Here is a 72,089-nt window from a genome sequence, read left to right on the forward strand (position 1 = left end):
GACTATGAGAGTGAGGAGCTGCTTAGCCTTGATGAGAGTTCATCAAGCAGTGAGCATTGTAACGATTCAAGTGATGGTGAAACCCCTATTGCAGAGGTTGACAATTCTAAAAGGAGGAGTAGATACCCAATCTTTAGGCCAGTAGCTAAAGCTGAGAACCTTAGGTTTGAGAAGGGTATGTTGTTCCTCTCACCTAAACGATTTAAAGATGGTATGATTGATTATGCAGTCCATGGTGGGTGGGGTATAAAATTTGTGAAAAATGTCTTGGTGAGAGTGAGAGCTCGATGCCAGCTAGGGTGCAAGTTTGTTGCCTACCTTGTAAAGGTGCCAAAGGAGAAAAGTTTTAGATTGAAAACACTAAACATGGAACACACATGTAGCAGAAGTTATAGAAATCCAAGGTGCATGGCATCATACATTGGGAAGAAGTTAATGAAGAGGGTTAGGAGACAGCCGGACATAAGGCTCAAGGACATTCAGGATGCTGTGCATGAGAAGTATGTGGTTGACATAAGTACAAGCAAGGCAAGTGAGGCTAGAGAGAAAGCTCAAGAGGCTATTGATGGGGCCTACACTGCATAGTTCAACCAGCTGTGGGAGTACTATGATGAGTTGAGAAGGTCCAGTCCTAGGAGCACAGTATTGATGAAGGTGCAGTCCTAGGAGCACAATATTGATGAAGGTGCATACTTATAATGATGGTGATTTGGCAACTGAGCATGACTTGGCAATTGGGTTGCCATATTTTGAAGAATCTACATCTGCCTAGAAGGTTGCAAGAAGGGCTTCTTGGCAGGGTGTAGGCCAATGATTGGTCTAGATGCATGCTATATGAAGACCAAGATAGGTGGTCAGCTGATGTATGCTGTTTGTAGAGATCCCAATGATGAGTACTTCCCATTCGTGTATGCATTTGTCGAGGTTGAAACCAAGGACTCTTGGACCTAGTTTCTTAATTTATTGCTTGCTGACATAGGAGATGGCAAAAGATGGGTGTTCATATTTGATCAGTAGAAGGTGTGATTTTTTAATATTTATTGTTTGCTGAATTAATATTTATTACTTTGCAAGGGTTGGTGAACGCCTTTGTTGACAATTGGCCACAATACGAGCATAGAATCTGCTGCAGACATTTATACAATAACTTAAGGAAGAATCATTCTGGTATCCTTATTAGAGACCTTTTTTGGAAAGCAGCTAAGGCTACCTATCAGCAAACATGGGAGAGGGCAATGAATGAGCTAAAGGAGGTGGATGAAGATGCATTTAAATGACTGCAGTCTCACTCAACAACTATCTGGGCTAGGAGCATATTCAAAAGTGATGCCAGAGTGACACAATCCTGAACAACATGTGTGAAAGCTTCAATAGCAGGATACTTAAGTTCAGGAGTAAACTTATAATCACCATAGTAGACAATCTACTCAGCTTCAACACTTTCTCTTATGATCCATAGACCTGTGTGATTCATGAATGATTAATTCTCCCTTTCTTTCTATGTGCTTGCAGCTTGAGTGTATTAGGCCATATCAGATGACTAGATTTTGAGCAAATAGGCAAATGATTATGAAGGTGAAATCTGAGTTGTGTCCTAAGATAAGAAAAAGATTGTATAAGGAGAAGTTGGCATGCAACAAGTGGCTAGCATGTTAGGTTGGTCGTACCAAGTTTGAAGTAAAGAATGGGTTGGAGAGTTTCACTGTGGACTTGGAAGAGAAGAGATGCAACTGTAGGAAGTGGGAAATAATTGGCATACCATGTTGCCATTCCATTTCATGTATTTTTTTCAACATAGAAGATTCTGAAAAGTATGTCAATGCTTGCTATAAAAGGACTACCTACATTAATTGCTATGACCCCATTATAAAGCCCATCAATAGCTAGAATATGTGGAGACCTAGTGGACTGCCACTTATGTAGCCCCCTATCAAGAGGAAACCTCCTAGCCGGCCTAAGAAGAAGAGGGCACTAGAGCTTGATGAACTTAGAAGTCACTGAAAAAACAGAGGTGTAGGCATCTCAAAACAATACAAGGCATGTGGGAAATTCGGTCACAACAGGAGGAGTTGCAAGGGAGAGGTAGGAGGGAACTCCTCCCTGCCTGGGAGTGCATCCCAAGTCAGCAGGACCACTATGATAGTAAGTATACTACTTTGACTTAGATATCTGTGTTGTTTTGTTTTTCAGTTGGCAGCTTATATATTGTTATTATGCTTGTGCTTATGCTTGCAAGTAGCCAAAGATGGTCATGCAAACAACCCAGCTGTAGGCAGTGCACAACTAGGCTCCAATGCTCAGCCAACTATACATAGGGCATAACCAAGCTCTACTGATGATGTGACCACAACTGCACCTCCACCCTCCATTGATAACCAGTCCAATCCAAGACCAAAAAGATAGAGGAAGAGAAGTGTAGTCACCACTGAGACCTTGAATGCATCTAGGAATGTAGCAATGCATATGACAGCAATGAGATATGCTAGAAGACAGCAAGCTGAAGCAGGACCTTTTTTTTTTTGCTATATGTTGAAAGCTGAAGTTGATATGTCTTTTTTTTTTTTCTTTTTGAGAAAAAAGTTGACCAAGTTGATATGTTCATGTAACTGCCAAGACAATTGGCATTTTGGTATACTTATATAATGGCTGACCAAGTCCTTTTTTTGTATGAATGTGCTGGGTAGAGTTTGTCCCATATTTTGTAATTATTGGTACACCAAAAACTGTCATTGGTGTTAATTAGTGATCATTAGTATTTACAGGTAGATGAATACTTGGTGTTAATTATTGTCTATTTATTGGTGTTAATTTGTGTTAATTAGTTCATTAGTATTTACCCTTTCTCCCATTGTTGTAATGAATATTTAATTCCTGTACAGTTGAAGCCAGATTTGTTTTACTGGCATTGGGGGCCTATTGTGTTTTTAATGTTATTGTACAGGTACCCTTATATGATTCAGATATGCAGATCTGTGATTATGTAGGTAATATTCAGCTTAAGTGTTTGGTTTGTGATTATGTCAAGAGTGGGTTGCTATTTACCATGTTTGGTTTGTGATTATGTCAACAATAGGAGAAAGCTCTTTTTATTTGGTCTATCAGATATGGCTATTTTTTTGGTTTTCAACTTCATATGTAGAGTAATATTGAGTGCACACAAGGCACAAACAGTTCACAACAATGCAATAAATTGGTATACAAGTCATACATTAATTAAAAAGTGATGTTCCATTGCTAAAGTCTCGGATTACAGAGAGAATTACACCAAAATTCAGGCATTTTCCCACTAATACATACCAACACATACTAACACAAATTCAGGCTAACACATACCAACACAAAATTTTTGCCAAAACCTACCAACATACACCAAAATTATGGCCTTACACTAATACCTACCCACCTAATGACCCATTTTCCCCCCTCCTATTTCGCCAACCAAAAGAAGCATTAAGCAGAGTAGCATCCCACTTATCACCAGAGATAGCCCCAGGCAGATGATCAGCCTCTTCTCTCTCTTCTTGTAGCCTGCAATGTCAGCTTCAAGGGTTAAAATTCGTTGCCTCTGCTCCGGAATCAACACCTTTTTATGCTCCTAGATTTCATCATTACACCATTGAAAAAATTTACACTTGCGTCCAACGTGACACCTAGGAGCCAGATAAAACCCATTATATATTAAACCAAAATCATGAAAAACAACAACAAATAGTATTAGCAAAATTTGGTCACAGCCACTAAAGAAAATAGCTATAAAATAAGAACCCAATAACAAAATCCAATAAATGTTTCATAAAAACAACATCTTTATAGTTAAAGAAGCCCACAAAAGGTTCCTCTTTCTCACTTTGTTTTTTTCCCCGCCCAAAAAATCAATAGAAATTTAAAAAGTGTACAAAGAGAGATCGTGTATGATTGGAAAATAGAGAGATAGTGTATTATATAGATACTTACTTATCCAGTAATTTGGACATCTGTAGAACCTTCTTTCAGGGTTCTCAGGTGTCCACAAAACAACCAAAACGGGTTTCTCAGAGCAAAAGCATTGGGTTGGGCCCCTTTTCCTCAAGCTTCCACTCGATGAGATCGAGCTTGATTCCATGAGAGCAGTTGTAAGCGAGGAGCTGAGTTTGTGGCGAGGAGCTTAATTTGAGGGTTAGGGAATTCTGAATTTGGGGGAGTAGTTGATTATAAAGTCACGTGAGGGCCATGTGACCTCCTACAGGCAGGAATCGGGCTAACTAAAGGGCGGGAAAGCCACGTGGAGACTCATGGTCATTATTTTAATTTTTTTAACTTATGTCGTTTGTCACATGTGCATTTTCTGTCTCTGATGTAACAACAGGGAAAAAACGAGAGGTGTTTTTCAGGATAGGAAGTAAAAGTGGTGAAAATAAAAGATAGAGATCAAAGTAGGAATTGTATGAAAATATAAATACGAAAATGTGGTTTTTGTCAAAAAAGAAAAAAAAATCAACAACAATAAAAGAAAGGAACCCAATAAGAACCCAATAACAAAATCCAATAAATGTTTCATAAAAACAACATCTTTATAGTCAAAGAAGCCCACAAAAGGTTCCTCTTTCTCACTTTGTTTTTTTCCCCGCCCAAAAAATCAATAGAAATTTAAAAAGTGTACAAAGAGAGATCGTGTATGATTGGAAAAAAGAGAGATAGTGTATTATATAAATACTAACTTATCCAGTAATTTGGACATCTATAGAGCATTCTTTCAGGGTTCTCAGGTGTCCACAAAACAACCAAAATGGGTTTCTCAGAGCAAAAGCATTGGGTTGGGCCCCTTTTCCTCAAGCTTCCACTCGATGACATCGAGCTTGATTCCATGAGAGTAATTGTGAGTGAGGAGCTGAGTTTGTGGCGAGGAGCTTAATTTGGGGGTTAGGGATTTCTGAATTTGGGGGAGTAGTTGATTATAAAGTCACGTGAGGGCCATGTGACCTCCTACAGGCAAGAATCGGGCTAATTAGAGGGCGGGAAAGTCACGTGGAGACTCATGGTCATTATTTTAATCTTTTTAACTTATGCCGTTTGTCACATGTGCATTTTCTGTCTCTGATGTAACAGTAGGGAAAAAACGAGAGGTGCTTTTCAGGATAGGAAGTAAAAGTAGTGAAAATAAAAGATAGAGATCAAAGTAGAAATTGTATGAAAATATAAATACGAAAATGTGGTTTTTGTCAAAAAAGAAAAAAAAAAATCAACAACAATAAAAGAAAGGAAAATGATTTGCGCTTCGAGCTGAGGTTACAAGCCCAAAGTTGAAACTTGAGAAAGAAGGACTAGTCGGTCTACTACTTCAACAAGCTTATTTGAGCTTCGAGCTCAGGTTCTTGCAAGCCCAAAGTTCAAGTTTGAGAAACAAACACAGTCATCCATCACTTCAACACAACTGTTCACGTTCTCAGCTTCTTCGACCTCCGCAGCCATTTCGAAGCTCAACAAGGATGGGATTTGGAGCCCTAAGAACGTTAATTCGACCCCTATCAAGAACCCTAATATCCCGCACCTCCACTTCGATTTGCTCCACTACGACGCCGCTTCCTTCCACTTCCTCTTTCTCACCCCTAAATTCGGAGCTCCGATTCGCTTTAGATGGCCAAGCCCCATGGTTTCCGATCCACAACCGTTTCCACAGTTTGACCGACACTCGGTTCCCGAAGAGACGGCCCAGCCAAGAGTCTCGTCGCAAAAGAGCCACCATGAAAACTCCAGGTTTATACTCAGTCACTTTACTTGTTATGGCTTTTGCTCAAGCTTCCATTAAATGCTTTAGATTGTGAAATTAGGGTTTTGGAAATGAGAAGAATTGATTTTGTTTGCAGGGCCGTATGCTTGGGTTAAGTACACACCAGGCGAACCGATACTTCCAAATAATCCCAATGAAGGCAGCGTGAAGAGAAGGAATGAGAAAAAGCGCATGAGGCTGCGGCGTGAATTTATATTGGTGCGTGTTTTGCGAATAAAAACTCATTGAAAAGTTTCTTTCTTTTATATGTTTTGGTGGAACTTATTTCGTATATATCAACTAGGATGTGTTTCAATTTCTAAGTGATGTGTTGAGCTAAACTGGATCAATAAGTTAAAAATTTGAATACACCTTATTTCACAACTTGCTAACTTATGCGACTGGGAGTGGCGGACACTTTCTGCCCCAACCACTGATTATATGGACCCATTAGTTTTCCTCAACCACAAATTTGTTAAAATTGTTTTTTTACAACGATTGAGGTGACATGTTTCAAATGGTGCTAATAAATCAGTTTGTGGTGGGCTTGTGTGAAAATTGTTGCTTTTGATTGGAGAAAATGATTTGGAAACTTTGTTGTGCTTTAATATACTAGTATATTGGTGTAATTTGCCAACAATCATTATGAAAGTAAAGTTTGAGATGAATTTTCATTGCCTCAGGATTAACAAACTTTTGAATGAGATAATGGACTGTAAGCTTGAAAATGGAACTATGAATGTTGCAATGATGATGTGGTATTTTTGATTCATTGCTCTGTTCTTTGTTATTAATGTTGCTGCAATAGCAGCTTGAAATGTGTTATTTTATAATCTATGCATGTCAAAAACCATACGGTAAGAACTCAAAGATAAATTATCAGTGCTAACGTCATGAGGCGGTGTACCATCATGGAACTTGTTTAACCATTATTGTGTGGTGTTGGGCATAGGCCAATATCTCGCACATCTACTAAATGTGGACTTCCAAATCTCTGTGAACACTTAGTTTCTCTCGCTTAACTCTTCCCTATTAAAGAGATAAAGATAAGAGTGCTAGGTGGAGGGTGAGGTTTTGGGTTGTTTGTGCGTAACTTACCACTAAAAAAAAGTGAAACTGTATATGTTATCCTAACTAAGATATAATTACTAATGGAAAAGTGTGCCGGACCTCTGTCTTTAGCAAGCTCTCTCACTACAAGGTATTTCTGTGTAGGTTTGTAAGTGTGACCTCTGGCCTAGCTTTATCCATTTGTTACTAGATTGGCAGTCATGTTTTCAGGTTTAGGGTTATCATTTCTTGAGCTTTATAATATTATGGATAGTATATCTTGATCGACATCAAAAGGAACAATGTTAAATAACCTACTTGAAACAACTTCCCTCAGTCTATCTTCTGACACCAGGAATGAAAGCATGCTTGAAAGTGTGAAAGAAAGGCTGAGGAGATCAAAGCCATTGAAAGGAATTAGATGTAGGCGCGATGATTTACTTTATGGGCGAGGTCTCTGATTCATTTTCTTAACATATTAGATCTGGAATGCTATTTTTAAAAATACTTATCAAAAAAAAAAAATGCTATTTTTAAATAATAATAAAAAGGCCGCAATAGGAGGGGGCAGGGGAGATTTGAATGAGTGATTTCTGCTTTATAATGTGTGATCCCCAGCTGATTGTGCTATTCCTTATTTGGAAGGCTGAAAAGTGGTTTTGAATGACCCCTTATAATGTGTCAATCTTCTACTTGCAACTTACCCTATATCGCACATTACTGTTGGGCCTTTAATCTGCTGGAGACATGTATAGATCGGGATGAATATGTCCTCTTTATTGTATATATATATATTTTTTTTATGGAAGTCTTATTATACTTTGAATTTTTCCCCCAGCCGACTTGCATAAGTCTACTGAATAGAAAGGCTTATGTCTTGATGTCAGATATAAATTACTTACCTTGTATATTTAATTGTTTTCTTGAATGTGCAGGCAGAAAAGAAGAAACGAAAGGCTCAGCTGCAAGAGGCTACAAGGAAGAAGAACATTAAGAGGGTAGAGCGCAAAATGGCTGCTGTGGCAAGGGAACGAGCTTGGGCTCAAAGACTGGCAGAGCTGCAGCAGCTTGAGGAAGAAAAGAAAAAATCCATGGCTTAACATGCATTCTTGCTCTTACATCATCTTTTATTTCTCAGAAAATAGCTAACAGCTAGGGAGGGAAGCGGAGCTCGCTTTGATGGGTGGTGCCTGGCATTAGATCAAATCTCATGTGGTTTTTGAAATTTACTCCAACGGACAACAGCCCGCCCCCCCCCCCCCCCCCCTCCTTTTTTAATAGTATAGAAGAATCTTTGTCCCAATAAACTGCATACCCTTGTTGAGTTGAATCTCAAAACTTCCTTTCTGAGTGAGATGAGAAATATTACTAAACTATAATAGATTGTGTCTGATGACTTAGACCTACAAAACTCAAGTAGGTGTCCAGGCTAGGGTGGGTTTTATTAAATTTTTTTTGGAAGTTATCTTTCTATTTTTCCTTTTCTTCTTTCTTTGTAGGGAGACCATTTCCTAGTGTTGTTGTGTCTTTTCCCTTCCCTTTATTTTTTGGTTGTTTCTTGTTGACAAACCTAGGTAAAGATTATCAGCAAAATAATTCGAAGCAGCCATTAAGCTGCAAAGCTCCCACATAAAACTCTGTTTTGCCGAATTTTTAACCTTGTTACAGCACACCAATTTTGCTCCTACATCCTTGATATGGCTCGGAAAATAGCTTCTTTAGATTTTAGTATTTTACTTCTCACTTGTAGGCTGTAGCATGGCATTTGTTTAAACTGTAGCCCAAGCCACACCTTGCTTAAATGGAATGTAAACTGACTTTCCTTTAAGCTTTATTGGTTCCCTAATGAACATCATCTTCCCACTTTGGGTTATTAAACAGGGTCTTTCTCAAAAAAAGAAAAAAGAAAAAAAGAAAAAAAAGATTATTAAACAGGGTTCAGCATTTGCAGCCAAATTCATCTAGCAAATGAGCACTCAAAAAAAGGATGATTCCTATATTTAGAGTACTATGGAGACGGATTAATATGAACTGGCTATCAATAGACTCAATACAGAACAGGCTCTCGAGTCTCCACTGGTGATAGGTTTATCAAATGAGAGTGGGAGATTTTTGCGTATACTGCAGGAGTAGTACTAAGAAGAACTGGAAACTATGTCAATGAAGTAATCCATCTAATTGTCTTTCTAGTCTATTGTCTCGGTCAACTAACACCAACAGAAAAGCGATAGATAATCGGTATGCCAGAAAAAAACCATCTGAGTGAACTGATCATTGTAAAATTTATGTAATTCCAGAGAGCCAACGGTACATGTCAATCTCCTGACCAACAATAAAAGCAGTAAAGCACCATTTGTACTTGCATTTGAATTTTTTTTCATATGAAAGTTTGACTATGGGGATATATAACACCCCACCCCCTGTGTGGTGAACCACTCCTACGTGAGTGGGGTGTTATATTATTTCTGTGATGTAAAATACCACCTCCACTGATGTTGATAATTGAATCAGAACAAGGCAATTGAAAACTCCATCAATTCTTTTTTTTTTTTTTAATTAGAACAAGGCAATTAACAACTTTATCTCCAATCTAAATTCCACTAGTTAAATTTAAGCGGCAGCAGTGAGTTTAGCTCAACCATGATTACGAAGGGTTAATTTGTGCATACCATGTAATGAAGGTGAGAGATACACAAATTCTGTCCATTTGTGTATATGTACTGCGTACATGAACACTCACATACACGTATATTAATTGCATTCATATATTCAATTGTAATAGTTTGTTTTTTTCTTCTAGTGTTATCTCTCTCTCCATTTGTGTGTATGTATTGCGCATATGAACGCGCGCGCACACGTATATAAACTGCATTCATATATTCAGTTGTGATAGTTTGCTCTTTTCTTCTAGTGTTATCTCTCTCTCTCTCTCTTTCTCTCTCTCTCTCTCCATATAATATAAATATGCACAGTGCATGCGTGCACACACACAGAGACACAAGTTATGAGGATAATGATGAAAGTGGTGGATAATTTAAATAGATAATGCCGATAGTAGAGATGAGTCTAGCTTCACTTTCAACCCAAGCCTCCATTTTGTTTCAACTTTGAAACAAATGTCTTGCTTGTTCGAATTGGGTGCATTTGGAATATTTTGTATATGTCTACGGTAGTTATGCCTTCTATAAGAGATCTTGATTTAACATGTAATGATTCAAGAAAAGAGGTCAACTGCATTTGCATTTTATACCTTAAAAGGACAAGGGCTAGTCAAGTTAAAATTTGGACTTTTTGTAATTATTAATTATATATCCAAGATTCACTTAATAAACACCCAATGAGATGCTCAACACATACTCGTACAATACACAAATACACAATTCAATCCAATCAAATCCACACCTTTCATTTTGGGGGGATCACATAAAAGCAGTGAACTTACCTACGCTTTTAACTATTCTCATTTCACACAAGAAGATGGTTTGAAAGAAAGATGGCAATACTTCTATTGCACAGTTCTTGAAAGAAGCCTTTGGCTACTTCCTTGATCCATTCACCTTTTTATATACAAATACCGACTGTACAACTCAAAAGGAGAGGAGACAAACAAAACTTAGGCATGCGCTGAAATCATAGCCTGAGCTGTAGTCTCTAAAGTGAATTCTAAACCTTTGAAACAGTATTTTACTTCTCTCTAGCCAACCGTTAGTTTCTACTTCGATCTCTAGGAAACTGATTTTCTTCGATAAAACCTGTCAAAAAAGATAGGCGTGGCTTTAGTTAATTAGTAGATGTTGGAGAATTCAATAGAATAATGAGTGCAAGCACATGGGTAATGACCAAAATTTAGTTTAGAAAGCATACAAAACCACCATTGAACAATTTTAAAAAAACATTTACCTGAAATCTGACGAGTTTGAATCTGACTAGGGGCACATATACAAAAGAAAAAATTAATTTTCTTTCATTGTACGTATTGTTCTTGTAAAATCTTTTGATACCTAGGAAACCCATTCTTGCAAGCTGAGACCTGCGCACATGCCATAACATGTTATTAATTATTATAACTTGCTTTTTTTGGGCTCAAATAACATGTTACTATATAACTTAGTACTTTTGTAGGAACTTTTTTTCATTTTATTATTATGGTCCAATTAGTTATTTGACTAATCTGCAAAATTATGCATACTTATTTGGGAAATTGGACTAACGGTCGGCTGTGCAAAATACGAATACATGATGAACAAATGGCACATGTTTGAATCCAGTAACTTAGGGATGACAAATTGATTGGACTTTATTACTTATCAATAAATTAAAAAGAAAAAAAGATACTGCTTCTAAGTGTTCATTTGAAAAAGTTTATTTTCATTAATATACTTTAAAAAAATAAGACCAAAAAAAAAAAAAAAAATACATATAGGTTGTGTTTAGCATTGACTTAAAAAATCAGTTTATTTATTTATTTATTATTTAGCTTATTTTTACTATTATTCAGCTTATTTTTATTACTATTTATGAATCTCATTGTGCTTTTAGTACTATTCATGAGTTCCATTATACTATTTTAGCTACCTTTTATTTTTATATATAGTACTTTTAGTAAAAAATTTTCAGTTTTAGCTAAATAAGCTATTCTCGGACTTGTATTCAAAACATAAAAAATGTAAACTTAAAAAAAAATACACACAAGATGAAAAAAAAAATATTGCCACAAACAAATTTTAATTAGAATAAAATCATTTTCACATATACCAAGGTTGTTCTACTATACATCAAGCCCAATGCGATGATTGAAGAAATTATATTATTGGTAAAGATTCTCAAATAAATAATATAGGTAAGTTCAAGTTCAACAATGAAATTCCATTTTTTTTTTAAACGGCGTAGTTTCAATTTTCAAATGAAAGATGGTCAAAATAGATGTAGATGATAATGAAGGGCGGCTACCCAAGAAAGTGGTTAGGAATTAGGATTCCCCGAACATTTGAGAGTTTTGAGCATTGACAATGGGACTGGACAGAAAAGTCAATGAAATGAATATCACTTCATCTATTTTTCAACGACAGTGCTTATTTTTCTTTATTGTTAATTCTAATTATTTGCCTATATTATATGAACAAGTTTTTACATTTGACACTTCTCATATATAATATCATTTGTCAATTGTGTTTATTACGAAATTAAATGTTCTTATCGTTTTTGCACTTTTCAAAGCTGACTGCAGAGGCACTCAGAAAACGTGATAATCACTATAATTTTAAGGGAACACAATATAAAAAAAAAAAACGTGATAATCAACAACTGGAGAAAATCAAATAAATCAAGAAAATCAAATAAATCAATTCTGAATATGTGATATAGAAGGAGAGAATACCAAAAAGATATTTTTTTTGTTTGTTGGAGATAAGTACCAAAAAGATTGGAAACAAAAAAAAGTTGAGCACATATAGGGGAAAAGGGGATCAAGTAAATATTCAATGAAACAAAATCGAGCAAATCAAGGAAAAGATAGCAGAGGAAAAAAAAAAAAGGAAATAATTATACCAAACCAAAGATATCAATTTCAATGAAAATTAGCAACCATGGAAATTCCAAAGAATTATAATTTGAACTGTTCAAAAAGTTAGGCGTATAAGATCTTCTTGAATTCATATCATTATCTTGACCTTCCAGAAGAATAAAAATTCAACTCATCTAATAAATGACTAAAATGAAATTTCCTTAAGTCATTATTCATTGTGCAACTGTGGGACCAGCCAACTCACCATCCACATCACCCAAATAAAAAACCGAACAAAAACTCGAACCCTTAATGATGCATTCACCTCACCAGTAAATGGTGTCCTCATCACATTTCTACCCTCTAATTATGGCATATTATTATCAATAAGAAACAATATTTTTTACAGATACTATTTGGTTTTGGTGCGATTGATAATAAATAATTAATAATGTTAGTGGTGGATTGAGGTAAAACCTAAAAATGATATTAGTTATTAATTATGAAAAAAAATGGTGAAAAATATTGTGTCCTAGATATGATTCTATAATTATTATTCTAAAAAAAATGGTCTCATAGAGAAAGAGAAATGTGCCTTGGTATCAAAGAAAAAGAGAGGACTTACAGCTTCAATGTCAATTTTGTAAACCAAAAGCTTCCGTCTCTCTCTGCAACTTGTTCTATATGCCACAACAATATGCCCAACAGCAAGAGCCAGAGAGCATATGAACAAAGCTATTTCCGTGGCCCTAACATACCCACCTCTAACTTTGCCAGCAAACACAACTGAAGCTTTCAACGAAACAAACATTAAAGACAAAAGTGAACACATCGTTGTAATCCCCAAATATGGCCCTCGTGAGAGCCTTGGCCCATCGCACAAGCTATAAACACCTACAAACACAAACAAAGCAACAACATAAATCTAAATTCTAAACTGTAATTAAGCATGTTGTTTTGCTTTAGAAGCCAAAAAAAGGGTACACAAATATCAAACACTTACATATTATGATGGCCGATCTTAGAATGGAAATGAGGGGTATATCTATGAGAGAGTACCGAAAGTCATAGTTTTGGAGGTGGGAAGAGAGAGTTTGTAGAGAAAGAGAAGACGGAGAAAGAGAAGCAGAGAGAAGCGCAGAAGGAAGAAGTGTATCCGCTATAACCAAAAGAACCGGCGCTGAGAAAAGCAGCAGAGAAATCAGCATGGTGATCAAGAAAAACAAAGTCTTCACAGCCCTCAAAAGCCTTCTTGATTTCTCATCCTTTGAAAAACCCATGTCTCTCTGATTGTTTGTTTGTTTGTTTGTTTTCTATGGGGAGTCTTTGGCTATGTTTTCGGAGGATTGAATTTGAGGATTATATATATGTATTAGCAAGGTATGAAATTAAAGATATAATGAACTATAATAGGGAAAAGTCTTTAAGAGGGTACCAACTAGAGACGCTTAAAAAGAGGAAGGAACCATATGGGTAAGTTTTTGGAGGCTTAAAGGCTTAATAGAGAAGTTTTGTAAGGCGTGGAAGGTGCAGGCTAAGGTGCAATGTTTTGACTGGACTTGTCTACTTCAGAGTTAGACTTTGGAACTTCATAACACGCTGAATTCATCGGTCAAATAGTGGCATTTCTCTTCCTCTTCATCATAGAGTAACCGAAAATACCTAAATAGCATTAAACGACAGTTAACGACATCTTTATATATATATATATATATATATATATAAGTTAGTACTATTATTTTTATTTTTTGGGATATAATAGAATAAGTAACGTATAGTCTAGGCCTATCAAAAAAAAAAAAATAGTCTAGGAGTGGCAAAATTGGATACAACTTGCGAATCTAACACGACACGACATGAAATTAGCAAGTTATGAATTGAGGCTTAATGAGTTCATATCATGTTTGGGTTGACACAATTAACTCGTTTAATAAACGGGTTGCGTTAGTGTTCAACATATAAAACTCGTTTGACTTGTTTAATTAAATGGCATTTTACCAATATACTTTTCAAACCTTAAGTATATAAACTTATTAGTTATTATGGTTTATTTTCTTTGACATATTATGATTGATTATTTGTAATATTGAGATATGCTTTAATTTTGAATGATTATTTATAATGCAGTTACTTGTTAGTTCTGAATTTTATATTAAAAATATTTATTTGCTTGTTTTTTCATAAATTTTTTCTTCTTCATTTTGATAAAATCTGATAAACAGGTCGACACAATTGATCTGTTTAAGGTTGTGTTAGGGTTGAAGAATCTTGACCCGTTTAATAAACATGACATGTTAGTGTTGACCTATATAGTTGAACGCTCATTAGTTGACACGACACGAACCCTACACGTGAACACGAATTGCCACCCTTAAGATATACTAACATTTTTCATAACTAATAATATAGTTTTTTGTGAATGATATATTTTTCATAATTAAGAGTTATATTGTTCTAATCACAATTAATTGAGCATTTACATCTAGGTTTAAAAAAAAAAAAAAAAACTTATTTTACACTTTAAAAACTTATTTTATGTATTTTACCAACTCATTTAACAATAAACCTAACTTCTAATTTTTTTTATTTCTACATACAACGTGATAAAATAAGAGAAAGAGAGAGAAGGTGGAGAGAGGGAATGAGGGAGTCAAAGAGTAGAGAGGAGAAAGAAGTGTGAATAAAAATGAATATAAAATAAATACAATCATGCAACGGTAGTTGCTATAAATACAAACTTTTACTTTCACAATTGTTAAATTTTTTTAGCAATACACATAAAGCTCAATTTGAGTGCGTGTTGTTAAAATTGCCATTTGGAGTCTTACACCCCTAATACTAATACTAATGCTCGATTTAACGTTTATATGCGTGCCCATCAAAGCATTAAGAGACAAACTTTGGTTCTTTGTTTAATGCGTATTAGCATGTGACTATGGTGCAGCTGATTCAAAGAACTGCAGGAATTGGCTGTTTATTAGATGAATCTTATAAAAATGTGTTTGATGATTATTGATTACTTTTATCAATTTTCCTATCCAATCAAAGAAAATTACATATAAAATAAGCTTTAACTAACCCTTTAGTGTTAGTTATTTAAATATTAATTCTCTTCAATCAACGGGTATGGTGGAACCGATGGATTGGGATCATGTGATCACATGCAACATTTTGTCTTTCTGAATCAATCATATTTTATTTTTCTCTGTTGGTACCTTTTTTTCTTATGGGTTAAGTTTTAAACAATTGCACAATGAAGAGTATTTGATAAGGTTCAGATTCTTTGGTGGGTGACATTCTAAATACCTAATTCAATTTGATCAACTGTTAATGCCTTTATCGATTGGCGTTGAGAGATTCCTTCGTATAATATTCGTGAAGTATTATTGCTAGCAACAGTTAGAAGCTGCCAAGGGGGATGAAATCAACTCAGCAAGCAAACCAGAAAGCTCAGTTCAATTGAATTTGAGCAGGGGAAAGGTAATGATGCTCCTATAAAGTATATCACAATTTTAATTTTATTATATATGGTCAGAATTTAGGAGCCTTCGCGTGCGACGAGTCTTATAGCTTAACTAATACTAATTTTTTTTTTTTTAATGTTCCCACAAAAACACCTACGATTCAAATTGGTTCTTCTCCAATAATTAAATTATCGCTAAAAAGAAGCTTGTGTCTAGGTTTTTCTAGAAAACTTGATAACTAGTAGTATAAAAAATTAAAAAAAAAATCCAAAAATAACAATATATGGACTAGCAATAAATCATTTCAAATGAGATGAAAAGTCGAAGGCTAATTTTCAATTCCACGAAGTGTGTATATATATATATATATATATATATATATATATATATATATATATATATATATATATTTTTTTTTTTTTTTTTTTGAGAAAAAAAAATTCCACAAAGTATATAATTGAGCATATTCTGATTTCTAACCCTTTTCAGGACATTTTAAACTTGTCTTTTAATTTTAACATTTCGTGGACCAACTATTTAACATTTATAACATTTTTTTTTCCTTTTTTTTTTTTTCCTGACAAGTGGAATAAAAAAGATTTTATAATTAGGAAGTAAACTATAGTTGGATGGTAGCAAGTTTAAGCCATCTATGGGACATAAAATGGAACACTGTTAATAGGTCAGAGGATTTCAACTCAACATTGGGCCTTTTATATATTATGGAATAGAGATATCATTTGACTACAACGGCCTAAAATACATTATATATATATATATATATATATATATATATATATATTGGGACTTGTTTAAGTACTTTGGAACAACAGCTTCTTTTCTTTTCTTTTTTTGATTTAATGGAAGAGACCGAACTTAATTTGGTACATAAGACAAAAGGTCAGACTAGAAGACATACAAATTCGCATCTAGAATCTAGATTCTAGAAATCTTTTAGCCTAGAAGGCAAGAAATTACCCATTTTATTACTATATTTATAGGATTTTGACTTTTTTATTTTTCCCTTCAAGTTTTTTTGTTTTTAGAGAACCCTTCCTTCAAGTAAAGAAAAAAATTTCGAGGGAAAAAAAAGGATCAAGGATATTATGATATAGAAACTGCGGTTTTTGTGGTATTCCAGCACTTGACATGTTTTTTTGTTCGGTTTCTTAGTTCAAACTTCAAAGAGATATTAGATTAATTATGTCATGCTTTTTAAACATTTTTTTAGAATATTTATGTGTAAGTACAAAATAGTGTGATTAATTAAATAGTCAAATTTCATATAAGATAATAATGATAAAAAAAAGTTGTTAATATAATTTTATTTGAGATCGAGATCCGGTGTAATTGCAATATGCAATTGCATCATGCAATTAACCTCATTTCCTTCGCAACAATTTTTACATTCTTAACTTTTTACTCTTTAGTTGAGATTGAACGCTACTTTTTCCAACTCTCAATCTCAACCATTCATTACAATTGCATCAGATGCATTATTATTAATATTATATTATTTTTTCTAAAAAATAATAATATTGTATTGACCCCTCTTTGAAGTTTAAAAGTACTAATAACATTATGTGTATATGAAAACTTCAAATTAAAGAAATGGATGCATATTAAAATAATTTTCTAGGTTCTAGATGGGAGAAAACCAAACACTCTTACGTAATTGCATAGTTGAAAAATAAAGCCACCTTTTTGCTTAGCGAAATTGGACATCAGCGTTGATACTTTTATTTGGTTTATAGTCAAAACCAAAACCAAAACCAAAAGGCTTTTAAGCCTTCTCGGCGAAGTAGACTGGTAAACCAACATATGGCCCCGTGTTCGTGTCGTGTGTGTATGATTGGAGCCGCCTTTGGTCATCAAATGTCACGTTAACTGTGGTGGCTATTGCTTTAGCAGACATCATCCATGCCGTCTTAGGCCTGCATGAGGGGTCACCTGATCTCTCAAGTCTCAACTACTTTTCTTTTTTCTTTTTTGAGCAAATAACAAACACCGATATTTAAATGAGGTACTAAGAAAATAGAAATATTGATGTTGTGTGTATTGTAAAGTGGAAAGTTAAAATAGATAAAATTGTGTTTTGAGATGTTAAAAGTTAAAATATTTGCATTCTTTGATGGGAATGCTATTAGAATGGTGGAGTGATATCTTGCATGAGTTTGGATTGTGGATTAATAATGTATTTGTTTTTAACATGTAGGCATTAGTTTATTTGCTTACGTGTATAGTTTTTTTAAAATTTCACATTTTTGTCATTTACGAGAATATTCAAATTTATAATGTTCATTCCATAATTGCTTGTACTATTAAGTCAATATATCAATTGATTTTTTCCTGTGTACACAAGATTCAAGTCTAAATTTATAATTCAACCAAAAAAAGCTTAACCTCGACTCTAAATTTATATTCCGTTTAGATTGAGGTGAGGGGAGGAGGAGTGAAGTAGAGTAGAGTAAAATTGACTCAAAATAGGCTAATTTTGGGGCCAAATCTGTTCTACTCTACTCCCCATCCTTCCCTCTTCAATCCAAACAGGCCCTTATAGTTCGACCAAAAAAAAGCTTTACCAATTAAACAAATTGAACGTTTTATTATTTAATGCCTTTATTTAATATTTATTTATCTCTTCCTGCCTGTCTCTCTCTCTCTCTCTTCTTTAAAGCAGGAGCAGAGAAGCCATCAAACACCAAATGGTCCAAACCCAGTTACCTCTTCTCAACTCAACAAACCCACACAGCCACCACCACCACGGCACCACCACTGTAATATTAAAAAAAAAAAAAAATCAGCCAACCCACCCAAAAACCCAAACTACCATTAGCCGCCACACCCAAAACACCAAACCCACCTATTTAACCCAACAAACCCACACAGCCACCACCGAAATATTAAAAAACAAATCAGCCACCCCACCAAAAAACCTAAACTACCATTAGCCACCACACCCAAAAACACCAAACCCACGTATGTCTTAGCCCAACAAACCCACATAGCCACCATTGGAAAATTTAAAAAAAAAAAAAATCAGCCACTCCACCCAAAACCCAAACCCACAACCCAAAATCAACATCCACCATCACCACAACTACCAAACCAACTATCCCATGCCACCACTGAACAAAGAGAAGAAGAGAGCATTGAGAAAAAAGAGAAAGAAAGTGAAATAAATATTTTTTTAAGAAAAGAAGAGAGAGAATGAAATAAAAAATTAATATTTTTTATAAGACTGTAGCTATAGTAAGTTGTTATTTTTGATAGCTTATTGTAGCTTAGATGCTAAAATTTTTAAGTTTAGCATCTTTGATGTATCATGCTTTTATTATTTGTGTTGCTAAAATATAACTTTTTAACATTTTAATAGCTTTGTTGGGCTCTAAACCCCACCTAATTAATTGTATCACTTGATGCATGCCATCTCCATCTTAGAAGTTCTTTAAATAAAAGAAATGCAGTCATAAAAGCATAAAAGAGTAATTTCTTTACTCTCTTTCTCCTTATTTCTTGCTGAGTGAAAATCAATTTAAATACGTACAATGTGACAAACAGGACTTTTTCCTTGTTTACAATATATAATGATTTAGTGTTGAGTCATGAGTGATATGAATTGGGTGGAGTTTCGTTTGGTTTTGAGTCTTTTGACTAGGATTGAAAAGCTTTACCAAAAACCTCTTTTTTTAACTCAGATTTTGTGCCGAACCTGGTCAGCATAAAAACTTTACAAATGGGCATGTGTGGCAACGTAACATAAATTCAGAATACAACTTTCTTTCACTTTTGTAATGATATTTAGACAACAAACCAACCCCCAACCCCTCTTTTTTCTTGGTGGATTAGAAAATTATGATTAGTTGTGACTTATGAATTCAATTTGGAGACCACCTGCAAGATTTATTTGTTTGTCACAATATACAAAATTATCTACCAAAATTAAATACAAAATTTATTTTGGGGAAGGACCCGTACAACCAATTATAGAGCAAGTCTTTCAATGCAACAAGTCATGCGGCAGTTTCCAAATGAACCCAAAACAATACGGTGGAGACTATATGTTTAGCCCATCCCACACGAGCTAGGAGAATTGAATATTTAAGCTGTTCAAGTGGTAGTTGGCCTCCTATCAAAAAAGGAAAAAAAAAAAAAAGAATAAAAAAAGTGGCATTTGGCCACGTAACCATTAAATTATGTTTCAAAAACAGCAACAAATTAAAAGTAAAAAACAAAGAGGAGAGCTTGTGTTAAATGTCTAGTTGTATTGAACACGTTAGGATGCAGACACGTATCTAATTTTAAACACGTATTCGCATCCTAACATGTCCAGTAGAACTAGACTTTGAATACAAACCGTGTCCGAATGGGTACATTTCTTCATTATCTTGAAAATGAAACCATGGCCCCTCCCCTTTGCGTATTAACAAAGAGAAAGGAAAGGAAAGGATGGCCTTGCATTAAAGGTACAATTACAAACGCGTACACCATCCACACGCGGAAATAATAGGACATAAGAATAGGATTGGGTTTGGCTTTCTAGAAGGCAATAGGGAGGGGGCATATACACACATTTTAGTTTTTTAATGAAAAAGCATATGTCATACGTAAGTCTTTTCAGCGTGGATATGATCAATTGAATATGATACATTATGGACAATCTATTAGATCATACTTCTTTTTTTTACCTTTTTTTTTAAGAATCTATTAGGTCACTCTTAAGTCTTGAGTCATGCAGGATGTGACCTCTTTTAACTCTTTTGCACTGGGATATTGTTGTTCTCTAGTATTCTTTTGATCTTTTCCCCTTTTTATCCATTGATTCTGTTATATGGAGTACATAAATATAGCCGAAAGTTGTAAGTGGGGCTAATTTATATCTTAATCCCTTTTAAAATTTGCCTTTAACAGGTTTAGCTCACATTTAGAGTGAAAAAATTGAATTTAAAAATAAATTAATAAAATAAAAGAGAAAACTATGCAAAGTAATATCATGATGAGTTCGAGGTCGATCCATAGGAAAAGGGAGTTAATTAGCAAACAACAAAAGAAAATAAAATTAAAAAAATAAATAAATTATGATTGGGTTGATAAAAAATAAATAAATTAAGGGAAACAACAATATTTTAAAACACTGAAGTTTAGTGATTTACACACAACATATATATTGGTAGTCTTAGCAATTTTTATTTTAATCCAACTTAAATTCATACAAAGGATAATCTTAGTTAGATGTTTTAACTATAAGAACTCAAGAATTAATTTTCTAAGGTAGTTTTATGAATTTAATTGATTTTATGTAAGTCAAAACTAAAAAATGATCAAAACACCCCCAAAACCTAAAAATTGAACAAAATACCACCGAAACCTATAAAATGACAAAAATGCCACTTAAATCTATACAATGAACTAAAAAAATTTACGGAATTACCCTCAAAACCTAAAAAAAGACTAAAAGATCCCGAAACTTAAAAAATGACCAAAATACCATCAAAACTTAAAAATGACCGAAATAACACTGAAACCTAAAAAAAAGACCAACATAACCCAAACCTAAAAAATTACTGAAATACCCTTAAAACCTAAAAATGACTGAAATACCCTTGAAACCTGAAAAATGATCCCAATACCTTTGAAACATAGAAAATTACCGAAATAGCCTAAAAATCTAAAAATTAATGAAATGCCCCTAAAACCTAAAAAAAAAAAAAAAAAGAAATACTGAAATTCCCTCGAAACCTACAAAATGACCAAATTAATCTTGGAACCTTTAATTTGATGAAAATACTCTCGAAAAATCCAAAATACCCAAGCCCCTATTTTGGTAATTTTAGAGGTTTTGGGTGTATTTTGGTCATCTTAGAGGTTTAGGGTTTTTGGTCATTTTAGATATTTTAAAGGGTATTTTTTTGTTTTAAAGGTTTAGAGTTATTTTGGTTATTTTAGAGGTTTTAGAGTATTTTTGGTCATTTTAGAGGTTTCGGGTTATTTGTGGTCATTTTAGAGGGTTTGGGTGTATTTTGGTCATTTTAAAGGTTTAGGGGTCTCTCTCTCTCTCTCTCTCTCTCTCTCTATATATATATATATATATATATATATATATATATATATATATATATATATATATATATATATATATATATAATATATGCACATGTGCATGTGTGCGTGTGCACACGCATAAAGGCACAAGTTATTGTGGGATAAAAATGATGGTAGCAGTGGATAATTGAAATAGGTAATGCCCTGGAAGCATATGCAAAATATAAAGGATAGGGTTTTCTATCTTAGATGATAGAGATGGGTCTAGCTTCACTTTCAACCCAAGCCTCCATTGTGTTTCAACTTTGAAACAGATGCCTATTCTTGTTCGAATCGGGTGCATTCGGAATATTTAGCATATGACTATCTATTTGAATATCCATTCAAAAACACCAAGCCACCTTTAAATTAGTTTGCAGAGAAAATTATAAACTCTAATCTCAATACACAAACCCACCACAAAAAAAAAAAAAAAAAAAAAATCAAACCTACTTCTCAAAATCCCCTAAACTTTCAAATACATAGTCTCTAAGTCCATTGTGATTCAATCCATCTCCTTTCTACTATATAAACCTATCTCATTCACAAAACTTAAAAATGTCTTCAAAAGTTAAATACCAAAATGTTAAGACCAAGTCCAAGTTCAATACCAATCTCACTACCAATAGTCTACCAAATCACCACACAACCAATGTAAAATTTCACTAGATGATTTTATATAATCCTGAAATTTCACCAGGAAGCTAACTATTAACATTATAGCATCTTCATATCAACAAATAAAAATATAAAGGAAATAATATGGGTTCAAATGCACCACTACATATACTATCAAATTCTTTCCCAAGCAAGTAGTGAAAAAAGAAATCAGAAGTTCCAATACACATCTTTCCAATTTCAATTGATCTGCAAAACAAAGTGACATCGTAAAATCTTCAACCAAAACAAAAAGACCCAGATAAAAAGAAAACCTACAATTTAATTGGATTGGTAATATTGGGCATCAAATTGTTAGACATCACATGGTTTGAAGTTGACTATTTCGTCTATAGCATGGTGAAATTACAATGAGATACTTCTTTGATATCTCACACCAGAAAGGAGATAGGTTCGAACTGGTTGATATTTTTTTACACTCCAACCTCACGAACCTATTAATACTGATAGCATCAAGAATTGTTTTAAATTATAATTGTTTTGATTAAAAATTATATATGTTTTCAACAGGATAGTTTAGGAACACATAGGAAAACAAATATTTCAGAAGCCGTGTCAAAGGCATAATGTGGAACATAGCTCTACAGCAGTAGGAGCATCAATTGCTGCACTAATGCAGCTCAAGCTGCAACACAATGTAGCAGGTAGTGCATCAAGGTAGCACCAGTGTGCATCAGACCAAGCAAGACACTCTGATGATTTCACAGCAAGTGTCAAAGCAACGGATATGAAGATTGAAGAGCTGGACAGTTGTTTGGTAACTGAATTCAATAGTTCACAGTTGAAGAAAATCAAGAAATGTACAGATACATCTAAACGACAAAATACACATGTAGTATAGCTAGTATTAGTTTTGTAATGGTCTGTAAGCTACCTGTAGTTTTTGTATATAACTAATAGGTAGGTTAGTAGCTCACGTGTGTTTGTTAGTTAAGTTTGTTAGTTGTGTCACATGTGCAAAGTTCTAGTAAGTTAGTTACAGATTACAGACTTTGTTTTGAGTCTTTGGGTATATATATGTACAGATCAATTCTTTCAATAACAGATTTTTTTCATTCAATCACAAATTTAGTTTTTCATATGGTATCAGAGCTAAAATTTTCTCTAGACGCTTCAAAATTCTAGGGTTTTCTCAAATCAATTTTTGGGAAACTTTCTCATTCACCATTATCGTCTTCTTTGAGTTTTCCTCAAGCTTTACTCATCTGTTTTAAGCTTTTCTCTTTCACCATTCTCGTGCTCTCCATTTTTCTATGGCAGAAACAGTAGCAGCAAATGCTTCCACCACAGAGGCTTCATCTTCTTCACAAGATTCGTATAATCTTGGTGATCCTCTGTTCTTGCACCCTGGAGAAAATCCAGGATCAATTCTCACTTCTCAACCTCTAATTGGGGGAGAAAACTATCCTGCTTGGGCAAGATCAGAGAGAAAATCTCTGATTGCCAAGAACAAGCTAGGGTTTATTGATGGATCTTTAACCATCTCTTCACCATTGGTGAATTCCCTAGCAGCTGCTCGATCATGGATTCGTGCTGACAATATGGTAGGCACATGGATCATCAAATCAGTGTCACTAAAGCTCCAAGCTAGCATCATCTACAGAGATACTGCTTTAGAAATTTGGACTGATCTTCGAGACACTTTCAGTTAAGGAAATGGAATCAAGGTTTTCAATATCCAAAAATAGATTGCTGAGATTCATCAGGGAGAACAATCACTCACTGATTACTTCACTCAGCTCAAAGTTTTATGGGATCAATTGCAGAATTTGAGTCCATTTCCTCAGTGTACTTGTGGTCAGTGTGTATGTGGAATTAATCAAAGATTGAAGAATCTTCAAGCCAAGGAGTCCACTATGAAGTTTCTCATGGGAGTGAATGATGCCTTTTCTCAAGTGAGAACTCAGATCTTGTTGATGGATCCCTTGCCTTCTGTCAATAAAGCTCACTCCTTATTCATTCAAGAAGAAATGCAGAGGTCTGTAACCAACCCTGTGAGAGTTGAATCCACTGTTTTGGCTACCAAGAGTTCAAGCAATAATTTCAAAGGCAAAGAGAGACCCGTGTGCACTCACTGTGCCAAATTGGGTCATACTATAGACAAATGGTACAAGCTACATGGTTTTCCACCAGGATTCAAGTTCAAGAACAACAAAAATGCCTCTGCTCATCAGGTTTCCTCTAATTTTGAGTTGGTTCAAGGAAATCAGTCTAATGGAGTTCTTGACTTTGGCTCAAATTTGCCCACTTCTCACGCCCTATTTTCACACATGATCAGTACCAGCAGCTCCTAACTTTGATAGGTTCTTGTTCCACTTCACAGCCCACATCAGGTCAGGCATCTCCTATAGCCAATGCAGTGACTTGCACTTCCAATATTGTTGCAGGTAATTTTACTAATCTCAAGCACTCAGTCTTCTCAGCTAAGATCATAAATAGGAGAGCTTATAATTCTAATACATGGGTTATTGATACTGGTGCTAGTGATCACATAGTGTGCTCTATGAAATTGTTGACTTCCTATACTGAAATTTCACATACCATGGTTGAATTGCCTAATGGGGAGGCTGCTGTTGTCACACATATTGGAACCATACACCTTTCTTCTCACATTACCCTTATTAATGTGCTTTGTGTACCTTCCTTCACATTTAACCTTCTATCTGTCAGTGCCTTAACTAAATCTCAACCCATGTGTTTTTTTTTTCTGTCCAAATTTTGCTTTATACAGGACCTTACATGTTGGAGCACGATTGGAATGGGCCAAATGCATGATGGTTTGTATCTGTTACAAGGTTCCAGCTTGGATCAAGCTACTAATTCTCTTGCTGATTTCCTTTCCAAGCAGTGTTTCAAGTCTTTTTTTGCTACTTGTTCATCTACTCTTTCCTCCAATATGTCTTTCCTTTGGCATTCAAGGCTTGGACATCCCTCTAATGTGAAGGTTCAATCCTTAAGCCATGTATTTCCTTTCCTTAAGGCTTGTTGTAATAAAACTTGTACTGTTTGTCCTTTGGCAAAACAGAAAAGGATTCCTTTTCCCTTCAATAATAATAAATGTTCTAATCCTTTTGATCTTGTTCATATGGATGTTTGGGGACCCTTTTCTGTTTTAACTTCTGATGGTTATAAATACTTCCTTACCATTGTTGATGATGCTTCTAGAGCCACTTGGATTTTCTTATTAAAAGCAAAATCTGATGTTAGACCACTGATTGTTTCCTTTTATAACATGATCTTCACCCAATTTGGTACCAAAATTAAAGCTATTAGATTTGACAATGCCTTAGAATTTAGCATTCCAGATTTTTATAATTCCAATGGAATTATTCATCAATTGAGTTGTGTTTATACTCCACAACAAAATTCAGTTGTGGAGAGGAAACACCAACATATTCTTGCTACTACTAGGGCATTGCAACTTCAATCTAATATTCCTTTTTCATTTTGGGGTGATTGTGTTCTCACTGCAGCCTACTTAATTAATAGGCTTCCATCTCCAATTCTTGGTCATAAAACTCCTTTTGAGGTTTTGTTCAATAAACCTCCTTCCTATCATCATCTTAGGACTTTTGGTTGCTTTTTGCTACCAATCTTACTCCACATAAGCACAAGTTTACCCCTAGAGCTAGAAAGTGTGTTTTCCTAGGCTACCCTTTTAATGTCAAAGGATATAAGCTTCTAGATCTTGATTCTCATACTATTTTCATTTCTAGGGATGTCGTTTTTCATGAATCCACTTTTCCTTTCTCTTCTCCTCCTTCTCAGTCTCTTGATCTCATTCCTTTGCCTGTTTTCTCTTCTACTACTACTCTAGCTTCTGTTCTTTCTGATTTTCCTTCTTCCACTCATTCCCATTCTTCTTTGCCTATCTCTGCTGACACCATTGTCCAAATTCATTATGATTTTGATGAGGATATTTAAGATTTTCCTGATGCACCTGATGCATCTGTTCAGTCTGCTCAGCCACCTGTTGCTAACACATCTGATCAGCCACGTGTTGTTCTTAGAAGGTCTATTAGACCTACCAAACCTCCCTCTTATCTTGCATTTTATCATTGTAATCAGATCTCATCTGTTCCCATTCCAGTTTCCTCCATTTCAGGTATGGGTACCTCACACCCCCTTCTTTCTTATATCTCTTATGCTAACCTTTCCCCTTCCTATAAGTCCTTTTGTTGTGCTATTTCATCCATTACAGAACCCACTTTTTATCACCAAGCAGTAGGTAACCCCAAGTGGCAGGATGCTATGGATGCTGAAATTAATGCATTGGAAGCTAATAACACATGGACTATCACTTCATTGCCACCAGGTAAGAAACCTATTGGATGTAAGTGGGTGTATAGAGTAAAATACAAGTTAGATGGTTCAGTGGAGAGGTATAAAGCCAGACTTGTTGCTAAGGGTTTTACACAAAAGGAAGGACTTGATTACATAGATACTTTCTCACTTGTCGCTAAAATGGTCTCTGTGAAGTGTGTGCTTGCTGTTGCTGCTGTGAAAGGCTGGTTTCTCAGCCAGCTTGATGTGAATAATGCATTTCTCCATGGAGAATTGCATGAGGAAGTGTATATGTCCCTTCCACCAGGATTTCACAGCAAGGGGGAGTCATGCAGTAAGGGGGAGCAATCGCAGCTGGTATGTAAGCTTAATAAGTCTCTATATGGTCTTAAACAGGCATCTAGAATGTGGTTCTCCAAATTTTCCACTGCTTTGATTGAGTTTGGCTTCATTTAGTCCAAGGCAGACTACTCATTGTTCACTAGACAACAAGGTGAATCATTCATTGTGTTGTTAGAGTATGTTGATGATGTATTAATTGCAAGTAATGATTAGAAAGGTGTTGAGGATTTTAAGGCTTTGTTAGATCAGAAGTTCAAGTTGAAGGATTTGGGAGAGTTAAGGTACTTTCTTGGTTTGGAAGTTGCTAGAACAGATAAGGGCATTTCCTTATGTCAAAGGAAATGTGCTTTGGAGATATTAGAAGATGCTGGTTTGCTAGGATGCAAGCCTTCTAAGGTTCCTATGGATCAGACCTTGAAGCTTAGTAAATTTGATGGTGAGTTGCTCAATGATCCAAGTCAATACAGGAGGCTAGTAGGAAGACTCTTGTATTTAACCATAACCAGGCCTTATATTTCCTTTGTAGTCCATAAACTAAGTCAGTTCATGGCAAGGGCACGAAAACCTCATTATGCAGCTGCTCTCAAAGTCTTACACTATCTCAAGAATGAACCAGGTAGAGGTGTCTTCTTTTCTGCCAGCTCAGAACTTCATGTGAAAGGCTTTAGTGATGCAGATTGGGCTTCTTGTCCAGACACAAGAAGATCTGTAACAGGTTATTGTTTCTTTCTTGGAGATTCCTTAATTTCTTGGAAATCAAAGAAGCAAGCTACTGTGTCAAGGTCTTCAGCTGAGGCAAAGTACAGGGCAATGGCTGTGTCCACTTGTGAGATTGTATGGATTCTCTATTTGCTAAAGGATTTACAAGTTAAACATGATAGAGAAGCACTCCTATTCTGTGATAGTTAATTTGCTTTACATATAGGATCCAATCCAGTTTTTCATGAACTAACAAAGCATATAGAGATTGATTGTCACATTGTGAGGGATAAAGTGTTGGCCAAAGTAATAAAATTGAATCATGTAAGGACACATTGTCAATTAGCAGATTTATTGACCAAGGCTTTGGGGTTTAAACAATTTTCTGAGTTAGTTTCCAAGGTGGGACTGATCAATATTTACTCTCCCTCAGTCCATCTTGAAGGGGAGTGTCAAAGGCATAATGTGGAACATAGCTCTACAGTAGTAGGAGCATCAGTTGCTGCACTAATGCAGCTCAAGCTGCAACACAATGCAGCAGGTAGTGCATCAGGGCAGCACCAGTGTGCATCAGACCAAGCAAGACACTCTGATGATTTCACAGCAAGTGTCAAAGCAACGGATATGAAGATTGAAGAGTTGGACAGTTGTTTGGTAACTGAATTCAATAGTTCACAGTTGAAGAAAATCAAGAAATGCACAGATACATATAAACGACAAAATACACATGTAGTATAGCTAGTATTAGTTTTGTAATGGTCTGTAAGCTACTTGTAGTTTTTGTATATAACTAATAGGTAGGTTAGTAGCTCACGTGTGTTTGTTAGTTGTGTTCACACGTGCAAAGTTCTAGTAAGTTAGTTACAGATTACAGACTCTGTTTTGAGTCTTTGGGTATATATATGTACAGATCAATTCTTTCAATAACATATTTTTTTTCATTCAATCACAAATTTAGTTTTTCATAAGCCGTCACATGCACCCTTAACCTTATCATTAACTTCCCAAAGAAGGCCCATGCCTTACCTTTCCTTCTCGTTGTCTTACTCTTCCTTACGTGGCTTTCTCTCTTAACTCCAAGATAATTCCCACTCTGGTCAGATTCCCTTATGGATTTCTTGATATATTTTGAAATTTCAAAGATGAAAAACATACTAGATCAAGTTAAACTCAAGCCTTAACAAACCAAAATTCAGACGCAAGCACAAACCATTTGCAACTAATTAGGCTGCGTTTGGCTCCATGTAAATGAATTTTTGAGTGTAAAATAATTTTTGGTAAGGAAAATGCTTCTAGGTTGTTTGGTTGTGCCATGGAAAAGAGGACAGAAAACGATTTCCAGTGTTTGGCTGCTTCGGAAATTGTTTTACTGTATTCATTTTCCCATGTTTGGTTTGTTAAAAAATTTCACTGAAAATATGAAATGAAAAGCAAAGAAACACCTGCATCCTTGTAACAACACAAAAATAAAGTACTCATCCACTTCAACATCAACAAAGAGCGTCCAAATAGTTTCAGACAAAGCATATGAGCTTCAACTAAGAGCATTCACAGTGAGGTTGCTAAAATGACGAAATAGTCATTTTAGCAACCCAAACACCAAAAACACACTCCATAGCAAAGTTGTCAAACCTGTATTATTTTGACTCCTTGCTACAGTGGGCTGCTAGAGATAGTAGCCCACTGTAGTTGAAAGTTATTTGCTAGAAATATTATTTTATTCACACATGCTCAGACACTTCCCACACGCGTGTATCAATTTTACCCTATCTCACTATCACTCTCTCTTACTCACACCGACGCAAACAGAAGCTGCCTCTCTCCACAAAGCCTTCTCTTAACTTTTTTGCTCACCCACGGAGCTCTCTCACGTCTTAAGTCTCTCGCCTTCACCCATCCCATCTCCCCGTAGCCTTCGCCCAGTCTTTTCTCCCTTTCGCTTAGTTTTTTAGTGGGTTTTAGTGGTCTGATTGGTTCATGGGTCATGGTGCAGTAGTTCGTTGATTCGATTTGGGTGATTAGGTCGTGGGTAACGGTGAGTCACAGTGATGGTGCTTTGATTTTTCGATTTGGGTGGTTGGGTCACGATGGCGTTGCCAGGCTGGATGGGTCACGATTTCTCGATTTGGGTGTTTTCTTTTCTTTTCTTTTATTTATTTATTTATTTTTTTGCTGTGGCTGGTGGTTGCGAGTTGAGAAGTGGAAGAGGAAGGTTGTTGGTTTGTGGTTGTTGTTTTGTTTTGTTTTTGTTTTTGTTTTGTTTTGTTTTGTTTTTTTTTTTGATGATGTGGTTTGTGGTTTATGGTTGTGGCTGCAGAGGGCGACGGTGGAGGTGCCGTTGCCGTTGGTTTTTGTGGTTTTTGTTTATTTTAATGAATTGTTTATTTTATTTTATGTAAAATAGATGCTTTGGTGTAGGGTGGAATGTAAAATGAGTTGTTAAAATAGATAAAGTAGCTTTTAAAGTTTCTAAAAGCTACATTTTTTTTAGCTTTCTTAATGTGAATGCTCTAAACTAAGTAGTTGGGTTCTTTCTCTTATAACAAAAGAAACTCAAGTAGAGTCACACATGCCATTAATACGAGAGAGAGAGAGAGAGAGAGAGAGAGAGAGAGAGAGAGAGAGAGAGAGAGAGAGACCATGGCAAATCTAGGTAATAATGTTTTTTTGCTTTTATATTTTTATTTTGTAATCAAAAGGCTGTTTCTCCGTTATAATTTTGTATTTTTGAGGAGTTAGGGTTTTGAAACTTGCTGACGTTGTTTAATCCCGTAATTTTTTTTTGATTGTTCTAGGCTTCTAAAACAAAGTAAATTTGTTTATTATTCTCTGCAATTTAACAAATTGTTCGATTAATTTTTGAATTTGGTGTTACGTTTGGCTTCTGGATATTTGATGGTTTACTCCGATTTTTGATCGGATTTGTGTAAATCCATGTCATATTAGGGTTTGTTGACTGTTTCACCGTTAGTGACACACTGACACATTAGTAATTTTTTGTTTTGCTCGTCTATGATATTAGGGTTTGGGATGAAGCTAGAGATTGGTGAATCCTTTGAGCTGGAGGACCAACTAAGGTTTGGGATGAAGCTAAAAGTTGGTGAATCATTGGAATTGGAGGATCAACTAGGTCCGCTTCACAGGCTACCTACAATGGAGCCCGTCACAGAACCTGCAATGGATCCCGTCACAGATACATCAAAGGCCATTTTGAAGTCAAAGTAATTTCTAATCCTCAAACTATTTAGTTCTTTAAAATCAAAAGCTAAAGTTCATTTTGAACCAGCTGTTTAATTGTTTAATTTTTTAAGTTATTTTCTTGACATGAAATCGAACCTTTGAAAACGGTTTTGAAAGTTAAATAAGAGATCTTTAACTCTTTATTTTGATAAACTAAACACAACAATTTTATGTGCAGCCCACAGTCGTTTGACTCACTATCATATTCATAGACTTTTTCTATTTTTATTATTATAATTGTTGTCTTTTTAATTGTTTTTTGTTTTTTTTGTTTTTTTGTTTTTTGTCTTTCTAGATGTGATTTGAGCATACAACAATCATCAGATAAACCATCATCAGATTCATCTACAACCTCAAGACATTTTCAGAGAGGTGCCAACAGAACTTCAATGATGTTTGTCCTACTCTATGTCACCTTTTCTTGATAAACAAATCTAATTATTTTATTTGATCTGTTTTTGCAGTGATTGAAAAGGTTTTTATCCCTTGTCCTTTGTGGACATCCGAGGAAGCTCTTATGGATCAGATAAAGGGTTTTTCGCTTGATCTAGAAAGGGTTTCTCAGAATTTTGCTAAGCTAACTCCACCTGAGTTTTCTTCAAATATCGTTTTAAGGTTTATCCATTATAATGTGAGTTCACCATTTCCCACTACTATTTTTATATTACTTGTTTGTTCAAAATATTATATCCGGCTATACTTGGCCTTGATGATGTAATTCCTTGGTTGATATATATATATATATATATATATATATATATATATATATATATATATATATATATATATATATATATATATATATATATATTTATATATATTAATATTAATATCAATATTACATATATAAAAATTGTTGCCTAGCATTTAAACCCCTCCTCCCTTTCTTTTATCACATGCCTCTTTCTTTTAGAACTTAGATGAGTGTATTCTGAAAATTAATTTGATTTTTACTGCATTGGAAATTTTGTGTAGTTGATTGACTAGAGGCATTCATTTATTGAGATTTTTGTTTATGTGTTTCATATTTGTCCTCGTGAACATGAAGGATTTTCGTTCATTAATAATATTAATTACTTATCAATTAAAATATTTGTTCTCATTACTAGCTTTAATGATGCTTTTCACAATTTTGAAGTGGAAACGTTCCCTATTTTGTTTCTCCTTGTGTTCTTGTGTTTCACTGACCATTTTTGTTTCAGCTGTATCAAATTTCAAATATATACTTCCCCTTTTAGATTGTTGACATTTACTTGTGTTGCAAGTTCAAGGTAAGAGGTATAAGTGTGTGCTGATGTGCATTTGCTTGCGAAATTCTTTTTTTAAGATTCAACTCCCATAATATGATAAATGCTAACAAATTTTTTATTTTTGGTTTTTGCTTCAGGATAAAAGTTATGACTTTGCTTGGATTGAAAAAATCACCGGTATGACTTTTAAGTTTTTTGTGATTTTCTTTACTTTTTAAGTGTCATTAGCTCGACTTTAACTTGTAGTATTTGAATGAGGGTTCAGATGGGTGTTCGATTCTAGGATGGTTATATTCTACTGTTGAGGTTTTGATTACTTCGGTACTTCCAATATAATTGTGAGTGTACCTAACTTTTGATTTGCGCTGGATTTATTGTAGATGCGATGAAAGCTAACCCTGGGAAGAATTGGCCTCAAAAGAGAATCTGTCAAAAGAGTCTTGGTCCAGCTTTTCTTGGTCGAAAGAGAAGAGTTAAGCGTAGCATACCTATGCATGATCCAAGTGTTGACCTTTATGGGTATGAGGTACTTTTAGACGGTGTTGAAAAGCGTTACTGGCGTATGGTTTTAAGTAGAGCCTTTTTCGATGAAGAAGTCAATATTGACGATGATGATGTATGGGACGATGAAGGCAGATGTTACTATAAAAATCGAATGGCAACTGAAGATGATTTTTGCTTTTGGTTCTAGCATTGTAGACGGTGTTGGAGGCGACTATGGTTGAGTTATTGGCGAGCATGCTCTAGATATAGGATCTTGAAGTCGCTTAAGACGTACATGCTGGTCTATTATGCTTTAGGTTATGTTTTGAAACCAATTATGCCTAGCTTATCTAAAACCTTTTACTATTTAATGTGGTGAAGACAATTATGCCTGTCAGAAAATTAACTGACGAGGGCATGTGTTTGATAAACATTGTAATAGAATGGCTTTTCCTAAAGAATGCCTATTTTATTATTTGGCTGTCTTTGCTTGATTTGTATTCTAAGAACATTATTCAAGCTGTTAAAGCTACACTAAGCCACTAACACACATACTTGCAAGTTCTCCTTCCCTCGAACAAAATAAAATCCTCAAGTTTCTGCAATTCGACTATGCATTCTAGGAGTAATGTTTAAATACTTAAATCTGTTTTATTTATTTATTTTTTTTGGTGTTTTGTTCATGGGACATTCATAGGATTGGTAATAATGGTTGGTAATGTATAGTCTGTATGTGAGCAGCCTGTGGAAGTGATGGGTTTACAATTAGTAAAAGGTGCCAAACTCTATTTCTGGTGGTGCTGTTTGGTCTCCTTGGTAGATTTTGATTTGTCACAGATTCCTACACATGCCTTTGCATTCATGCATAAGCTTCAAATAGTTTGTAGGTATTTATGTAATCTGTTCGTGAATGTGTATTCATTGCTTGTGAATATGTTTATGCACCAGTACATCTATATACATTGATTTAAATTTGAACATGGGCCTAGTGTAATACAAGACGAACCAGTTAAGTTGGATACAATTAATTACTTTCACCTAATTAATTGTATCGCTTGATGCATGCCATCTCCATCTTAGAAGTTCTTTAAATTATGAATAAAAGAAATGCAGTCATAAAAGCATAAAAGAGTAATTTCTTTACTCTCTCTCTCTCTCTCTCTTGCTTATTTATTGCTGAATGAAAATCGATTTAAATACGTACGATGTGACAAACAGGACTTTTGCCTTGTTTACAATATTTAATGATTTAGTGTTGAGTGATATGGATTGGGTGGAGTTTCATTTGGATTTGACTAGGACTGAAAAGCTTTACCAAAACCTCACCTGGTTAGCATAAAAGCTTTACAAATTGGCATGTGTGGCAACGTAACATAAATTCAGAATACAACTTTCTTTCACTTATGTAATAATATTTAGATTACAAACCAACCCCCAACCCCTCTTTTTTCTTGGTGGATTAGAAAATTATGATTAGTTGTGACTTATGAATTCAATTTGAAGACCACCTGCAAGATTTATTTGTTTGTCACAATATACAGAATTATCTACCAAAATTAAATACAAAATTTAATTTGAGAAGGACACGTACAACAATTATAGAGCAGGTCTTTCAGTGCAACAAGTCATGTGGCAGTTTCCAAATGAACCCAAAACAATACGGTGGAGACTACATATTTAGCCCATCCCACACGAGCTAGGAGAATTGAATATTTAAGCTGTTCAAGTGGTATTTGGCCATGTAACTAGATAATTATGTTTGAAGAACAGAACAAATTAAAAGTAAAAATCGAAGGCAAGAGCTTTTGTCTAGTTGCATTGGACGCATTGGAATACGAACATATGTCTAGTGAAATACTAACTCTGACATGTACAAACCGTGTCCGAATGGATACATTTCTTCATTGTCTAGAAAATGAAACTTTGGCCCCTCCTCTTTGCGTATTAACAAAGAGAAAGGAAAGGAAATGATGGCCTTGCATTAAATGTACAATTACAAACGCTTACACCATCCATACGCGGAAATAATAGGGCATAAGAATAGGATTGGGTTTGGCTTTCTAGAAAGCAATAGGGAGGTGGCATATAACACACATTTTAGTTTTTTAAATGAAAAAGCATATGTCATACATAAGTCTTTCCAGCATGGATATGATCAATTGAATATGATACAGTATAGACAATCTATTAGATCATACTTTTTTTTAACCTTTTTTTTTAAGAATCTATTAGGATACTCTTGAGTCTTGAGTCATGCAGGATGTGACCTCTTTAACTCTTTTGCACTAGGATATTGTTCTTCTCTAGTATTCTTTTGATCTTTGCCCCTTTTTATCCATTGATTCTGTTATATGGAGTACATAAATATAGCCGAAAGTTGTAAGTGGGGCTAATTTATATCTTAATCCCTTTTAAAATTTTCCTTTAACAGGTTTAGTTCACATTTAGAGTGAAGTCTTTAAATTTAAAAATAAATAAATAAATAAAATAAGAGAGAAAACTATGCAAAGTAATATCACGATGAGTTTGAGGTCAGATCTATAGGAAAAGGGAGTTAATTACCAAAATCACAAAAGAAAATAAAATTAAAACAATAAATAAATTATGATTGGGTTGATAAAAAAAGTTAAATAAGGGAAACAATAATATTTTAAAATACTATAGTTTAGTGATTTACACACAACATATCTGTGGGAGGGTAAGATCTGAGTACGAAATAGGGCACAGGAAATGAAAGGGTCCATTTAGGCTTAAGTTTTAACCCAACACACGAATGAGAATTCGAGGAGGAGGGACGAGAAAGCTGGCTCCCCGAGCAGCCCAATAAGCGAGCCTACCTCGGGAAGTGTTGGGCAAACCGCTTGTGTCAAAGGACAAATTAAATGTTGAGGAAGACGATAGAGACGAGCAGGTAAAGAAGATCTCTTGTTGAAGATAAGCGATTACAGTATCCCTATCATCACTTATGTTTCTAGTTTTATAAGATTTCTTTCATGAAGTGGTATCTTATGTAACAAATACATACAACACCACCCTTACATGCATATATGGGATCCACTTGTGTGAGGTTTCACACCTATTGCATAAGATACTTTCTCCTATGGAAAATGCTAAAGCTATTATCAATTTTATTACAACAAGCTTCTTAATTTTTTGTAAAGGATAACACATCAATTTATAAAATATAGAACATATGTACTAAAATTTGTACATCTCTAACACGAACCAATAAGACTAAGTTTGAATCAGAGAGATTCTACGACACGTCGTTTAAAATATTTGTTTTGTTATTGTAACTTTAACCAACTAATTTTGGCAGCAACCAAATAAACTATAACAGTATAGAATACATTATAGATAAGCTTACATTGGGCGAGCCTTGTGATCTTGTCTGAGGTCTCGTGGAGCCCCAACCCGATACACAAAGCCTTCTTGTTGAATTTGGATCTAGAAGAGTTTGCTACTACTGATGGTGGTGGTAATGGTTTTGATGAAGCTGGGTCATTTTCGGGTTGTTGATGATGAATGGCTGTGATTCCTCCGATCTTCTTTAGAGTCTTTGAGAGTTATCTGAACTCCACCGTCATGTTGTCGGAGATAATAAAATATATATGCACATGTTTAGTGGTTGGTGTCAGTGAGTGGGTGCTGGGATCGCGAGCTAATCGGAGCTACTCGTGTGAAATTTTCGCAGTATTGGATTGGAGGTGGTATGGGATTTGGCCCCTTTGGGCTTCGTGCTCTTTACTCGTGGCCTTGTTCATCTAAGTATTATCGTTTCTCTTACTTGAATCAAAATATAATAATTTCGTAACTATTTCCATTTAAATGAATAACTATTCGTCATATAATACTTTTGATGCATTTCTCCATGTTGCCCACTACATTCTTAAAATACAATCCATATATTATTCAATCTTTGTAAAATCATTGAAGTAAGATATAAAAAATAACTGCTATTTGTTATCATAGATCATCAAGTTTACAATTTCTTTATTATTTTCTCTCAGTGAGCATTTGGGAAGCGTGTTTTGCGCTTCCCACATCCACGTTTTTTTTTAAGTAGCGCCTGGTGCATTGTTCATGGGACATGAACAGTGCGCCAAGGCATATGAACAGTAAAAACAAGAGTGAACAATAATTTATTATTATTATTTTATTGTTTTCAGTTTTCAGTATAATAAACGGTATCGAAATAGACTCTCAGTTTACTAAACTTCCGTTGCATGTATTGTGTTTTATACATACTTAGCTAAAGGTCTTTAAATTCTAAAGCATCTGTCTAATATCCAACTATGCATTGGTTTTGTCTATTTTCATTCACTAAAACTAATATTGTCAATAAAGAGTAACTTATGACATCATCTTTCATTGCTCTAATAAGTTCATTAATAACTAGTGTGATGTGATATGAACCTAAAGCAAAATTTTAAATGAACATGTAGGAAACTCACTAGTGACATCTTTAGAGGTGTTCACGAGTCAATCCGAGTTGGTTTTGGACTCAACTAGGACTATACTCAATCACATTGGGGTGATAAAAGGCAATACCTATTGTCAACTAAAGAGAAGCAATGGTTCAAACCGTTCAATCATTTATTTGTCCACGGGTGGTTGTCAGATTTAGTCAAAACTTATTAGAAATGGTGATGAAGAATGTTTTTGACATATTTTGTTGGAGATAAAGAAATTTTCACTAGATCCGACCGAATATTGTAGATTTAGCTTGTAGGAGCTTGGGTCTGGGTAAACAAGAATGGCCTATGTGACCAAGGCTCAACACTGTAGGTTTAGGACCAATCCACTGAAAAATGTGTAAAGGACAAAGGATTAGCGTTCAGGGGAATCCTATCGTGTTCGGGGCCAGGTTAGGCCTAATACTAACTAATAAACCGAGGGGAGTCTGACGAGGGAATGGACAAGTTCAGGTTGGTAATTGAGCACAGTTAGTGCCTTTGGGAAATTCGCTACCGAACGCTATTCAGCATCCGGAAGAAGTTTCAAGAGAATCCTGAGAAGTCATGATGATTCCTTGGGATTCTGGAGTAAGTGGAGATATGTGTGAATTGGTGAAAGTAATAATGATGAGTGTCCCACTAATGAGAGACTATAAAAAGGAGGAGGCAAATAGGAAGGGTTGGTTGAAAAACGCTAGAGGAGGCACTGGGAAAAAGGATGGTAAACACAGGGAAACAAGGGTGGAGGGAAGAAAAAGAAGGAAAACACAAACATAGAGAGGGTAGTTAAACACAGTGTGGGAAGAACGATTGGAAGGGGAGGGTGTGTAGACCGAAAAAAGGTACTTTGGAAAAGAGTACAGTTGGGAATAACTAGCTGAAGTTCAGAGCTTCACCTGTGGGATTGCAATAAAGCCCACAAACAAGTAAATTGAGGCCCAAATCCTTTGTTTAGTGTCGTAGCTCAAGTAGGTTTGGGGACCACATAACCAATATAATTAGATAAGTTGTTCCTTTTGTAGAATATGGCTTGAATTAGGAGTTTGACTCCTTGTTAGATTTGGATAAGAAAGGAATTTTATTCCTTTTGGGTTATTGTTGTTTGAAGTTATCAAGCTCTATTGGAAGTCTTGTCTACCACTTGATTTTGAGTTCTATTTGAATATGAGTGATTCTCCTTTTGTGTGTGGAAAAAAAGTCTAGTCCATCTTGGTTTTGGATATGCTAGCAAACTCAATTCTCCTATATAAGCATAAGGCTATTGCGGCAAATAGATAGTGTGTGAGATAAAGCGACTCTTTCTTGTTTGGTTCTTTGATATTTGTAAGTTGCAATTTGGAATAGTGAGAGAGGTTTGTTACCACTTGGTTTTGCGGTTTGGTGATTTGTTTTCTCTTGGTGTTTTGCAACTTTTGGATTTGATTTGTGGCTCTCTCTTTGGTTTGTATGCAATTTGCATTTGGTATTTAGTATTCGTATTTGGTATTTGTGAAGCTTTGGTTTTGTATTTGTGAGAGAGAGTTATTTGGGTGTATTTGGGAATTGAGTTTGTGTGAGTGCCTCAACACCATATTTGTATTATCCCAAATTTGTTATAGTGAAATTTGTTCGTCATTGCCGTGAATGTAGGCTATTGATGAATCACGTAAATCTTGGTGTTCTGTGTCTATTTTCTTTTGAATTACCTTTCTTCCTTCCTATTGTTAATTAAGACTTTAAAGATTTTTCTCGAGCTTAAAATATTTTCTCGGTTAAAATCTTAATAATTTAAGCTTCCACTATTTTACAACACCTTCTTCAAACCCATTGATATTCTATTATTATTAACTTCAAAAATTAGAAATATGTTAAACCATTCACACTACAATAAGCTAATTTATTGTCAATCACTCGATTTATGAATGAAGCCCACTAAATTGCAACAAGATTAAAAATTCAATAACAAAAAAATCGAATCCAAAAAAAAGAGTTTTTTTTTTTGAGGAAAATAAAAAAGTTCAGTAACAAAACTGAGTGCTACGGCATTCAAAACCTAATCATAGATTGTCTTGAGATTGGGGCCTAATGCTTGGTCAAGCCAGACGTAATTTTTCAATAACGCTAGACCCATTGAGTCACTAAGTAGGCACAATTTAAACAACAAGCCCACTAAAATTCCCAAACTAAGACCCATTTAATCACCGTCAGATCCAAAGGAAAAAATCCTAACCATCACACATAAATGATCCTCAAAAACCCGTTATATTTTTTCACTTAAAAAAAATATTATTAGCTTCTCAAGAAAAAAAGAAGAAGACGTTATTAGAAATATTATCTAACCACTGGGTTTTTTTAAATTTTAACCTTAAAAAACCTAATATGAGAAGAAGATTGCCTACAACTCCAAACTATGCCAGCTGTTGGACAAGTACAACCAGATCCTTATCGTGACGGCCGACAATGTGGAATCCACTTAGCTACAAAGTATTCGCAAAGGTCTACGTGGCGACTCGGTGGTTCCCATGTGTAGAAACACCAAGTACAAGGTAAATTTTTTACTTTTAATAAGATGTTAGGTTCCTTAGTTTTATTTATTTATTTGAGAAGAAAAATAAAATATGAAAAAACCCTTGTGAATGATGTCTATTTAACTATGTATGAGTGTGTAATATTAAACAAGCCGAGTTCTACATATTAACGATTAAAAGAATTTATAGTGGGTTACTTAATTTGTAGATATCTTCACAAATTATCAAATAATATTTATAATTTATTGATAATATAGATAACCCATTTTGTTGTTGAGCTATATAACTTGTTAAAAATTATATAAATGAAACTAATTTTTATCTAATCTACTCAAATTGTGTAATTTTAACTATAATGTAGTCATGTATCATAAGCATAGATGTGTAAAGAACTAACAACTTTTAAGTCATGGTCTTTATTTACTATATAAAGAAAAAGAATAAAGTAATCAAGTAACCCTTGAATGAGATATGATAAGAAGATTGCCTACGACTCCAAACTATACCAGCCATTGGACGAGTACAACCAGATCCTTATCATGGCGGCCGACAACGTTGGATCCATTCAGCTACAGAGTATTCGGCGACTCGATGGTTCTCATGTGTAGAAACACCAAGTACAAGGTATTTTTTTAACATTTAATAAGATGTTTGGTTCGTTAGTTTTATTTATTTATTTTTTTGAGGAGAAAAGTAAATTATGAAAAAGCCCTTGTGAATGGTGTCTATTTAACTATGTATGTGTGTGTAATATTAAACAAGTCGAGTTCTACGTATTAATGATTAAAAGAATTTATAGTGGATTACTTAATTTGTAGATATCTTCATAAGTTATCAAATAATATTTAAAATTTATTGATAATATAGATGACCCATTTTGTTGTTGAGCTATAACTTGTTAAAAATTATATAAATGAAACTAATTTTTATCTAATCTACTCGAATGGTGTAATTTTAACTATAATATAGTTATGTTTTACAAGCATAGATGTGTGAAGAACTAACAACTTTTAAGTCATGGTCTTTATTTACTATATAAAGAAAAAGAATAAATTAGTCAAGTAACCCTTGAATGAGATATGAGAAGAAGATTTCCTACGACTCCAAACTATGCCAGCCGTTGAACGAGTACAACCAGATCCTTATTGTGGCGGCCGACAACGTCGGATCCACTTAGCTACAGAGTATTTGCAAAGGTCTAGGTGGCGACTTGGTGGTTCTAATGTGTAGAAACACCAAGTACAAGGTGAATTTTTTTTTTTTTAAAGACGTCTGGTTCCTTAGTTTTATTTATTTATTTGAGGAGAAAAATAAATTATGAAGAAGCCCTTGTGAACGGTGTCTATTTAACTATGTATGTGTGTGTAATATTAAACAAGCCGAGTTCTACATATTAATGATTAAAAGAATTTATAGTGGATTACTTAATTTGTAGATATCTTCCTAAGTTATCAAATAATATTTATAATTTATTGATAATATAGATAACCCATTTTGTTGTTGAGCTATATAACATGTTAAGAATTTATAAATGAAACTAATTTTTGTCTAATCTACTCAAATGGTGTAATTTTAACTATAATGTAGTTATGTATCGTAAGCATAGATGTGTGAAGAACTAACAACTTTTAAGTTATGGTCTTTATTTACTATATAAAGAACAATAATAAATTAATCAAGTAACCCTTGAATGAGATATGAGAAGAAAATTGCCTACGACTCCAAACTATGATAGCCATTGGACGAGTACCAGTACAACCAGATCCTTATTGTGGCGACCAACAACATCGGATCTACTCAGCTACTGAGTATTCACAAAGGTCTACGTGGCGACTTGGTGGTTCTCATATGTAGAAACACCAAGTACAAGGTAAATTAATAAGATGTCTGGTTCCTTATTTTTATTTTTTTTTGAGAATCAATACTTTAATTTTATTCAAAGAGAACCGAATTAGCTTGAATTACAGAAACTAGGTGTGGAGGAACATCCTCCATCCACACCGTAAACTTGCTAACATGTCTTGCATGTCTAGCAATGTTATGGGCTGACCTATTACCTTGTCTTAGTACAAGACCATACTCAATATTTGAAAAATCCTTAGCTAACTCCTTTGCTTTGTCAACGTGTAAATTCCCTTTTATTTTTTTTGAGCCTTGCTTCGTCCGTCCATGTCTTGGCAATGAACACAACAAAGGGATCTTTTGCCTAGATTAAATCACCGAGCTCTTTTTTTGTCACTAGGTTCCCAAGCCCGTAACAGTTCCATATTAAGAGACTCATGACTTTTGGCGGGGCTGCTCAGCAGCCTCTCCCATTAAATCTGATGAGGGGTTGATCTTCATCACTTGCAACTTTTCGCTTGGAGAGTCTGTGGAAGTCACCATGCACGTGCTCAACTTTCTCTTAATTTTTTCATCACACTTGTTCTCTACCCCAGCTGGGTTAACTTGGCGCATGAGTCTTTTCCAAGTCCTAATGCTTGTTGGGTGATCATTAATCTTGACCGTTGATCCGCTAGTCTCATCATTTAGATTGGTAGGCACATGCATATTTTGCATGGAGGTGGCTAGCGAGAAATTATAAGGTCCTCATGGTGGACAAGTGATGTTGTCCACCATTTCAGTAAAAGACTCACACTTGTTTAAAATTGTAGAGTTTTAAATAAAAACTAAATACTGACTCAGCAATTTTAAATAGGTGGGAGTTTTTTACTGGAATGATAGACAAATGATGTGGTCTACCATGAGGACTGTGTAATTTCTCGTGGCAAGGGTTGGTATCATAGAAGTTTGGTTGCATTCCAATCCTGCTGCCTTAACGGAATTAGCATTTATGTTGGACGTTTCAATGCTATTCCCCTCTAATATTGCCCCCATTAATTCCGTATCAGTGGACTTAGCTGAGCTGGAGTGGTTAAAGAGCATATCAAATTCATCCTTTTTGGAAAGGAAATCAGAATCATTGCACCTTATGTAAGTCATAATCACTTCCTTATTTTTCGGCATTGAGTGATTATCATTTATGGCTCCAACCGTTTCTGTCTCCTTCCCCAAACTTCGCTGCACAATTACTTTTGTAACTGCCTCCACATTCTGATTTTCCTCCTCCCCTTTCTCCGCCATTTTTGGTTCTGTGTCCGCCGGAGTTATAGTGCCTGACTGAACGTGAACCATATTATGAGAGCTACCTTCATCCCTGCTCCGTGCCTGCAATCTGCTTGCCCTCTTCTCATAGTAACCGGGGACATAGATCACGTCGTCCCCTGACGATTTGTACGGCGATGCTCTCAGAAACGGGCCAAATTGTTGTTGATCCAAGGTTAAGGTACCATTACTTTGAACCGATACCTCGTAGTCCCTGTCATCATGATTCATACACCCACACCAATAGCATAGACACGGTAATCGTTCATAATTGAATCTAATCCATCTCTTCTCTCCACTGGCTAAGGTAATGACTCTACCTCTACACAAAGGCAATGTGATATCAAGCATCACCCTCACTCGAAAAAAACTACCTCCATTCTCATCCACCGCTCCGTTGGACCTTTGAATATCCCCACTATTTCGCACAAATTTCTGCCACTTTCCTAGTAAGAAAACTAGTAGGGATGTCGTGGACTTGAACCCAAAATGGCACTTTGTTGAAAGCGAGCTCATGCACTGGTGCATCTCCTGTATATCGTTGCATGACGATCAGATGCCTATCAAAACTCCAAGGTTGGCTTTTTAAAATTTTGTCGACATCCGCCAGAATATCGAACACAAACAATACAATATTGTTTCCTTGGTTCTTAACTCTGAAACCATTTGTCGTCCTCCAAAGTTGCCAGAAAGTGCTAGCAGCTGCTTCCATTTGGAGGAATCGTGAGGTGAAGAATTTCGTAGCAATAACAAATTTGCCCCTCCTATGATCTTCAGGGAGGATGAATCTAGACCTCTACTTATCCGAGAGCAATAGATTGTTCCAACTCATTGTCAGTTGTTCCATCGTCCACTCAGGTAGTCCACAAGTTCAATTTCGAAGTAGAGAATTTTAAGAACTGTTTCCCCAAACCCACAAAAAAAAATAATACCACTAGCTTGAAGAGTATACGTGATACTCTTGAGAACAGACGTTGAAAAAACAAGCTCTCATTCGAAGAAGGGACAAAACTTCTACAGTCTAAGCAAAGTAGGAGATTCTACTTTCTTAGAAACTGAGACTTTTTTTGGTTCCTTAGCTTTATTTATTTATTTGAGGAGAAAAATAAATTATGAAAAATTCCTTGTGAATGATATCTATTTAACTATGTATGTGTGTAATATTAAACAAGCCGAGTTCTACATATTAATGATTAAAAGAATTTATAGTGGATTACTTAATTTATAGATACCTTCATAAGTTATCAGATAATATTTATAATTTATTGATAATATAGATAACTCATTTTGTTGTTGAGCTATAACTTGTTAAAAATTATATAAATGAAACTAATTTTTATCTAATCTACTCAAATGGTGTAATTTTAACTATAATGTAGTTATGTATCATAAGCATAGATGTGTGAAGAACTAACAACTTTTAAGTCATGGTCTTTATTTACTATGTAAAGAAAAAGAATAAATTAATCAAGTAAACCTTGAATGAGCTTAAGATATTGGCTGTTGTGATTATTTTGTTTTTGTTATCCTTGAAAGTTGAATCATTCTGTTTGAGGCTGAGGATGTCTTAGAATCATGTCCTAAATGATTTATCCTGTTCTGAAGTTTAACTAACTTGGTTGTAACACTTTTAAACTAAACAAGTTGGAGCTCTTGCTCGTGTTTGGTTGGTAGCACCAATTGATGTTGTGTTATCCCTCCTGGCAACACAGGTCTAGATCCATTACTGACCTCCTTTTTCCAGGTTTGTAATCTTGTCTTAAAAATCATTTGGTTTTATATTTGTATGAAGCATTTGTCCTTATGCCATTATCTTCAGGTGCTTAATATTCCCACCAAAATCAATAAAGGGACTGTTGAAATCATCACCCCCGTAGAGCTGATTAAGAAGGGTGACAAGGTTGGGTCTTCCGAGGCTGCCCTTCTTAGCCATTCTCTTATGGCCTTGTTGTACTTCAAGTGTACGATGACGGGTCTGTCTTTAGCCATGAAGTCCTTGATCTATGGATGAGGACCTGATAGTGAAGTTCTTCATTTATATCTCTATGGTGACATCACTGTCGCTTGCTCTCTCATATCCAAACCTAGCTGCTGCACCACATATGTTCACCAATGCCTACGTGAATGTTCTTGCAGTTGCTGTTGTTATTGGTTATTCTTTCCTTCAGGTAGAGAAAGTTAAAGGAGTATTTAGATGTATATGATTCCTCTCTAGGCGACCTCTTTTTCACATTTAGTCAAGTCCCACCCTTTGTTCAATAGATTAATGTTTTTGAGTATAAATGCAGGATCCTAGCATTTTTGCTGTTGCCGCTGCCCCTGTTGCAGCAACTCCTTTTGGTGGTGCCCCTGCTGCTGTTGCTGTGAAGGATGAAGAGAAGAAGGAAGAGTTTGCTGAAAAGTTGGATGAGGACATTTTTTTTTGTTTTTTATTTTTTATGAGAACCTAATAACGTCTTTTTTTTTTAAGTGAAAAAATATAAAGGGTTAGGATTTTTTCCTCTTGATCTGACGGTGATAAAATGGGTCTTAGTTTGGGAATTTGAGTGGGCTTGTGGTTTAAATTGGGCCTGCTTAGTGATTCAGTGGGTCTAGCGTTATTGGAAAATTACGAATGGCTCGACCAAGCATTAGGCCCCAATCTCAAGACAAACTATGATTAGCTTTTGAATGCCGTCGCACTCAGTTTTGTTACTAACTTTTCTTTTTTCCTCAAAAAAAATTCTTTTTTTTGGATTCGATTTTTTTGTTATTGAATTTTTAATCTTGTTTCATTTTAGTGGGCTTCATTCAAAAATCGAGTGATTGACAATAAATTAGCTTAATGTAGTGTGAATAGCTTAACATATAGCTAATTTTTATAGTTAATAATAATAATATATCAATGGGTTTGAAGAAGGTGTTGTAAAATAGCGGAAGCTTTTAAATTACCAAGATTGATTTTGAAAATATTTTAAGCTTGAGAAAGATTTTTAAATTAACAATAGGAATGAAGAAAATTAATTCAAAAGAAAATAGATATAAAACACCAAGATTTACTTGGTTCAGCAACAGCCTGGTGCATTGGCGCTCTCACAATCCCAAATTCCAAATACACCCAAGTAGCTCTCTCTCACAAATACAAAACCAAAACTTCACAAATACCAAATACGAATACCAAATACCAAATGCAGATTGCGCACAAACCAATGAAAGAGCCATAAATCAAATCCAAAAGTTGCAACACACCAAGAGAACAAAAATCACCAAACCTCAAAACCAAAACCAAGCGGTAACAAACCTCTCTCGCTATTCCAAATTGCAACCTACAAATATCAAAGAACCAAACAAATGAGAGCCTCTTTATCTCACACACTCTTTATTTGCCACAACAGCACTATGCTTATATAGGAGAATTGAGTTGGCTAGCATATCCAAAACCAAGAAGGACTAGACTTCTTTTCCACACAAAAAAGGAGACTCACTCCTATTCAAATAGAATTCAAAATCAAGTGGTAGACAAGACTTCTAATAGAGCTTGATAACTTCAAACAACAGTAACCCAAAAGGAATAATATTCATTTCTTATCTAAATCTAACAAGGAGTCAAACTCCTAATTCAAGCCATATTCTACAGAATAAACAACTTATCTAATTATATTGGTTAAATTTGTGATTTTTGGTCGGATCTAGTGAAAATTTCTTTATCTAAAAAAAAATGTCAAAAACATTCTTCATCGCCATTTCTATTAAGGCATAGGAGACGTAAAATAAAGACATAAATAAATTAGTTGTTTACGAACAACTCAAGCTTTTTATTTGTTTAACAATCAAGCTAAGCCCAAACCCAAGTTTAGGTTATATGATTAAACCAACCAACCTCAAATATAATACTATATTCATGAACATAAGACTCATTTAATTATTTTTAATATTATATCTTTTTATGTATATTTGTCTAAAAATATACTTATATAGACTTAAAAATAGATTATATAAATTTTTAAATAGGTTAATATAATATTAAAATATAATTTGTAGTTTAATGGTAATATAAATAGTTTATTCGTACACTTTGTTTGTTTCTTGTTTCGACAGAAAAGCTCTTGTTATAATAGTATTTCATGTTTTCCTGTTTTTGATAACATCAAGAAAAAAAAATTTTGGTCAACAGAAAATCCTTTTAAAAAAAAAAGATTTTAGAGACTGTTTTCCATTACATTTTTTTTTTCATAAATAACTCTATCTCACGCCATGCTAGATAAAAAAAAGTTAAGAGGCAATAAGGAAATGATTGAAAACAAATCTATCTCACACTCATGCTAGATAAAGAAAGTTAATGGCAATATGGAAATGATTGAAAACAATTCTATCTCATTTTGAGGTGACTGCCAAACACAAGAAAATAAGATAATTTCTAAAAATACTAATTAGAAAATTACTTATTTTTAGAAATAACAAAATTTATGTACAGTTTTTAAGTACTATTCCTTAGATTTCTCTCTTAAAATTCAACCATATGACTTTTTTCTTTTAAAAAGATGAAAATTTATTTTTTAATTAAGTACAGGTATATAGCTGACTTTTAAGAGGCAATATGGAAAACAAATCTATCTCACACACATGCTAGATAAAGAAAGTTAATGGGCAATATGGAAATGATTGAAAACAATTCTATCTCATTTTGAGGTGACTGCCAAACATAACTTTTCTAAAAATACTTTTTGGGAAATTACTTACTTTTAGAAATGACAAAACTTATGTACAGTTTTTAAGTACTGTTCCTCAAATTTCTCACTTAAAATTCAGCTATATGACTTTTTTTTAAAAGATGAAAATTTATTTTTAATTAAGTACAACCATATAGCTGACTTTTAAGAGGGGAATCTAAGGAAAAATGTTGTATACCCATCTAATTTCTTTTTTCTAAAGAGTTTATTAGTCTCTCGGAGTGAATATATCACTTCTTCTCATACATCTTTTTCCCTCTTTCTTTTTGAGAATTTTCGTATTTAGATGGCAAAATTGGTTATTTAGTTATTTAATTATTTATGAAAGACTGAATATTTTAGGTGGTGCATTGATGTTTGATGGGCTCTAGTAGACTAGTACCATAAATAATCATTCAAGATCTGTCGGTAGGTTCCGACTGACTTGTAAGTTACAAGTTTCATATTCATGTTCATACAACGTCAACTCTGGCAAAGCAGACTTCTCAAGTCAATAGTACAATCTTTTACACACACACACACGCAGATATATATATATATAATGGACTATGACTTACATAATAGTAATAGTTCCATAAAAAAAAGTAGTAAAGGTAAAATTATTACATTATTTTTTTTAGAAAGGTAAAATTACTACATTATTATTATTATTCATATATTTTAAGATGTACCTGTCAAATGGATTAAATGTAGTAATTTTATGGTTATAAAATTATATTTCCATCTTCACAAAATGCTTTAATTACTAAACCTTTTTTAGCAATATATGGTACAAGTTGCAGCATTGCCATCTGAGTTGGAAAGACTGTTACATCCTTCTTTTTTGGTGGGGACTTCAGGAATCTTGTCTCCACTTCTCCATTTTCTTTCCTGATAAAGGAAGGGTTGTTAGACTGGATCAACTGAACTACTTGGTGAAGTGACTCGTACTTTGTGATCCATGATTTTGGAAAAAGGGAAATCATCAAGTCCCTTGTAAGTTGCCTAGGGACAAATGTACACATCGGAGTTAATCCTAGGTCAACTTGAATAAGCAATGCATCATCAGTTTGAGCCATTTCTGGAACTGCGATATCAAAGGCATGGTTTTGGAGCCTATAAGCAAGTTGGTAATGGAGTGTGGTTGCATAAGTATTTTGTACATGAGAAGCTCCAGTAATTTGGACTTGAACTTTGAGAGCATCACAAAGGTGGGGATCTTTTAAAGGTATATTAAAATTTGGGAAGAGTGTGACAAAAACAGTTCCAGCATTCAAAGTTGTCTGGACAGTCCCTATAACTGCATATTGATACTCCAAAAATCTGGAGTCAAGGAGTGTCATTCTAGAGACTACATGGAGTCCCTTTCTTCCATGGAAGGTTAATGCCAACCTTACAGCACCAAAGTGGATATGAGTGTATCCTTGCTTTTGCCATGGGTTGACAAATTCCCTAGGGAGAGAAAGAGTAATGAAGTTTTCACCATCATTTGCTGGAATATTGAACTGATCAAACTTAAAGGCTTGGACATGTTCTTTTACAGTAGAAGGTTGAGAAGGACCAATATATTTTTTTATAGTTTTTTAGAGAGAAGATTGGGGTTTATCAAATATAGTATAAGGATTTACAATAGGAAAGTCAATAATAGGGATTTTATTGTCTTTAGGTATATGGGAGATTTCATATAAGTAGTCTAGTCTATTTGTTGTGGATCTACAAAGGGAAGGATCAAAAGGGAATTTAGAGGTATCAATCTTTGTAGAAGATGTACTAGCCATAATGGTGTTCAATAGAAAGAGATGCTTTCCACAAACCTAACAGGACAACACTACCAATTCTGGCTAAAGAATCCACAAGGTAACTATGAAAAACTAGCTTCTTTGATTCACTAGAAACAGACTTCTTAGTGTTTTACTTGATTATATAGTGTAGTGTTCTGGTGTGATTAGTACAGAGGATCCATGTATTGTGAAAATTGTAAACCATAGAGCATACTAATCAAGACAATAATCCAAGTATACTAATCAAAGGAAATGAATGTTAGAAGAATGCTTCCCAACCAATTCCACCAACTAAAAAGAAAATCTGCAACCAATCTTGAGAAAACTCATGAAATCCTAAAAGTTATAAAGACAAAACTCCATAAACGATGAGCCTTCTCACAATGTAGCAACAAATGATCCATTGTCTCCCTATGACAATAGCACATGATGCACCAATCAATGAAGTCAAAACCCCTACTCTCCAAATTATCACTCTTGATAATCCTATCCCACACAACTGTCTAAACAAAGAAAGAGACACGATGAGATGCCTTATCCTTCCAAACACTGTTCTAAGGAAAAACGAATGGATATCAAAGTCCCTAGTCTTCATCAACTTCTATCTCATATGATCAACTTCATCCACTAATGGTAAATGGATGCCAATAACTGAAAGAAATCATCCACCAATGTCACCTCCCAATCATTAGGTCCGCTGCTTCTTGCCGTATTATAGAAAAGTCTATAGATGCCACTATGTTAGTAGCAATATTGTACTAGACTGGAAAAACCAAGTGGAGAGGGAGATCCCCACAATATCTATCCAAAATTTTTACTATATTCCCTACTCCAACCTTAAACTAGATGTTTTTGCTAAACTTCCCAACCCATCTAGATACTTCTCCACAATCCACATGTATAAGCACCTCTTCCCAACTTGGAAGTCCAACCCCCCCCCCCCCCCTCCATTCTTCTCCAAATTTCAAAGCTACCACCCTCCTCCAAAACCGAGTCTCCTCGACCCCAAAATGCCAAAACCATATTTCAAGTAAGGCTTTATTAAAAGTGGTTAGTTTCCTAATTCCTAAACTGCCATTAGCAATAGGCATACACACCTTATCCCATCCCAACAAATGTGTCTTGGAAACACCCCACAAGAAATCTTTTTGTATTTTCTCAATTTTGTTAGCCACATGAATAAGAATGGTGAATAGAGATAAAAAAGAAAGTAGGGAGGCTTGATATCGTACTCTTAAGCAAAGTCAGTATACCACCTTTCGACAAATACAACTTCTTCCACCTAACTAACTTTCGTTCAATTTTTTCTAGTATAGGATTTCAAATAGAAGGGAACTTATAAGACACCCCCAATGGCATACCAAGATAATTCATTGAAAAAGATTCTACCCTACAACCCAAAAGCTCTGCCAAAGCATGCACATTATTCACCTCACCTATAGGAACCATTTCACTCTTAGACACGTTGACCTTCAAGCATGTCACATCCTAAAAATAAAGTAGTAGTAAATGAACAAGTAGAATCTACTCCACATTTGCATCACAAAAAATAATAGTATCATTGGCAAACAACAGGTGTGAAAAAAATTCCCCTCCACCCCTCCTACCATGAGCTCATTTATAAAAAAAGACAAGCATAGCAAATTGATGAATCAATTAAGACAATCAAATCTAATAAAAAGCATGGCTACAATCTAACAAAATATCATGAGATGCTGTGATTCCTATAAGTTTAAATGCAGTGGGACATACACATCCACACCAAGCTTCAGGCCTACATGACAAAGTTTTTTTCCAAAAAAAAAAAAGGTCTACATGACAAAGATACCTAGAATCATTTTGCAAATGTTACCAATATTTCTTGCAAATATGCAAAGGGAATCTCAATCAGTTGGAGATTACTATTCCACACACAGAACTATCCAACTAACCTTTTTATAGAAGTTTGGTGGTGAGAATGAATCAAAATGTTTTTATCCATCTCCCACATATAGTTTAACCTGATAATCAGCATAAATGCTCTAAGAAGAGTTCATCAAAACAATCGCATTCACTTCTAAGATTAAATGATGTGTTCATCTTTAGTACCCATTTGGATACTAATGAAAAGGCCAGCGTTTGTGTCTGTATTTTTTTTTGAGAAGTGCGTTTCATGCTTTTTCAATGGGTCACATGTACTGTTCATAGGACCCACAAACCTCTTTTTCAACAAAACTTTCATTAAAAATTGGTTCCACGGCACTATTCACACATTTAAAAATTATTTTGCTACAGTGTTTTTAGTTTTCAGCAAACACTAACAAAATCCTTTTGGAATCAAATACCTCATTATGAGGACCTCTTTGCATTAGAAAATCAGGTTTTTTTTTCACATAACCACACTCTCCATTGGCTCTAAACATCCCATGCATCAACCAGAGTGATTTGCCATATCCTTGATAAAGGAAAACTCACATGTTAATAAGAATTGTCTGGTGGAGATCAGATGAATGGAAACTCACTTGTTAAAAATTTCTAAACAATATCATAGGGAAAAAGTAAGCATCTAATTGGAACACCCTCAATGCATGATCAGGGAAGCATCTTTATTTGTAAATTGTAAGGCCATGATATTTGATGGTGGCCTCATTTCCTGACCAAAATTGGCCTTCTCTTCTTTACCATCTGTACTATTTTGCATGATAGTTCTCTATGTCAATTTCAAAATAGCATCCACTTGAGCAAATGAATTGACAAACAAAAGAGATGCAAGTTTTGAAGTGATTCTTGCCATAGAAAATTAAACTCAAGCAAGTGAGTAGGAGAAAATAAAAGGGCCCTCATGTGGCAAGGTGATCAAGAAAGTTTAATAAAGTGGAACGTCTTATATATAACAATTTTCACATGTAAGCACACTTTTTTTTGTGGGATGGGGGGTGGGGTTTATGATTTGGATTAGTGTAATTGCCATACCTATGGTCTACCAACTTGCTTTGAGTGAAATGTAGCACTAGTTGATCAGAAATTTACGAATTTCACACTTCAATGAATGTTGACAAAGTTTCTACCATCAATTTATACAATGAAAACGTCAAAAACAACAACAAAGCCATAGTCACATGATAAAAAATATAGCAAAACAGATACTGGAGTACAGCCCAGCAAGATTCATTTAAATTATGTTTTTATTTGAACACTGTAACTCGAACCTGACCTCCATATTAAATGCAACCATCTGAGCCCCATGCATCCACCCAATGTGTGGCTTGTAATTAGAGGAGGTGACACATGTTCCTTGGGGGTACACTCCTAGTAAATTTCTCTGCGTGAACCTAGAAAGCATAAGAAGCAATATCAGAACGAATTTTCCAGGTAAATGTAGACAATAAGAATGTTATAATGTCCTGCAATTAGCTACCATCAATTAGCTAGATATATACCTCACAACCTCAGTTCCATGAGACGTGGCAGCTTTCTGAAGTTCCTGTTCACTCAAACTTAGACGTTTAACTTCATCACCTGCAACACTGGATGCATCTTTAAAACTACCCTTGGGTTTCCCAGCATGGATTGTAATCAAACGGTTGTATTTTGGTGCTGATTGCCGGACTGATTTGATTTGTAATCGCACACATTAACATGTTCGTCATCTTGATCACTCTCGCTCTGCCATCCATCAAAAGGGTCAACGTAAATATGCATGCTTTGGGAATAAAATTGCAAAGACAAATATCATATCCCAGCTCACTCTTTCATCCACTTCAGGCCCCTTAGCTGATGCTTCTTCAGATGATTCCCTTCTATTAGTCAATATTCTTCCTTTGTCTTTGATATGCTTCGTTTCAAGGTATTCTTTAGGTGGTTTGGTAGAAATAACAGCGATGTTTCAATGATTCTGGTGAAGGGAATTCAGCTAAGCATTCTCCCTGGGGGGTAATACAACATTTCTCCGAATATTTGAGTCACCATCTACATGAAATATGACTTGAGGTTACAACAATAAAAGACTTCAAATTTAAATATTAATGTGAAAATCAAAAAAAGAGGCTAACCTCTGTAACTTTGGCCTGAAGGTCATGGGTAAGGTGGTCTTCTAGAGTTATGATGACAGGGTATGGAGATTTCACAAAAAGCATGCTCTTTAATGGACTTAAAACATCTGATGAGCTTCACAGGAGTGGTCAGAGTCCTAAATTCAAACAATGGTGTAGAATAATAAGATGGACAGAGAACAATGATAATAAGTTAAGAACATATGTTATTGGATGAGGAATTCGCCTCTCATGACATTGGCCACATATATATGCTAACTTATAGCAAAACAAAGAAACAAATAGACACAAGAAAAAAAACTGCATAATCAAATGAGATAGATTTGAGAATCAGCTTGTACCTTCCATGAAGAACATTAGCATCATCTTTTGTAGAATTTGGCCATAAATCAAGTTCAATTACTCTCACACCTCTTTGCAATGCCTTTATGACTGGGGCATCGCTCACGCACTGCTGAGTTGATTCCCAGTTAGGTAGGAATTGTGCCCTGTATATATGAAATAATGTGACAATGGAGCATTCATATCATGGTGTACCTGGAATGACATAATTTGTCAAGAACAAACCTAAAGTGGTCCTTATACTAGAGTTCTTCAAATTAAGAAAGGTGAATGATTAGGAATAAAAAAGAAAAAAGAAAAAAAAAAGAAAAAGAAAAAGAAAAATAAAGCAAGGTAAATTATTAGTGTGACAAAGGTAGGGGTGTCAAATGGGTGGGCTTGGGTGAGTTTGGGATGAGCATAATTGGGTTGGGTATATAAGACCCATTTACCATTAAAACCTATTTAACAAATTACTTCTAACCCAAATCCAAACCTAACTCAAACCAATTATTATAGGTAAACCCCAACCCACCCAATTACACCATAATTAAAATTACCAAAATGCCCCTAAAGTAAAAATAACCAAAGTACTCTAAAATCTTTTAAAAGTCTGTTTGGATAATGCTTATTGCTGAGAACTTATTGTTAAAAGTATTGTAGCAAAATAATTTTTAAACTATGAATAGTGTCCGTGGGATTCAATTTTAAAGTTACATTTGTGTTATTAATTTGACGTTTTCGTATTCAAATAATAATTGAGATAAGTTACATTTATATTGGTTTTTTTTTTTGGGATTAGTTTTTATTTAGGTGTTTGGGTTAGATTTGATTTAGATAGAGGTATTTGGGTTTGAATTGATTTTGTTTTTGGATATTTATTTGTGTTAGATTTTGTTTGGTTTTGTTTTGAGTATTTTGGTTAAATTGGTTTTGGATATTTGTCAATGCTTTTTGTAAAGCATAGAAAAAAGAAGCACGATTATGAATCAAAGCCATGCGTGATTGGTAGAGATGGAGAATTGGAATTATGAGGAAAGGAGGGTGGTATAACCCCAAAAACCTTTTTTTTTTTTTGTGGGTATCGTTGCACATTGCTATATGAATGAAATATTTAATATCTTTGAGTGTTTTTGGGATTTTTTTTTTTTTTTGGGTTGGGGTTGATTACTATAATTGTTTGAGATTCCAAACTGGTATTTGTTCATGGAATCTTTTAACCTCGTAACCAAGAGCATTGTACTTTAGTGGCATTATCTGGTCTTCTTTAGTAAAACTAGGTACAAATCGAATCTATCCTCTCACTTATTGTAACAATTATCAAACAATTATGTTTAAAGCTACAAAGTTAGAGTTTTCTCATTATGCAATGCAAGTGTCAGTTAGCAACAGTTAGAAGCTGCCAAGGGGAATGAAATTAACTGAGCAAACCAGAAAGCTCAGTTGAGTCCGTTCAATTGGATTTGAGCACAATTTTAACTGTATTACTAGTGAATTTCTCTCGGCCGAATTAGGACATTAACCATCTTACGGAAATCATCCATCTTATACTTGGCGAAGTATTTTCTCAGCGCAATCAATTGTCCAAAAAGGCTACCGGTGGCAAGTGGGGAATGGGAGATCTATTCGGGTATGGCAAGATAAGTGGCTACCTCAATCATCCACTTTCAAACTAATTTCTTCACCAGCCTACGGATGCAAAAGTCAGTCCTCTCATTGATCCTTTGACAGGTACTTGGCATATGGATATGATCAAGCAAGCGTTCTCCACTGATGATGCTGCTCGAATCTTAAGCATCCTCCTAAGTTCTAGACAGCTAGAAGACTGCTTAATTTGGGCATTCACGCCCAAAGGAAACTTCACGGTAAGGATTGCCTATAAGGTTGCTCTTTCCGCAGTCTCAAGCCCATATACTGGTACATCAGATGGACACAATTGTAAGTCATTCTGGAAATCTCTTTGGCGTCTCAATGTTCCTAACAAGATTAAGTCTTTTGCCTAGCGAGCAAGCAAAAACATACTCCCCACTAAAGCGAATCTATTCCATCGTAAAGTGATCGAAAATCCGACCTGTGAAGCCTGCGGATTGGAAGTTGAAAGCTCTGGGCATCTATTCTGGAACTGTGAAAAAACCCGGTCTATATGGGAATTATCTGGTCTCCCTTTGGACATGAATGGGCTGCAATTCCAGGAATTTATTGATTTTCTATGGCATCTCAAGTTTGTGCAGAATGCTAGCAGTGAAATATTATAAATAGTTGTCACTGTTGCTTGGAGCATTTGGTATTGAAGGGGATAAAAAATAGAAGATAGATATTCCCATAAAACTTGAAGGGACGGAGAGCATGAAGACGGATCGACACCGTAGGTGACGTGACTATGACGGTTAAATTTTGCTGAGTATCCGTTAGGTATGAATTAATTGTAGATTCCTGGTTGCATGTCATTTGATATGTTTCAAATGAACTTTTGCTTTATCCCCACACAAACGTACACATTTGGACTTCTTGCGACACACGTTTGAGAAGACTCCTATATGGAAAGAAACTTGAGAAGGAAGTTGTATCCTAAAAGAAAAGCAATTCCATCCAATATAAATACCCCAGAAACCCTAGATATGAAGGTACGCACAATATTCTTAACTCTGGCATTCTAGGGTCAAAGAAACAAGATTCTAACTTGACCTTCGGAGGGTTTTTGGCCGGCACCACACCGGTGCTCTCTTTTAGGTCCATTATTTTCTTTTTGCAGGTATAGCTTTAGGCGGAGGGGTGCTTGCAACTCACTGGTGATATTTTCGGCATCATCAGTTGGCGCCGTCTGTGGGAAAGAGAGAATCTTCCGATTAATTTAGCCTCGCTCTATTCCTGAGACAAAGAGTTGCATGGCACTCACTCGATCGATGGCGACGAACAACAATCAAGGCGACGAACCGCACGCCACCGCTCTAGAGAGGCAGGTCCAAACGCTTGCGGCGGTGGTTGAGCGCCTCACCAAGCAGAATCATGATTTGGAAGAACAGTTGCGACAAAGGACCGCACACCCAAGTGCACCACAGGAAGATCAGGAGGGCGCTAGTCCGGAAGGAAGGAACGCAGAAAGACCTGAGGGCAGCAACGCTCCAACCAGACCCGAGCGACAAGAAAACAATCAACCACCGGTCTCAGACGCTGTACCGACTCACATAGCCGCCGAAATGCAGGAGATGAGGGAACGCATGGATGTGATGATGAACGCCCTTAGAGGAAGGGTATCCAGCAACCTGGACGACCTCGTCCATAGAACGGATTCACCATTCACAGCGTTGGTGAATTCATGCCCCGTTCCTCCAAAGTTTCGCATGCCCTATATGGAAAACTACGACGGATCCAAAGACCCGTTGGATCACCTGGAGTCTTTCAGAACCCTAATGCATCTCCAGGGTGTACCGGACGAAATCATGTGCAGGGCTTTTCTCACCACCTTGAAAGGGCCTGCGAGGGATTGGTACAGTAGGCTGACGCCTAATTCCGTCGGCACTTTTAAGGAACTAGGCGCACAGTTTGTATCATACTTTATTGGAAGTCATCGACACAAGAGGTCTATTGCATGTATACCGGGTATTAAGCAACGCGAAGGCGAGACATTAAGGTCTTATATAGCCCGCTTCAACAAGGAATCCCTCTCGATTGACGAGGTAGATGACAAGATACTTGTGGCAGCATTCACGAACGGGTTACGAGAAGGTAAGTTCTTGTTTTCTCTATGCAAGAATGACCCAAAGACTATGTCCGATGTATATTACAGGGCGATGAAGTATATGAACGCGGAGGATGCCTTGCTGGCCAGAGACGACTATAAGCCAAGAAAAAGGGAAAGACAGGAAGATATGAAACCAGATAATGGACGAAAAATGGCAAGAACTAGAGATCGACGAGAAGACCGGAGATCCAAACCACCTTCGGGGAGGTTTACAAGTTTCACCCCCTTCACAGCCCCAATTGACCAAGTGTTAATGCAAATCAAAGATGAAGGAAGCTTGACATTCCCTGGCAAGTTGAAGGGAGATCCGAACAAGAGGCCAAGAGATAGATATTGCCGTTTTCATCGTGACCACGGCCATGATACAACGGACTGTTATGACCTGAAACAACAGATCGAAGCCCTTATAAGGCAGGGAAGGTTGCAGAGGTTCGTGAGGAAGGAGAGAACGGATCAACCCCAGGAGCAGAATCCTAGACGGGAAAACGAACGTCCCAGACCACCGGTAGCAGACATACGGATGATAATAGGGGGCAGCACTTCAACGGGATCGTCCAAAAAGGCCAGAAAGACCTATTTACGGACGGTGCAAAGTGTCCAGTCGACGGGCCCTTCACTAGAAAGAACAGGACGGAACAGCTCCCGTATCGAGTTTTCTGAAGAAGAGGCCCGACGCCTTCACCACCCCCATGACGACGCGCTTGTTGTTAGTATACAGGTAGGAGACTTTAACATCCACCGAGTCTTAGTGGATAACGGGAGCTCGGCGGATATCCTTTACTACCCCGCATTCCAGCAGATGGGGATTGCCAAAGAGCGCCTAACTCCGACATGCACGCCCCTCATTGGCTTTGGTGGAACTCGGGTCTATCCTTTAGGATCCGTCACGTTGGCGGTGACAGTAGGAGACTACCCGCAACAAATAGTCAAGGATGTTTCCTTTCTCTTGGTCGATTGCTCCTCGGCGAATAACGCCATACTCGGGCGACCCACCCTCAATGCATGGAAGGCCGTCACTTCTACCTACCATCTGATGATCAAGTTTCCCACCGAATATGGAGTTGGAGAACTGCGCGGAAATCAGGTAGCTGCGCGGGAATGTTATGTTGCCATGATGGAGATGGATGACCATGTACAAGCAATGAACATCGAAGAACAGAGAGCAGTAGCAGAACCCGTGGAGAAATTGGAAGAGGTACAACTGGATGATTCGAAGCCCGACCGGACCACCAGAATAGGGACCTCGGTCGACCAAACGGTTCGACATGCGCTCCTACTATTCCTCAAAGAGAACCAAGACATGTTTGCATGGAGCCATGAGGACATGCCGGTAATAGATCCAGCAGTCATAGTTCATAAATTGAACGTATCACCTTCCTTCCCTCCAGTTCGACAAAAGAAGCGCGTGTTTGCCCCTGAACGGGATCGAGCCGCAGCAGAGGAAGTGCAGAAGCTACGAGAAGCGAACTTCATACGAGAGGTGTACTACCCAGACTGGCTGGCAAATGTGGTAATGGTCAAAAAGTCAAATGGGAAATGGAGAATGTGCGTTGACTTCACGGATCTAAATAAAGCGTGCCTTAAAGACAGTTACCCGCTCCCACACATTGACGCCTTAGTGGACTCCACCGCAAGACATGAGTTGTTGAGCTTCATGGACGCCTTCTCGGGGTATAACCAGATTAAGTTGGAGAAGACAGATCAAGAGAAAACATCATTTGTGACGAGTCAAAGGCTTTTTTGCTACAAGGTGATGCCATTCGGGCTCAAGAATGCAGGAGCCACATACCAACGATTAATGAACAAAATGTTCGCGCACCAGATTGGCCGGAACGTCCAGGTCTACGTAGATGACATGTTGGTGAAAAGCGTAAAGGTGTCGGATCATCTGAGGGACCTCCAGGAGACTTTCAACACTCTTCGAACGTACAAAATGAAGCTGAATCCAAGCAAATGCGCATTCGGAGTAACTGCTGGAAAATTCCTAGGATTCATGGTGTCCCAGCGGGGCATTGAGGTCAACCCCGAGAAAGTGAAAGTAATTATGGAGCTATCTCCTCCGAGGACGGTGAAGGAAGTACAAAGCTTGACAGGGAAGATAGCAGCCCTAAATAGGTTCGTATCGAGAGCAACGGACAAGTGTCTACCTTTCTTCAGAACACTAAGAAGATCTTTCGAGTGGATGGACGAATGCCAAAGGGCATTTGAGGAGTTAAAAGCATATCTCTCTGCCCCACCATTGCTTAGTCCGTCCGCGCCGGGGGAGGAATTGTTCCTGTACCTTGCCGTCTCATCAGTTGCGGTAAGTGCAGCTCTCGTCAGAGAGGAAGGGAAGATACAAAAGCTCGTGTACTTTGTTAGCCGGGCGCTAAGAGGCGCAGAGGAGAGATACCCACGGATGGAGAAACTTGCCTTCGCTCTTGTAACTGCAGCTCAAAAACTGAAGCCCTATTTTCAAGCACATACCATAATAGTCCTGACGGATCAGCCCCTGCGGAGGGCAATGAACAATCCTGAAACTGTCGGACGGATGGCTTTATGGGCTGTCGAGCTGAGTGAGTACGATATCCAATACCAGCCACGAACAGCTGTGAAAGGACAAATATTGGCAGACTTCATCGCGGAATTCACTACGCCTGAGGAGCAGGGGGCAGAAGAGACGCCCACATGGAGAATTCACATAGACGGATCCTCCAATAAGCACGCTAGAGGAGTCGGAGTTGTACTCCAAACCCCGGAAGGAGATAAGATTGAATGCATGATCCGTCTGGAGTTCCCTACTACGAATAATGAAGCGGAGTATGAGGCCCTGATGGCGGGATTGGAGCTTGCAATAACGGCTGGGGCCAGGAAGGCAGTGGTCTACTCCGATTCCCAAATCGTAGCTAGCCAAGTTAATGGGAGCTATGATTGTAGGAGTGAACAAATGAGAAAGTACCTCGGAGAAGTGAATGGTCGAACGAGTGACCTCCAATTCACGATAGCTCAGATCCCGAGAGAAGAGAATCAAGAGGCGGATCGACTCGCAAAGGCTGCTTCGGCCGAACCTATGATCGTCCCAGAGCAGGCATTGTGCTTCGTCCAACATTCATCGCTGCTAGATAACGTTCGAGTGCAGGAATTAAGCACTGAAGACGATTGGACGATTCCAATTGTGGCGTACCTCAAGGACGGCAAGCTGCCAGACAGGAAGGAAGATGCAAGAAAATTGAAGGTTAGGGCTGCCCGATTCATACTGATAAAAGACGTTCTCTACAAAAGAGGATTCTCTTGACCATATCTGAGATGCCTTGGCCATGACGAAGCAGACTACGTGATGAGGGAAGTTCATGAAGGAATTTGTGGAAACCACTCCAGATCAAGGTCTCTGGTGCACAAGCTACTCCGAGCAGGGTACTATTGGCCGACAATGCAGAAGGATGCCCACATGTACATTAGAGCCTGCGATAAGTGTCAGCGGTTTGGCAATCTTATAAGACAGCCAACGGAGGAACTTACACCCATGACGACTCCGTGGCCATTCGCACAATGGGGGTTAGACATCATAGGTCCATTTCCAATAGCGGCAAGACAACTGAAGTTCTTGGTGGTTGGTATCGACTACTTCACCAAGTGGGTGGAAGCGGAAGCTCTTGCTACTATCACGGAGAAAAACATTCGCAACTTTGTATGGAGAAGTATTATTTGCCGATACGAGATCCCGAGAGTGCTCATTTCAGACAATGGGAAGCAATTTGACAACGATGCATTCCGAGACTTTTGTTCCCAGCTAGGAATCAAGAATCACTACTCGTCGCCCGCTCATCCACAGGCCAACAGACAAGTTGAAGTCACGAACCGGTCCTTGTTAAAGATCATCAAGACCTGGCTCGAGGGGGCAAAAGGCATATGGCCAGACGAACTACCGAGTGTACTATGGGCGTACAGAACAACGGCAAGAACACCAACAGGAGAGACACCGTTTCGATTGGCGTTCGGTGCTGAGGCCCTCATACCGGCAGAAATAGGATTGACGAGCTACCGCATGGAAAGCTATGACGAGAGCAAGAATGTTGAAGCATTACGTCTAGAGCTTGACCTTGTAGATGAAGTCAGGGCAACAGCAGCCCAGAGACTGGCGCGGTACCAAGACATGATGGCAAAACATTACAACTCCAAGGTTCGGCACCGGGACTTCAAGGTTGGAGATCTAGTGTTACGAAAAGTGCTTGGCGCTACGAAGGATGCATCCCTGGGAAAGCTGGGTCCTAACTGGGAAGGCCCGTACAGAATCATCTCATGGCGCAGGAAAGGAACGTACTACTTGGAGACATTAGACGGAAGGAAGTTGGGCCATCCCTAGAACACGGAGCACCTGAAGAAGTACTACCAGTAGTGCAGCAGTCACAAGACGATACCTACTGCCTTATTTTCAGTTTAAATTTAGACAGTCATAGCTTTTACTTTTTAGAACTCAAGTTTTCTTTTCCATTGACAATTTGGTTTGTTGAAATTATGAGAAGAATTTTTATTTAGAAAATACGAAATGCATGCTGGTGAAAAACCTACGAGTCCACAAAGTGGACGGATCACCCAAAAGGTGAAGAGTCTACGAAGTCCACAAGGTGGACGGATCACCCAAAAGGTGAAGAGTCTACGAAGTCCACAAGGTGGACGGATCATCCAAGGGATGAAAATCTACAAGTCCACAAAGTGGACGGATCACCCAAAAGGTGAAGAGTCTACGAAGTCCACAAAGTGGACGGATCATCCAAAGGATGAAAATCTACAAGTCCACAAAGTGGACGGATCACCCAAAAGGTGAAGGTCTACGAAGTCTACAAAGTGGACGGATCATCCAAAGGATGAAAAACATACAAGTCCACAAAGTGGACGGATCACCCAAAGGGTGAAAAACCTACAAGTCCACAAAGTGGACAGATCACCCAAAGGGTGAAAAATCTACAAGTCCACAAAGTGGACGGATCATCCCAGGAATGAAAACCTAACTCCATAAAGTAGACGGACCATACAAAAGATTAGAAAACCTAGTTCACAAAGTGGACGGGTATCAGAAATATGTCTGAAAGTCCAAATAAAGGACGGACGTCTAAAACTTTTCACTGGAGACGGGTTACCAAAATAAGATAAACATGCGACGGATAATAATCAAAGCAAACAAGCAATAAAAGATTCGACAAGTTAAAATGTAAAATTACAAATGACGGTTCAACAAGTTTGTTTACAACGGCAAGAATTTTTTATAAAAAAATTTTTACAAGTACTACGCATTCTTTTGCGAGTTATCAATTTGACCGTCGTCTGGCTGACTTGGAGGATGGGCTTGAACTTCATCAACTGGAGCCGTGACGGCAAACACTTCATCGGTACTCTCTGACCTGACGGATTGTGCAAGTGTTTGCCCTTGAGCATCGATTGAAATATGGGAAACGTCCAAATCAGGATACGACGACTTCACCTGACGGATGGCGTCGTTGAATCCGTCAGCGAAAGAACTCCCAAGCTCTGACAGAAGGAGGTCGGAGTCATGATACTCCTGGACGGCTATCTCTTTCGCATTATTGAATTTAGACTTTGTCTCCGTCAATTCCTTCTCTTTGTCCTTCAAAATCTCGCGCAAGTGTTCATTCTCCTTTTCCACCTCCCCTCTGACTTGCTCCGAGTATTTGAGCTTTCTGTCCACATTGATCTTGTAGGTCTTCAGCTCGTGCAGCTCATCCTCCACCGTCTGGTTCTTCTTTCTAAGACGGTCCATGGTTGTCTCATGATTGAAACAACGGCCAAATAAGCCTTTCATCATCAACATGGCCTGGAAGTAAAATACAACGTTATGGTAATGACGGGTGGAAAAGAACTAAGCAAAACTAGTAGACGGATTCAAAGTTACCTGTGCAAGGGTGAAAAGGCCCGTCTCACCCATCGCCTCCGTTGTGTGGTTGCCGAGTTCCGCGTAATCGTCAGCTGTCCACATGGACGATATCTTTTCAAGGGCATAGCTGGAGTCTTCCCGAAAGAGAACGGGTGGTTTCTCCACAGTAGGGACGGGACCCTTCATCAAGCCTTTGCCTTTTCCATGCTTGACGGGTATTTTCTCGGCTCCCAATGCCACGACGGGCTCTGGTGTGGCCTTTTGTTTCTTTGGAGGACGGTCAATTTTTTCTGGTTGATTCTGCTTTGACGGAACGGTTGGGGCCGTCTCCTTTGCTTGACCCCCCTCCTGTTTTTTCTTCGCAGCTTGTTGTTTGATGAAGGCCCTTCTCTTGGCAGCGTCCATCTCTGTAAATCAAAGACGGATGAGAAAGCCAAAGTTAAAAACACTTCAAAAAGACGGAGATGGTGGTGACGGACTTACGTTTTCGAATTCTGTTATCGTAGCGACGGGCGGAAGATGAAGGTTCGGGTCCGTCACAATACCAGTGTAGCGTATCAAGGGTGACGAGCTGTGCCCACGTCCTCTCTTGCAGTTTTGTCTTGTTGAAAATTTTTTCCAGAAAACTCCACTGTTCTAAGTTAACTTGTGGACGATCTCGAGCTGTGAAAAAGACGGTTACACCTTAAAACATAAAAAGTTTTCAAAGATTAAGTTGACGGAAACAAAAGTAATGACATACCCGACGGAGGCATTATGCCCCATGTAGTGTCGACGGGCATATGTGTTCTACCCCCTGGACGACACATCCATTCGTCCCCCTCTAAAAAGAAATACCGACTCTTCCAGTCTCTATTTGAGTCCGGTGTGTCACTGACGAGCCTCAACAATTTGCTTCTAGCAGCAAAACTGTACATACCTTTTGACTTGACGATCTCTGTTGGATGATAGCAGTGGAAGAATTCTTCCACCGTCAACCTTCTTCCACTGTCAGACATTGCTCCGTATAAAATTTCTACCCCACTGAACACCCTCCAGGCGTTTGGGGAGATTTGGGTGACGGATAGGCCAAGGTACTGAAGAAGACGATGGTGGAGAGAACTTAAGGGAAATCTGAGCCCCGCCTTTAAGGCTTGCTCATAGATCCCAACACCGTTGACTCCCCTGTAGTAACATTTTTCTGACGGTTGGGGAAGACGTAAACGGATGTTGTCTGGTATTTGGTACTTGGTTCTAAGTGTTCTGAGGTGGGATTCAGTGATTGTGGACCTAAAGTCATTTACCGTCCAAAGGGGCAGCATGACGAACTCTCTCAGACCGTCCGGTCCAATCGTAGATTGAACGAGGGGATCCACACCGTCTAAATCACTACTTGATGACTCTGAGCTATCCGTCTCCAGACCTTCGTCTTGGGAAGAAAAGGTACTGGACGGATTCCTTTCTTCACTTGAAGCGTCAGGATCTCTTGGACCTGACGGTAATCTTTCATCGTAGCCCGCCCCGTCGCGGACAAACGACTGATTACTTGACGCACTAGACATGACCTACATTTATGACGGTATAACCTAAGACACTGACGGGTCTAAAGTGCACATGTATATATAACAAAAACCGTAAAATAAATAAAAATGACGGGAGAAGGATTTGGAGTACATACCGGATTGAGATGACTCCCGGTGCGAGACGACGGATGAGATTAGCTGGACGACAGGAATGCACAATAATAATGACGGTAGCGCTCTGCTCACAAATTTTTGATAAGAAAAGAGAATGAAGGGAGAAATGGCAAGTTTTTATAGAGCGATGGGCACCGAATACGAAGCGTCGCCTCGTTTTGGGGGAACTGCCAATCTGTAACAACCACGTGTCCTTCGTCAGAAGTACAGGCCACGTGTCTTCCGTCATGGTACACTAAGACCGTCCCATCTCAATACATTGCTTTGAATCATTCCATGAATCCGTCAGGTTCAAAAGACGGATCCAAGGACTGAAGGGGGCAACTGAAGGGGATAAAAAATAGAAGATGGATATTCCCATAAAACTTGAAGGGACGGAGAGCATGAAGACGGATCGACACCGTAGGTGACGCGACTATGACGGTTAAATTTTGCTGAGTATCCGTCAGGTATGAATTAATTGTAGATTCCTGGTTGCATGTCATTTGATATGTTTCAAATGAACTTTTGCTTTATCTCCGCGCAAACGTACACATTTGGACTTCTTGCGACACACGTTTGAGAAGACTCCTATATGGAAAGAAACTTAAGAAGAAAGTTGTATCCTAAAAGAAAAGCAATTCCATCCAATATAAATACCCCAGAAACCCTAGATATGAAGGTACGCACAATATTCTTAACTCTGGCATTCTAGGGTTAAAGAAACAAGATTCTAACTTGACCTTCGGAGGGTTTTTGGCCGGCACCACACCGGTGCTCTCTTTTAGGTCCATTATTTTCTTTTTGCAGGTATAGCTTTAGGCGGAGGGGTGCTTGCAACTCACTGGTGATATTTTCGGCATCATCAGGTGTAATAGAAACGCAACTCGGTTAGGAAAGACCAGTCAAAATAGGAGGGAGCATAATTATCCAAAAGGCAAAAACTCTAATTGATGAGTTTCAAGTTGCTAATTTTCTGCCTTCTATTCCTGTAGTGGATAACAACACCCAATGGATAAACCCGAAGCCTCCTTGGTTCAAAATCAACACGGATGGGCCGGTCTTTGCACAACAGCATGCTTTGGGGGTGGGCATGGTGATCACGAAGACCTAGTTGTGGCAGCTCTAAGCAAGAAGCTTTGGTATCCTTTGGGACCTTTGGAGGCCGAAGCAAAGGCAATGGAGGAAGCAGTTAAATTTGCATGGGATGTTGGAATAAGAGATGCACACTTTGATGTGACTCAATTTTAGTTTCTCATGCTGTGAGAGGACTGACTATTCACATCGGGATTTGTCGCTTGGAAGTTTTTCGCTGCAATTTTCGCATGTTAAGTGAGGAGGAAATAAATCAGCCCAGGTTAGATAGTTGTGTAACTTGGGCAGAGAAAAATTCAATTCTCATTTAGTGGATTTTAGCTCACAATGTATTGAATTTATCTTCACTTTAATAAAGTTACTAATTTTTTCATAAAAAAATACTATTTTTTAATGTTCCAACAAAAACACCCATAATTCAAATTCGTTCTTCTCCAATAATTGAATTATCACAATAAAGAAATTTGCGTCCAGGTGTTTCTAGAAAACTTGATAACTTTTTTTTTAAATATAATCTAGAAAACTCCAAAAATAACAATACATGCTCTAGGCGGCTAGCAATAAGTCATTGCAAATGAGAAGAAAATCGAAGGCTAATTTTCAATTCCACGAAGTTTATAATTGAGCATATTCTTGACCCTTTTTTGGACATTTTAAACTTTTCTTTTTAATTTGAACATTTTGTGAACCAATCATTTAACATGTATAACATTTTTTTTCCTCTCTATTTCTGACAAGTGAAATAAAAAAAAAAAAATTCTAATTAGGAAGTAAAATATAGTTGGATAGTGGCAAGTTTAACCCGTATAGGTCAGAGGATTTCAATTCAACATAGAGCCTTTTATATATTATGGAATAGAGATATCATTTGACTAAAAAGGCCTAGAATATATTATATGTTTTTTTTTTTTTGACTTGTTTAAGTACTTTGGGACAACAAAAACTACTTTTTTTTTTTTTTTTTGATTTAATGGAAGAGGCCAAACTTAATTTGGTACATAAGATAAAAGGTCAGACTAGAAGAGACAATATAAACTCTTATTTAAAAAAAAAAAAAAAAAGAGACAATATAAATTGGCATCTAGAATCTAGATTCTAGAATTCTTTTATATATATATATATATATATATATATATATATATATATATATTTTTTTTTTTTTTTTTCCTTTCCTTAAACTAAAGAAAAATGTTTCAGTTTCCCAAAAAAAAAAAAAGTTTCGAAGAAGAAAAAAAAGGACCAAGGATATTATAATTTATAAACTGCGAGAAGAAGAAGAAGACTTGACTTCTTTTTTTTTTTTCCTTTCCAGCACTGGACCTTTTTTTTTTGGTTTCTTTTTCTTAGTTCAAAGAGATATTAGATTAATTTTGTCATACTTAAAAAAATTAAAATATTCAAGTGTAAATAGTGTGATAAATAATCAAATTTCATATAAGGTAATAATGATAAAAAAAAGTTGTTAATATAATGTTATTTGACTCATTTGAGCTTAAACCCACAAAATTAATATTATTATTATTATATTTTTTTCCAAAAAAATATTAATACTGTATCGAACCCTCTTTAAAGTTTAAAAAGTATTAATATTATGTATATATGAAATTTCCAAATTCAAAAAAAAAAAAGGATGCATATTAATATAATTTTCTAGGTTCTAGATGGTATAAAACCAAACCCTCTTACGTAATTGCATTATTGAAAAATAAAGCCACCTTTTTGAATTCATATCTTGGTTTGGTGTTTTCTAGTGGGTCTATAACATATATTTAAAAATGCTAAAATTCAATCAAAACTTGACACATAAGCAGGATGTAGAGTTAGGGCTTACACATAAGCAGGGTGTAGAGTTAGGGCTTGATTCAAAGAAAAAGGTTTGTTCAAACAAAACAATACAATGACCAGTAAATGCATGACAGTGTTGTCAAATAAAAATCAATTAGTATTGGCCAAATGTATTCAAGGACTTTTTTTATTTTTATTTATGATAAGTAATGAATTTTATTAATGAATAAAAAGACTTTAAATCCAAGAGAACAATTATGAAACACCCAAACAAAAGTCTCAATAAATGGATTACTCAAGTCAATCAGCCACACAACAATGTATATTGCAAGAATAATCAAATTAATTTTCTAAATACACTCATCTATATTCTAAAAGGAATGAGGCTAGTGATAAAACAAAGAAAGAAGGGGTTGATATACTAGGAAACAATTTTTTTGTAATAGGTAATGTGGTACCCAAACCCAAACCCAGTGGTGCTTCTTATGGGGGAGGAATTCGGGCTCCCAATTTATTTGTTCGTGAGTTTCCTTGCACTCCTACTAGGTATAGCTTCAAACGCTGTCTTGATAGCCCAATCCTCTAACCCTTGCTCCTCCCACGCCTAGTCCCTACACTTACCTGATTCCTCCTTTCTCTTTCCCTCCTGGTTTTTACAGCCCTGTGTTTTCCAACCACCTTCTCATTCATCCTCTCTTCCTTTTTATAGTCTCCCCTTAGTGGGGACCCATATTATTATATTTTCATCAGTTCCCACGTAGCCCCCACTTCTGCCCAGAATTCTTATAAAATTGGTCCATTTTGAGGACTCTCTGGAAACTTGCACCTGACGCCGAATAGCACTCTGCAATGGATTTCCTTAAGGCACTAACAGCGCTCGGGGACCAACCTGAGCATTGACTGCTCCCCCCTTTGGCCATCCTCGGCCTGCTTGTCGATACTGGGCCGAGCCTAGCCTAATTGCAGTAGGCCACCTCCGAGTGCCGATCCTATGTTCTTAGTACTATTGCCATTGGGCTAGGCCTACCCTAACAACGCTGGGCCAGTATTGGTCACCAACCCTAGGTTCCTACAGGTAATATCAATATAAAAAAGTTATATCAACCAAGAAATTACATCATCAAGGCCAAGAATAGCCTTATATAATATTTAATTAATATAAAAATTCTACTGGGAAATGGTGAACTCGCATGATAATTGGTAAACCTAAGAATAATGTTTTTAGAAGGCTCTAGTAGAGTCAGATCATTAAAATCCTAAGTAGCTTTTACTAGATCAAGCCCACTATGCTTAATACCTCCCTTAAAAAAACTGCTTTGGAGGTTCACTCAGGATAACAGAGAATAACCTTTCAATGCACTGCAAAAATAGATCAAATGTAATATCCAATTTATTTATTTGAGATTAGAGATTTCAGTTTAGTAGGCTCAAACTTATGTCACACCTCTCTTGTTCCAATTTGTTGAGATTGGAGATGAATCTGACGATTGATCTGATGGTTGTTGTATGCTCAACTCACATCTAGAAAGACATAAAAAAATAAAAAAATAAAAACCAAAATTGAAAAGACAATAGTAATAAATAAATAAAAGTCTGAATATGATAGAGAGACATTCCCCTCTCCTCTCCTTTCCCCTCTTTAAACTCTACTCCCTTCTCCCTCCAAACTTTCAAACATAGTGTAAGTTTTCTAATTTTTAAAGAAGTTATGAAGTTTTGTTTGAGATTTGTGTGCTACAACATATGCTGCATGTGATGCCTATTAGTTTATAGTTTTTCTTTTCATATCCTAACTTCCTAGCAGCTTAAAACCTTGCAAATACACATTGATTTATCCATTTTAAGAACATAAAGTCCAAAATTTCAAAACTCTAAATTACTCATTCATCAAATAGCCCCAAGCTCCCCACAAATAGCCAAAACATTGTTCACAGTCATACCATTTTTTTTGCCCCAGAACATTATAACCCTTTTTTTTCCATAATTATCCCCACCAAAACCTAACCTTAAATCCTCAAAATTCAAACGGTTCAGAGTCCAGACTTGACTTAGATTTGTCAGATTTGATTTGATTTGTTCCCTTTTGTCCTACGTCATTTGTTCCTTCCCAAAAGGAAGTCATAAAGTCTTGTGAAGAGAGTAGATGATGGAGGGTTATTTCAAATAGCTATATATATCCTAATCATCCTGTAACTAATTAGTTAGTTAGTTAGATGATTATTTAAGTATTGGCCATAAGATTTAGACACTTGTCAAATATCTAGAGATTGTCAATGCCAAACAACCAGTATAAGAGTTCATTTGGACACAGTTTATTTAGCTGAAACTGAAAACTTTTTTCTGAAAGTGATGTAGATAAAGCTGAAAGGTAGCTGAAATAGTACAGTAGGACCCATAAATAGTAGCAAAAATAAACTAAATAGTAAAAAAACTGATTTTTTAAGCCAATGTCAAATGCAACCTAAGTAGCAGAATGTAAATACATTGTTGATCCGTTTTGTATATGTGAATGAAAGTAAGCTTTTGAGAGCTTTTACCTAAGAACTTAGTGTTTATTGTAGAGGTGCCTAAGCAACTCATTAGAACTTAGTGTTCTAAGCAACTCTCATTCTGTCTAATTCTAATTCATACCACAGCCCATCATATTTACATGTATAAGTAGAAAACCTTAATCTCATCATCTTATGGTATATTATTTTAAATTTATTTTCAGTGCTCCAACATCATGTTAAATCAGTTTTTACAACACTATATAACATTTTGTAATCAACCATAAAATTAGAAAATTTCTAACATTATACCCCTAAGTCCAAGATCTAGGAAGCACTTACACAGATATGGGTGTGGGTGCAGGTGCGAGTGAGGTGCGCAACATGGCAGCGGAAATATGTTTATTAATTAATTATTAATATATGTTTATGTAAGTGCACAATTGCACCTGGACCCAAGAACAGTTATGGGCTCAGGCCCAATGAGCCTTAAACAATAAGAATTTGTAGAGCGTGGGCTTGAAACCCAGATTAGAAGTATATGAGGATTAAATGACAAATTAAAGATTGCAAGTAATTGAAAACAACAAGGAATGTTATAACTGGGCCTCCTCGGACGTAAGCCGAGAGCTGTTCTTATATTATATCTCACCCTTAGTCTTTTGTCTTTTTTAGGTTACAAAACGTTCCGTCCTCATTTCTGTTCCAGATCCCCCTTTAAATACTCTTCTTTTTAATACTTTATACACGTGTTGCCCCAATCCCTCCCTTAGCCTAGATATTTCTTTTCTTAGTGCCTTTGAACAGTAACTAGAAGTTTCCCTTCCACTGTTCAAGTGTCACCTCCCCATCAATGCGGCCAGGGTGGTAGGTGCAGGGTCTTTAATGTGGAGGTAGCAGCCTTTATTTTTGACATTTCTTCAACACCGGTGCTTCTGGGACATTCTGGGGTTCACCCCCTTTAACCATTGGTCTTGACCGTGTCATTCCCTAACCTTTACCATGAAGTCTCAGGTTCTCTGATGTCAGTCCGAGGGGAAAAACATCCTCGGCTAGGTCCTCGGATCCTCGGCGTATGGGCCGACCTAAAGTATCAACAAGCCCTAAACTCAAGAGTAGGTCGGCCTTCCTTAGCAAGGCCCAATGGCCCATATCCCTATTAAGATATTTTTACTCCCCACAATAGCCCCTCAAAACTCTAATTTTCAACGTCCGAGGAGAAAAATAGGGTTTTGATCCGACGACAACCTGCTCTGCACACTTTATAAGTGACGGCACGTGTGGAAATCGTTTCGCGTCCCAGAAGATGACACTTGGCGGTTTTATTTTCAAAAACGCGCGCATTTATTACTGTAAGTTACTCTTTGTCTGCCACGTTCAACGGTGAGATGGGCATCCAACGGTTCTCATTACTCCACGAAATTTTAGGCGGGACAGACATAATTTCGAGGCCGCCCTTTCGCACGTCGTGACGCTTCGGGAACCTGCGCCTTCATTTAAGTCATCAGGGATCAATCCCATCAAAACAACAACAATCATTCTTCATCAGCAGAAAACCGTGGAAACCCGTACCTTCAACTTTGTAAGTTCTTACTCTCTTTATTCTTGACCTTTTCTCCTCGGATACAGTCCTCGGCTGTCTTCGTAAACACCCTCCCCTCTAGAGTTTAACCTTTCGTTCTTTTCTAATGGGTAAGTTTAAGTG

The 72,089-nt window shown here is 36.5% G+C and overlaps 3 protein-coding genes, 1 long non-coding RNA gene and 1 pseudogene across 4 annotated transcripts; 4 read left to right on the plus strand and 1 right to left on the minus strand.

Annotated features, from left to right (window-relative positions):
- Nucleotides 1–5,333: 5,333 nt before the first annotated feature.
- Nucleotides 5,334–8,269, plus strand: LOC142638480 (uncharacterized). Its single transcript, XM_075812507.1, has 3 exons — nucleotides 5,334–5,733; nucleotides 5,844–5,965; nucleotides 7,732–8,269. Exons 1-3 carry the CDS (start codon nucleotides 5,466–5,468, stop codon nucleotides 7,894–7,896), a joined length of 555 nt encoding a protein of 184 aa, XP_075668622.1. The 5' UTR covers nucleotides 5,334–5,465; the 3' UTR covers nucleotides 7,897–8,269.
- A 1,784-nt stretch (nucleotides 8,270–10,053) lies between these two features.
- LOC142638442 (uncharacterized) lies at nucleotides 10,054–13,769 on the minus strand. Its single transcript, XM_075812476.1, has 4 exons — nucleotides 13,303–13,769; nucleotides 12,925–13,193; nucleotides 10,697–10,826; nucleotides 10,054–10,548 (listed from the first exon to the last, which is right to left on the minus strand). The coding sequence occupies exons 1-3, from the start codon at nucleotides 13,577–13,579 to the stop codon at nucleotides 10,761–10,763; spliced, it is 612 nt and encodes a 203-aa protein (XP_075668591.1). The 5' UTR covers nucleotides 13,580–13,769; the 3' UTR covers nucleotides 10,054–10,548; nucleotides 10,697–10,760.
- Nucleotides 13,770–30,455: 16,686 nt separating this feature from the next.
- LOC142639140 (uncharacterized) lies at nucleotides 30,456–31,421 on the plus strand. The gene is made up of 3 exons (XR_012845130.1): nucleotides 30,456–30,500; nucleotides 30,870–31,068; nucleotides 31,383–31,421. It is a non-coding gene; the product is annotated as an uncharacterized LOC142639140 (long non-coding RNA).
- A 202-nt stretch (nucleotides 31,422–31,623) lies between these two features.
- Nucleotides 31,624–33,239, plus strand: LOC142641547 (uncharacterized). The gene is made up of 3 exons (XM_075815996.1): nucleotides 31,624–31,718; nucleotides 32,475–32,514; nucleotides 32,718–33,239. The coding sequence occupies exon 3, from the start codon at nucleotides 32,723–32,725 to the stop codon at nucleotides 33,026–33,028; it is 306 nt and encodes a 101-aa protein (XP_075672111.1). The 5' UTR covers nucleotides 31,624–31,718; nucleotides 32,475–32,514; nucleotides 32,718–32,722; the 3' UTR covers nucleotides 33,029–33,239.
- Nucleotides 33,240–43,473: 10,234 nt separating this feature from the next.
- Nucleotides 43,474–45,378, plus strand: LOC142640002 (large ribosomal subunit protein uL10-like; annotated as a pseudogene).
- The last annotated feature ends 26,711 nt before the right edge of the window (nucleotides 45,379–72,089 follow it).

Source organism: Castanea sativa, chromosome 6 (genome assembly GCF_040712315.1).
Source record: "Castanea sativa cultivar Marrone di Chiusa Pesio chromosome 6, ASM4071231v1".
In the NCBI taxonomy this organism is placed as follows: Eukaryota; Viridiplantae; Streptophyta; class Magnoliopsida; order Fagales; family Fagaceae; genus Castanea; species Castanea sativa.

What these genes read in the sequence shown, in the direction of transcription:
- LOC142638480 (XM_075812507.1), top strand. Translation starts at nt 5,466, where the DNA reads ATGGGATTTGGAGCCCTAAGAACGTTAATTCGACCCCTATCAAGAACC. An exon ending in AGCCACCATGAAAACTCCAG is followed by an intron (nt 5,734 to 5,843) that starts GTTTATACTCAG and finishes TTTTGTTTGCAG; the next exon opens with GGCCGTATGCTTGGGTTAAG. An exon ending in TGCGGCGTGAATTTATATTG is followed by an intron (nt 5,966 to 7,731) that starts GTGCGTGTTTTG and finishes TTGAATGTGCAG; the next exon opens with GCAGAAAAGAAGAAACGAAA.
- LOC142641547 (XM_075815996.1), top strand. Translation starts at nt 32,723, where the DNA reads ATGAAAGCTAACCCTGGGAAGAATTGGCCTCAAAAGAGAATCTGTCAA.
- LOC142638442 (XM_075812476.1), bottom strand. Translation starts at nt 13,579, where the DNA reads ATGGGTTTTTCAAAGGATGAGAAATCAAGAAGGCTTTTGAGGGCTGTG. An exon ending in AAGATCGGCCATCATAATAT is followed by an intron (nt 13,194 to 13,302) that starts GTAAGTGTTTGA and finishes TTGTGTTTGTAG; the next exon opens with GTGTTTATAGCTTGTGCGAT. An exon ending in ACAAAATTGACATTGAAGCT is followed by an intron (nt 10,827 to 12,924) that starts GTAAGTCCTCTC and finishes GCATGTGCGCAG; the next exon opens with GTCTCAGCTTGCAAGAATGG.